This window comes from Schistocerca piceifrons, chromosome X, assembly GCF_021461385.2.
Source record: "Schistocerca piceifrons isolate TAMUIC-IGC-003096 chromosome X, iqSchPice1.1, whole genome shotgun sequence".
Classification (NCBI taxonomy): Eukaryota; Metazoa; Arthropoda; class Insecta; order Orthoptera; family Acrididae; genus Schistocerca; species Schistocerca piceifrons.
Genome location: NC_060149.1, coordinates 791560328 through 791632416, shown reverse-complemented (window position 1 = coordinate 791632416; position 72089 = coordinate 791560328). Strand labels below are relative to the sequence as shown.

Sequence of the window (72089 nt, the reverse complement as noted above, 5' to 3'; positions counted from 1 at the left end):
CTGAGAAAACCTGGTTTTTGCTATGACCAGTTATATGCATTTTGATTTGCATATTTTAAAATATTGCTACATCATATACTATCCAATTATTTGCCCCTTTGCAACAAAGTTTTTGATAATGAATTAGCTGTTCATTGCTACTGTATGCAGGCAGCATTGATTCACCCAGTATTGTGCCATCTGCTTCATTTCTTTTATATGGTATGCATTATACTGGTTTCAGCATTAAAAATAACCTGTGAATCTTGCATCTGTTGCTTATCCACAGACATGATATTAATTGTGCAATAAAGAACAGATTTTTTGAAGCCACAAATGTTAAACCATGGTATTCCTTCTGCATTTTACTTGTTGACTGCTTTCTCAGATTACTCTTGTTATGTACAGAGTTACAGATTTTACCCTCCTTGATGTGGCTGTATGATTGAAAATGATGTGACAATCTTTTGTGGGTTCCTAACCTGTTTGATGTCTCCTACAAGTAAGAATTCTCTGTTTTAAAATGCTGGCAAGCAGCCCTTAGCTTCTTGTGTTTTGCTTAACTTCAGCCATTGTATGTAGACTAGTGAGTACAAAGGATTTATCTGTTATGACATAAGTATAAGATTTCATTGACAGGTTTATTATGAGTGTATCTCAAGACTATATTGTCCCAAATTATGTAGCCAGAGATTGTGAGCCCAGAGGCAAATACATGAATTGCCTTTCATGATACCTTCACCACAGAGGATATGGAACTTAATGGATATCCTACATGTCCATCATAATTGTGAAATGTCAATATTGCCCAGGGATAAATGCCAAGTTCTTTTTCACTCGTCATCATCATCACTGGAACTTTTTTTATAAACCTCTTAGGGCTGTAATTATATGCAAACAGATAAATGAGGAAGATATGGGGACCAGTTTTAGATAACGGAGAATGGAGGAGGAGGAAAAATGAGGAAATCTACCTTCTGATGTGACAACCAACTATCCTACAGAAGATAAAGAGCAAAAGAATACTATGAGTGGGCCATACAGCCCATATGCCACTTGGAAGACAGGTGAAGATGGCTCTAGTGGGGAAACCAAACACCCCATTGAACAACCAAAGCAGCACTGGATGGACAACCTGGCAAAGGACCTAGCAGCCCTGGGAATTGAACACACCTGGAGGAACCAGGCACAAAACAGGAAGAAATGGAGGCAGTTTGTGGAAGCCGCACGTAGTCTGCAGGGCCTGTGATCGCTGAATATCTATCTATCTATAAAAATTGTAGTGCAACCATTTCTTTGGTATTTGTGTAATTAATCTCACTTCTTATTATTTTTAATGTTTTTTTTATTTTTCATTTTTTAAGTCAATGCATTCAAATGCAGCTTTGTTACCTACTGTAACAATGAAGAACTGAACTAGTATCTTTGGGAAAATTTAGATAGATACTGATTTTTACCAAAAACATTGCAAACAGCAGAATAAATTTCAGGTTAAACTATTTGCTTGTCTGTCTTAATTGTTGGTAATTCTTGTGTGTACAAATTACAGGATCTCCAAGAAAAACTAGATTTAGCCAAAGAGGAAGTGCAGCAATGTAAGATCCATTTAAAATTAAAAACAAAGGCAATGAAGGATGCATGTTGTAAGTAAATTTTCGAGAACAGTTCTCTCTCTCTCTCTCTCTCTCTCTCTCTCTCTCTCTCTCTCTCTCTCTCTCTCTCTCTCTCACACACACACACACACACACACACACACACACACACACACACACACACACACACACCTCCTCCTCCCCCCCTCTCTCTGCCTCTCTCACCCCCTCTCACCCCTCTCTCACCCCCTCACCCCTCACTCATCCTCTCTCTTCTACTGCCTCTCTCCCCCCTCTCTCTCTTTCCCACCCTCTCCTCCCTTCCCCTCTCCCTCTGTGCGTGCGTGCGCGCGCACGTGTGTGTGTGTGTGTGTGTGTGTGTGTGTGTGTGTGTGTGTGTGTGTGTGTGTGTGTGATTAGTGTGGTGGTGATGACTGTGTAACAGTTCCTTCAGAAAGAACATTACTTTTTTCCCTAGTGTTGGTGAGTAAATTAAATAACAAAGCAGAAACTGTTGAAACTGCAACACAGAAAGCTCTAATGAAGAGCCAAGATCAAAAGAATAATGTAAATGTGGCAATAAAGAAAAGAGTGACAAGAAAGAAGAGAGTGCCAAAAAAGAAGCAGAGCATTTATCAAGGCATGTTTGAATTTCACAATAAGGATGTTCAACAAATTGTTTGGCATCTGATATTTGGTCAGTACACATACCTGTACATTTTTAAAATGATGTTCATTCATACTTTTTCTGTGTTGAGTTACTTGCATTGTTTTTTAATCTTTGATTGTTATAATTGCAGAGTTGAAGCCATGTATTGCTGTAACACTATTGCCAGAACTGCCTGCCTACATTCTGTTCATGTGCATTAGGCACACAGACCATACAAATGATGATGAGAAACTATGGTCACTACTTACAGCAACTATCAACACCATCAAGAAAGTTATGAAGGAAAGACATGATGATATAGATACAATGGTTTTGTGGCTGACAAATACTGTGAGACTTCTGAATAATTTGAAACAGTATAGTAGAGACAGAAAATTCCAGACTGTAAATACTCGCAGACAGAATGAACAGTGTCTAAGGAATTTTTATCTCTCTGAATACAAACAAGTTCTTTCCAATACTGTTGTAGAAATCTACCAGGTATGCCTCATATTTACTGTAACTCTGTAATTGTCGTACAAACAACAGACACCAGATAGTAATTTGTCTCAGTAATGTATCACTAGAACATGTAACTAACCTCTGTAAGGCATGCTGCAGTGACATCAACCCAGAAGTCAAGATCCTTCTCAAAAATATTCTGTGGAATCTGTTTCCTACCCCACTTTTACTACCCCCGGGAAAACCACTTCCTATTTGCTTCCTAAGATCCATAAGTCCAGCCTTCAGTGACATACCATTATGTTTTGTTATTGTGTTTCTACTGAGGAAATCTTGATTCTTGCTTATTAACACCGTCACTCAATTACATCCAGCCTACCACATTATACTAAAGTCACTAACTACTTTACTCATCAACTCTCCACAGTAACATTTGGTGGTCAGATAGTCACTGCCAATGCCACTTCCATCTGCACTGTTAGCCTTGTGTAGCTTCCCATTCGTGAAATCCCCAAATAATTCCTGGTAATGCCGCCCCCCCCCCCCCCCCTCTACCAACAATGCCTTTACTCACATTACCCCACACTTTCCAGATCTTTGGGGAGAATTATGTTCAGAGAAGCAGTTATCAGCTAAGTTTTGTGGTTCTCAGAAAGTAGTTTTGGAATACAACAAGCACAGAACTTGTGGTGCCCCAACTGTGTGGGCATAATCTTGTATAAAGCCCTCTGAGAAATCTGCAGAAAGTTATCTGAAATGGAACTATTGTCACCAAGCAGGTTCACACAAATTCTTTTGATGAATTTTCCGTGCCAGTTTGTTGCAGATTACAGGTGGACTTCCACTTCTATCATCATCATAAACATTCCTCCTTACACTTTAAAAGAAACACTACTGCTGAAGCACATCACCTTCACTCATCGCTTTCAATTCTTATACAGCAAAAATTTTGGAATGAATGTAAACTACATTGAACAACAGAAAGTCTGGCAAAGAATAACAACAGTATCATGGAAAGGATAGGTTGCAACTCACCACATCAAGGAGGCACTAAGTCGCAGATAGGCACAAATAAAAATCTGCTAAATATTAAACTTTCTCCCAAAAGGCCTTCTTTGGAAGTAGAGAACACATCCCACTCACAAAAGCACAACTTGCACACACATGGACACAGTCTCCATCTGAGAAAGTTGGAGACAGTGGACATGTATGTGTTCTCTGTATCCAAAGAAAGCTTTTGGTTGAAAACTTAACTCTTTAGCAACCATTATGTTGTGCCTGTCTGTTACTCAACTAATTTGAGATATATTTTCTAGTATAAATTAGTTTTCACATTTGGCAGAATTTTTAGTTTCAATTCCCAATTTGAACAGCAACTGTAGGCAAATGAGAAGTTATGTGGCTTTCTCACTATCACAATCTTAAGCACACTGACATGATTTGTTAGTCAGTGTATTGAGTTCTACAGTCTTTGTACTGTCTCTCATGCTACACACTACATGAAGATTACTTTCAAGATAGTCCTCATACTAACATATTTGTGTAGGGTAACACAATTTTTACTCAAAATTTTAGAGGGTTGCTTGTAAATCTGGGAAAGGTTTCACTTTTGAGAAAGACTTGTACTAATGATATCTCATCTAATGTACTACTGCAAATTTCAATAGTGAGTAACTATAACAAGGAGTGGACATGCTTTTGCTGTGTCACTGTACATGGTAGTGACAGCCTCTCAGCCATGGAGCTCAATTGGGAATGTTGTTCAAAGTGGGTTTGAGGACATGTCAGTGCCTTGAGAGATTGTATTTACCATTTGAGGCATATTTAATTTCCATGTCCCTAATCTTTCATTGGTCCAATAAATTCAGCCCTTACAGATAGTTGCTAATTATGCACAGTGGTCTGGACATTTTGGAAACAGGCCTTTCTAAAGAACCTATTTCATATATGGGGAATATTTGAAGAGGATACCTACAATTATGTGTGCACAAGAGTTTCTATTGGTAGCTACCTGTAAGGCTGTGCTTAAGTGTTTGTATGTAAGGACTGAAAGGAGTTGTTTCAGTAAAGTTTACAGTTGGTGAATATCACACTGGATAATTAAAGTGTACAGAAGGCTAAGTAATCTGTAAACAGTTGTATGATAACTTTAATTTTGGTGGCTTAGAATAGAATTTAGATGTTTCAAATGGTTACAAAAAGTGGTTGTAGTGATTTACTGAGAGGCAAACCGACAGTAAAATATCTGGACCTTCATCAGCTAATATGAAAAAAGCAAAGTGTACATGCAAAAAATCATGTGCACTTTATTCCATGCATTTGGGTGGCTAGTACAAGCACAGTTAGTCAGGCAATAACTGAAGTTTGATATGCTAGCGTGTACTTTACTAAGCTACTTGGAGGTGGGGAATACAGTTTACTGTGCTACTCAGAAGTATTTTGGAGAAGCAGAAAACAAAAGGTTTTCATGTATAATGTATCATGGTGGTTAGGCCAAATTCAATTAATGAAGTATTCAGTACCAGGTTTTATATTGTCTTTCTGATACATGTTTGTATTCATATTATATGATACTGCTGGTCACATAGAAGAATTTATTTGAATTTTTTTTTGGTTTGGAATTAATAGAAGAATTTGTTTTGAGAATGTTATTATGCAGGTATGTAAGTAGGCCTATAATACTTTCCAAAAAGGGATTATCGTTCTATTGATGATTTTGTATTCATATTGCATTCATTTTGTATTCATAATATGTGATACTACTGGTCACATAGAAGAATTTATTTGAATTTTTTTGGTTTGGAGTTAATAGAAGAATTTGTTTCGGGAATGTTATTATGCAGGTATGTAAGTAGGCCTATAATACTTTCCAAAAAAGAAATTATTATCCTATTGATGAGTCTGAAATAAAGGAAGACAAACAGAAACTGAAAATAGCTATTTGTATAGTACTGCACATTTGTATTACACTATATACCACATCTGTAATGAGTATTAAGCATATATGCAAAATGTCAAGAATGTTTTTGTGGTAGTTTAGACTCAGTTTTTTTTACTCAGAGTGTAGATTTCTGGTACAAGAATAAGGAAATTTAATAGGTTTCATGAAAAGCATGTCATTAAATGAAAATCATGGAAAATTCATAATGTAAACAAAGCAACAAAATCAGGAAAATCCCATCTCAAATCTGAAATTAATTTAAATAATAATAACTTGTTACTGAAATATTATAATTGTAGAATCCAATAGCGTCATATTTGTTTATAAATGAGGGCTTAACTGAAAAGTATGGTAATAAGAAAAGTTCAGGCTTTGAGAAGTTTCTGTTGCACATAGAAAAACTATATAAAGAGTTCCAATGAGTAATCAGACTTTTACTTCCATTTAAGGGGATATGTAAAGTTAGACACTTGTTTTTAAATGTAAACATGACTTCAGTCTTTCAAATGGTATGAGTTCTTGTAAAAAATTGTTAATTAAAATGTTTATTCTCAAGACATCATTTTGTAAGAAGAAATACAGCAAAGGAATGTACAAAGGAGAATTTCAGTCTAAAATATGAAAACCAGCCCATCAAAGATAGATGTCAATGACCATCTAAAACTATTGTACTAGACCATGAACAAAGCTCTGATTGAGTTTGTAAGTATTGCTTTCCAGTGACAATTTGACAACTATATTGTGCAACAGTGTTTGTTTAGCAAACCAGATGTGCTCTGATAATGAATCATGATGCTTGTTCTATTCAAAAATATTCCCCTACATGTTGAGATCTTGAAGAATGAAATATAAATATTGATGTAGTGAATTTGGTAACTTTACTTACATATGGGATCATGTTTCATCATGATAGTGCACCTGCTTTCACAGCAGCTAAACTGTAAGTATTGTATAATGTGTTCTAAGGTTAAAAAATCTGCATAGTTGGCTTAAAGCCCATATTGGGACTAATATATATAAATTTTTTTCTCTGAAAGTGAAGAAATGCATAGGCTGGAATTTTTTTCAAGGAGGCATATAAAACAGCCATCATTATGTGGTTTGAGAGGATGTACAGATGGAATTAATAGAAAAAGGCACTACACTCTGAAAATGGTCTATGAGTAAAATACTGTTAATCACAAATAATATCTTCATACTCCCATAATCATGTTTGTGACTAAATATAATCCAAACAGCATACTTCTAAACTTTTTAAAAATGGTTTTAAATAGTGAGAGTTCTAATCATACTAGGCAGTATACACATTACTGGTTGTGGCTTATAGCTGCATTCTGATGAAGCAGGTCATACTTGTACTTACTAACATTGTGATTTATCAGTTAAGCAGTAACAAATCAACCCTAACTTTACAATAATTTATTATACTTTTGTGACACTGAATATATTGTATTACACCAAAAGAACTGTTATCATTACTTGTTTGTCGAAATTATATACGGAGGGAGTAACAAAGATGCATGGCACAAATTGCAGGACACATTCCTCTCATGTAGAAGAAGAAGTTATGTTGTATGAACATGAGTCTAGAAACAGTTTGTTTCCTTGTTACAACTCATTTTCTCCAACTCAGTAATCATGGGAAACAAACAAGGACAGAATGTTAGAATCATGGAACACTTGGTGATGTCTTTTTATGTTGTGCATTCCCAGTGTTTTGTTTTATGTGTCCTTGTTGCCATGCAACATATGTCATTGCTTCTTTACAGGTAACATTAACTGTTACAGTGACCAGTATGACCATTGCAGGTACATGAGTTACTATGTACAGTTAATCAGAGACTTGGCTCATATAGTGGCAGTGTACAAAAATGCAGAGATGGCGGATGCCCATTTGATGTATGGATCAGCTGGTGGCAATGGCACTCACACTCGATGTTTGTAGCGGGGGAGATTTCCAGAATGAAGGTGCTCTGACAGGGAAACATTTGAAGTCACTGATCATTGACTTAGGGAACATGGGGCATTTAAGCCCAATACTCATGATCGAGGAAGGCCTAGAAGGATGAGGACTCTGCAGTGGGAGGCAGCAATTCTTCCTGCAGTTGATGACAACCCTAGTGTCAATACAAGACCTGTGGCTGCAACACTAAATGTTGACCACATGACTGTCTGATGAGTGTTACATGAGGACCAGCTGTATCTGTACCATTTACACTGTGCACAGGCACTATCAGCAATTGATTTTCCTGCACAGGGCAGTAGGGATGTAATTCATCTTCATGCCACACATGCCAAATTGTGAAATGGCTTCTACCCATTTTCCATGCAACGTGCCATGACCTTGTTGAGAGTGTATTTTCCAGTAGTGTTAATGTCTCCTCTTCAAGGTCTTGTGTATGCACTGTGAGTTGATGACTGCATCTGTCAGATCTTTGCACCTGTAACACAAAATGAATACACCAGGTTTCGAAGTAGGCCTTAAATGCACATGTGCTGTTTCAAGAATGTACCAGTGGAAAACACTTCAAATGAACCTGTTACTTTTACAGATCTGTGTATGGCAATAAATGTGCATGGATATGGCACTCATTGATTTGGAAAACACTGAGCGTACAAATGTTGGGCAGCGTAAGCATTTTCATTTTGCCACTGTATATGTACTGTACATGTCTGCCTTTTTCTGCCAAGAATAGTGCTCTATTTCCTGTCTGCTCCGCACAGTAACAAACACAAGAATGTTCCTGTTTGATAACAAACTGATGCTGGGTGAACCAGGCTCTGCAGTGTGCACAAATGCTGCCCTCTATACAGCACCTAAAAAACAGGCATTTGCACAGTCAAAATCAATACATTCATGCCCCAGTATGAGGCAGAAAACCTGTAGTGTTGTCCCACCTGGGATATCAACTATGTCAACTACAACGTTTTGCAAATAAAGTTCATAAAACTTCAACCCAATGTCTCTTTTACTTTGATGTCACAAATACATTGAAATTGTTGCCCTGCAGACCTGCTACCATTACAGCTCAGATGGCATGTTGTGTGCCTATCCTCCTGATGGCATGTGATGCTGTTCGTGTATGGGGTGTGTAAGGAAGGAGAAGACAGACGAGAAGGGGATTGGGGGAACCTGTATGCCATACTGCAGCAGGGTACTCTGTTAAATGTTATAATTCATATACAATTGTAGCTTAATTGGTAATTTTTAGACTACCAATCCATGGTGATATACACCTTTGGGAGAGGTGGGAAGTCAGCTGTGCTGGAGGATATAATTAAGTTGTTCCAGTCTCCATCCTTGAAGGACTTGGATTCTACACTCAGCTATAAACTGACCCATTGTCACTCACAGCTATCATTGTCACATGATTATTCCCATTTTAAAGTTTTTCTAATGAAGACAATTTTCACATTTTTAAGCTGTAAGTTCTGCACAAAACTACATTTTGCAAGTAAATTGCTTATGTATTATTAACAGCACATTATAAATATGTATAAACATAAAATGAAAGATATGTATTGCTTAACCTCAAAATATTTCAATATTCAGTAGTTACACATAGTTTATCATTACATTCACAATTTCTCTCATAACAGTAAGTGAACAACTAAAGTAAATTCCACCCCTTCTTCAAATTCTTCATTCCCTTGTCATATAAAACATTAATTAAAGTAGATGATTCTTCAGCACTTGCCTTCAGGCAGTCTCAAGCACTCTTTTAATAACCTGCTGCCATTCTGTCTATTTATTGGTGCTGTATCATCTGAACAAGACACAGCCAGGGCAAAAGCACCATAGGTGCAAAGATGCAAACTGCTTCCAGTGCCTTAGAGACTCGCCACTTGTGTAAGCTCCACCAGGACCACAGATAGCACTGAGGATGAAGATATCAACTTCACCTTGGCCAATTGCTAGCCGAGCATAATCTGCCAATGACCAGAGGCCTACTTGGAAGATAGAAGAACAGCTCTTGCCCGCTTGCCTATAGTTTATCCTCCAGGGCTGACTTAGACAAGGAATGTCATTTAGCGAACTCTTAGAAGTGAACAGACAGTTGCTGTAGTTGCATTTGCTATGTATTGTGAAGTTTACCTATGATTATTTGCACTTAGCCATTGAGGTCCTTTTTGTGTTATATTACAAGCAGTGTTGCAGACTTCAATATTAAACTAGACACAAAGATAAGTAAACTTTTAAACTCATTTGTGGGACTTTGTTACTAATTTATTCGAGTGTTGTAGAACCTTTGTGCTCCTATCCTGTTACCTGATCCTGGGGCATAGCTCTGCAATAGTGGCAGCGAGATATTCTTAGTGGTGTATTGCACCAGAAGCTGCTTCACAAACTCATAAACCTGGCCTCCACAGCAGTAGGGATGAGGCTTTTACGAAACTGGCGACAAGGCTTTCAAAAATTGGTTTGTAGTTTTCACAATGCCATCACTTACAGTGTTTTATAAAGATACTTTCCCATGATACAGAGCCATTGTTGAATTTTTTACCTATCCTTTACACCTGAAGCAATGTCACAATATTCTCATGAGCAGTTTCTGCTAGAGGGACTCTATGCTTGACCCATTTCATTTTTCCATCCAAGCAAAGAAGGGAAAGCAGAAAGGTGGAAGGAGTATATAGAGGGTTTATACAAGGGCGATGTACTTGAGGACAATATTATGGAAATGGGAGAGGATGTAGATGAAGAGGAAACGGGAGATATGATACTGCGTGAAGAGTTTGACAGAGCACTGAAAGACCTGAGTCGAAACAAGGCCCCCGGAGTAGACAACATTCCATTGGAACTACTGACGGCCTTGGGAGAGCCAGTCCTGACAAAACTCTACCATCTGGTGAGCAAGATGTATGAAACAGGCGAAATACCCTCAGACTTCAAGAAGAATATAATAATTCCAATCCCAAAGAAAGCAGGTGTTGACAGATGTGAAAATTACCGAACTATCAGTTTAATAAGTCACAGCTGCAAACTACTAACACGAATTCTTTACAGACGAATGGAAAAACTAGTAGAAGCCGACCTTTGGGAAGATCAGTTTGGATTCCGTAGAAATATTGGAACACGTGAGGCAATACTGACCTTACGACTTATCTTAGAAGGAAGATTAAGGAAAGGCAAACCTACGTTTCTAGCATTTGTAGACTTAGAGAAAGCTTGTGACAGTGTTGACTGGAATACTCTCTTTCAAATTCTAAAGGTGGCAGGGGTAAAATACAGGGAGCGAAAGGCTATTTACAATTTGTACAGAAACCAGATGGAAGTTATAAGAGTCGAGGGACATGAAAGGGAAGCAGTGGTTGGGAAGGGAGTGAGACAGGGTTGTAGCCTCTCCCCGATGTTGTTCAATCTGTATATTGAGCAAGCAGTAAAGGAAACAAAAGAAAAATTCAGAGTAGGTATTAAAATTCATGGAGAAGAAATAAAAACTTTGAGGTTTGCCGATGACATTGTAATTCTGTCAGAGACAGCAAAGGACGTGGAAGAGCAGTTAAATGGAATGGACAGTGTCTTGAAAGGAGGATATAAGATAAACATCAACAAAAGCAAAACAAGGGTAATGGAATGTAGTCTAATTAAGTCGGGTGATGCTGAGGGAATTAGATTAGGAAATGAGACACTTAAAGTAGTAAAGGAGTTTTGCTATTTGGGGAGCAAAATAACTGATGATGGTCGAAGTAGAGAGGATATAAAATGTAGACTGGCAATGGCAAGGAAAGCGTTTCTGAAGAAGAGAAATTTGTTAACATAGAGTATAGATTTAAGTGTCAGGAAGTCATTTCTGAAAGTATTTGTATGGAGTGTAGCCATGTATGGAAGTGAAACATGGACGATAAATAGTTTGGACAAGAAGAGAATAGAAGCTTTCGAAGTGTGGTGCTACAGAAGAATGCTGAAGATTAGATGGGTAGATCACATAACTAATGAGGAAGTATTGAATAGGATTGAGGAGAAGAGAAGTTTGTGGCACAACTTGACCAGAAGAAGGGACCGGTTGGTAGGACATGTTCTGAGGCATCAAGGTATCACCAATTTAGTATTGGAGGGCAGCGTGGAGGGTAAAAATTGTAGAGGGAGACCAAGAGATGAATACACTAAGCAGATTCAGAAGGATGTAGGTTGCAGTAGGTACTGGGAGATGAAAAAGCTTGCACAGGATAGAGTAGCATGGAGAGCCGCATCAAACCAGTCTCAGGACTGAAGACCACACCACCACCACATATCACGGATTTGCAGAAGTTGGGACTACTATACACAAAATTTCAGAAATGCTGTCAGACTGATATGTTGCTGCTTCATTCAGTTTGTAAAACCCAATAAGAATATTTACTTTGATTATAAAGGTTGCAATATATGCAGAAAATTCACAGGAGAAAAAATTACCCCAGTTGTGCACTGCTAGCACAGTGAGAAAGACTAAAGTATAGAAAGGTAATATTTCAGAAAGGCACAAGAAATTAAGTAATAACTTCCACGTGACCCAAAAATCTAACAATGCACACTGCTCCAAATAAAGCCTCAATATCAGGTTTTATTTATGATTTGACCAATGAAAGATGCTTCAGCTGCAAGTAAAGATAACAAAGAAAGCATTGCTAGATCAGCACTTCAATATCTTTAAAATACATTGAAATACTTCAATGACATCATGAATGTTAGTTTTTTTCCAAGCTTGAGCAATTGGGGATTGAAGAAACTTTGTTAATGCTTGCCAAATATGAGAGTTGACACTACAGTTTACTATAAACAACTGCTGCCTAACATTTACTAATCAAGCAGTTATTTGTTTTCATTTTACATATGTACTGCAAAAATAAGAAGTACTTATGGTAGTCTGTATGCCCTCTACCACTTGTGCACAAAACATTACAGTCCCAAGTCTATACAATACCAAATACTTCTGCATACCAAATACGGTGTCCACATGTAGATGAAATGTTGATTCATGTAGAACAAGAAACAGGAACTTATTGAACATTCATTGGAATTGATTAATAAAAATTAAAAAAATTAATTTCACAGCCTAATGTCCCACTGTGGGTAGTGATGCAATGATCACTCACCAGCTGACCTGAGTGTGAGATCTAACAGTTTCCATCTAGCCTATTATTTAATGAAGCCACATTTACAATGTGCTTTAATTATGTATGGGGTGATTATAATTAAAATTAAACTTTCAAACCTCTGTAGAAATAACAACACTGGTCAGAATGACATCAAATTGCAACAGAATATTATCGGAGAAGGGGAAAAACGTATGGCAGATCAAGAAATAAATAGTTACAAAATGTAGCAATAGATGGCACTGTAGTCATCATAATTTAATAGTGGTCAACTACAAAAGACAAATGAATCATTCAAAAATGCCTCAGGGGTATGTTTGACATTAAATAAACTGTACTACTCAGTGTGCATGGGTGTACTTGTTTGATACTGTTAATTATGTAAGCCCATCCACCACAGCAAGGTCATATCACATCAGGTGGGAAAAATCAGTTTTTAATTGTCCTGAGGCCAAAAACCACATAAAAAGCATAAATCACATCAATTTTTAATTGTCCTAATGCCAAAAACTGAATAAAAAGCATCAGTCAAAATCAAATCAGATTATTAATTTCCATGTGACTGGCGCAAAAGCTGTTCAATGTGCTGTCCACCATTTTCCACTAAAAGTTGAAATCGAGAAACAGTGTGTTCCACAACTGATCAAAGTGTTTCTGGAGTCATGTTCAGAACGAGTTGCACAATGCGTGCCTTCAATGCTGCTAAGTTTGCAATGGGAACACTGAACACATCTTTCAGATAGCCCCACAGCCAGAACTCACACAGATTGAGATCAGGTGATTGGGATGGCCAGGCTGTAGGGAAATGGTGGCTGATAATTCTAACATTTCCAAAATGGCGCTTCAGCAGTTCTTAACTGGATTTGCAATGTAAGGAGGTGTGCCATCTTGCATAAAAATGATCCCATTCACACATTCACGCGGTTGGAGAGCTGGAATGACACGGTTGCACAAAAGGCACTCATAGCGCTTACCAGTGACGGTGCAGGTAACAGGACCGGAAGCACCTGTCTCTTCGAAAAAATATGTTCCTATGATAAATGATGCTGTAAACCCGCACCACACAGTGACCTTTCCAGGATGAAGTGGTACTGGTTGATTTGCGTGTGTATTTTCTGTTGTCCATATTCAACAGTTCTGTGTATTAACATATGCTGTCAGATGGAAGTGGGCTTTGTCCACAAAACCTTACACGGCCAATAATGTCCATTTCCATCCTAGCAAGAAGTTCTAAAGGAAAGGTCTGTCTTGCTGGCAGATCAACAGGAAGCAACTCATGCAGATGGGTAATTTTGAACGGATAGCACAGAAGGATGTTTCATAGGATTTTATGCACCATGCTCACTGGTATGTCCAATGTTCAGGCAATTCTCCGTGCACTACACGTTTGCCCACCACCACTCATCTCCTTCTGAATTGCTGTGGCCACTGCTTCCACTGATGTCAAATCAATTCATTTCCTCCCTCTACCAGGTTGCACACCGAAAGAACCTGTTTTTCAAATTTCTGAATCATTTTCTCCAGACACACGGCAGTCATTGGACCAATGCCTTTCTTCTTTATTGGATTTCAATTCCCCCTCCCCAGAGGGAGGTGTGGGCTGGCAGCATCATAAAATGCTGCTCTACAGCCTCCAGAAAAGTTAAAAAACATAATAAGAACAGAAACAAACAAGAAAATCAGGTGATAAAACGGTGACATTGTAAAAAAAAAACTGTAAAATGGCGGTAAGTTGCGGAATTTAAAATATGAAAACACTGCTGTGACAATGAGGATGAAGACACACAAGTAGACAGGCACAACTAAAAAACACAGCAACAGTCTGGTTTCTGTCTGTACGAGATAGAAAAAACACAAATAGCGACAGGATGGCGGCCGATCGCAACACTGAAAGGGGACGCACAACACTGAACACTCACTTACAACAGCACTATACAGGTGACACGGCAGCAGATGGAGGGGGGGGGGGGGGGGGAGGACCCTTACCTATGAGGGGGAAAAGGGGGCAGGAGAGGAAAAGAAAAAACGGTGAGCCGATAGAGGGAGGGGACATAGAAAAGGGGGGGGGAGGGGCTGGGTGGAAGCGAGATGGAATGGGAAAGGTAGTGGAGGCGAGAGCAGAAAGGACTCAGGGGAGAAAATGGAGGCAGAGAGGGTAGGCGGGGAAAAAACAGGATGGAAGGGGGGGAAAAAGGAGCCCGGGGAAAGGACAAAGGAAAGGAGAGGGAGGTGAGGATCAGAGTTGATAGGAGGGATAAATGGAAGGAGAGAGGGAATTATCCAGGAGGGAGAGTTGATGGAAGCCACCTTGGGAAAAGAGATGTAGGGTGTAGAGATGGAGGGTAGGGGGGACACAACAGTGAAGGAGCGGCAGAGGGCGGGGGTTGGAGAGGAGAGGAGCAACCAGGGGATGAGGGGGATCAAGGCACCGGGAGGTGTAGAGTATGCGGATATGTTCGAGGAATAGGAACAGATGGCGGAAAGGAATCAGGTCATAGAGGATCCGCGTGGGGACAGGAGGCGTATATGGAAGGCAAGGCAGAGTGCGTGGTGCTCGAGGATCTGGAGTGACTTATAGAATCTGAGGGGAAGGGGGGTCAGATATCCAGCCGGGACTGGCATAACAGAGGATGGGACGAATTGAGGATTTGTAGGAGTGGAGGATGGTAGAGGGGTTCAACCCCCATGTCCGGCCTGAGAGGAGTTTGAGGAGTCTGAGGGTGGTTGTGGGCTTTGGATTAGAGTGGAGATGAGGTATCCAGGTGAGATGATGATCAATGGTGAGGCCAAGGTAGGTGAGGGTGGGGGAGAGATGGACAGGACAGGTGCAGATGGTAAGGGAGAAATCAAGGAACCGGAAGGAGTGAGTGGTACGACCTACAGTAATTGCCTGGGTCTTGTAAGGACTGATTTTCAGGAGCCACTGGTTACATAATGCGGCAAAAAGGTCAAGGTGATTCTGGAGAAGGTGTTGCGACTGTTGGAGGATAGGAGGGAGGGCAAGGAATGCGGTGGCATACTGCAGGAGGTGTACTGGAGGGGAGGGTTGGGGGATATCTGCCGTTTACAGGAGGTAGATGAGAGGGGAGAGGACAGAGCCCTGGGGCACACCTGCAGAGGGGTAGAAGATGGGGGAATTGGCGTTATGGATGGTAATGTAGTAGGGGCAGCAGGAGAGGAAGGAGGCAATCAGATGGACGTAGTTGAGAGGAAGAGCAGAAGTCTGGAGTTTAAACAGGAGACCGGGATGCCAGATACAGTCGTAGGTCTTTTCGAGGTCAAAGGAGACACAAATGGGAGAGTAACAGGAGTTAGGCTGGAGGGAGAGGAGACAAGTGAGGCGTAGGAGTTGGTCATCAGCAGAGAAGGAAGGTCGAAAGCCACATTGGGTGTTGGGAAGGAGGTGGTTTCGGTGGAGGTGGTGATGGATGCGCTGGGTAAGGATGGATTCCAAGAGCTTGCCGAACACTGAGGTGAGACATATAGGGCGATAGGAAGAGGCATCAGATGGCGGCTTGTTGGGTTTGGAGAACGTCAGGATACGGGAGGTTTTCCACAGGTCAGGGTAGAAGCTGGTGGCAAGGATTATGTTTGTAGAGGGTGGCAAGGACTGCAAGGAAGGAAGGAGGGCAGTGTTTGAGGTGGCAGTAGGTAACACGGTCATGGCCGGGAGCAGTGTTGTGTTTAGTGCGGAGTGTGAGGCTGATGTCCCGTGTAGTGATGGGAGTGTTAAGTTCAGGTGGTGGTATGTGGTCCAAGCACTAGAAGCTAGGAGCAAGGGGACTAACAGAGGTATTTGTACAGTCGATGACGTCGCGGAAGAGGGAATTATCAAATTGGGGATCATCTGGGATGGAAAAAACATTGGATAGGTGAGAGGCAAAGTGGTTTGCCTTACTGAGGTTGTCAGGACAGGGACGGCCATCAAGGAGGAGAGGGTACTGGGGGGTTGGGCGGTTCCCAGTAAATCAATAGAAAGCAGACCAATACTTGGAAGATTTTATCGGGAGCGCGGTGTTGAGTTGTGTACATGTCTGTCGCCATGCACGGCGTTTCCTCACAGTATGCAGGTTGTGGATGTGTTGGTGTAATTGCTGGTGGCAAGTGAGTGTGTCCCGGTCATGAGTGCAGAGAAAAGAGCAGTGTAGGTGGCGGGATTCATGAAGGAGAAGGACGACCTGTGGGGGCAGGGCTGGGCAGTGAGGGTGGGTGGATGGCTTTGGTAGGGATATGGGTGGCAGCAGCGTAGGACAAGGTCTGGTGCTGGAAGGCAGCAGTGCAGGAGGTATCATCAGGAGATTAGAGGGTAAGGTCATGGCCTTTGACCTGGGTGTGAATGGAGTCCCAGTAGGCATCCCAGTTGGCACGGGAGTAATCACGGACAAGTTTAGGAGGGATGTCAGGGCGATGAGAGGGAAAGGAATGGCAACCATTAGGGATAGTGAGGAGAACGGGAGCATGGTCACTGCCAATGAGGTCAAGGACATCAGCGGTGATGTGCCCAAGGAGGTTGGGAGAGGCAGGGATCACATTGGGAGTGGTGTTGGATTCGGGTCGGGTGTGCTGGGGGAGGGGAACCAGGTCTCTCTGGAGCGTGGTGATAAACCGATGCCACCCCTGGAGGTCGGCAGGAGCACGACTGTGGGTATTGAGGTCGGCAGCAATCACGTAGGTGGAGGAGGTGCAGTCAGTGTGGGCCAGGAAATCATACAGGATGGGGGTTCGAGGGTGGACATAAATGGTGGCACAGGTGATGGTAAGGGTGGGGAAGAAGAGGTTGAGGGTGAGATGCTCAGCAGGATTTTGAAAGTTTAATTATAATCACCCTGTATTTAGAGAAACCTGCATTTACTTCCTGTAAGACTATCAAGACTTAGTCCTAAATGAAATTCTATCTCCTTGGTGGATATAGCTTTTGGATTGGAACATAACCACTTGGTGTAGATTTCTAGTAGAGTGATGGATACAGGCATTCAACAGTACTGTTAGAAGTGAAGCATCAATTTTTGCCTGGTTATTGTGGCATTTAATAATCATTAAAAATTGTGGAGATACAAAATAATTTTATGCATTTTTATCATGGAAATGTGGCTCCAACAAGAACCATGTGCTGCCTACCTAAAATTCACTGTGAAATTCTACAGTAGTTGTGACATATATAAAATATTATCTGGCTGAAATTGAATCACATGCTAGTGAGTATTTCAATGGGTTTTGCAAATCACTTGCTATTTTTAAGTGCTCAAAAGAACAGTGAAGACATACTTTATAGTGCATGTATTTTCTCTTTTTTCACATGTAAATGCTAAGAAACATCACAGACTCATTTTTATGAGTAATTCATATCTCTGTACATTGCTTCTTCATTTCTTTCCTTCTTTGTTTCTTTATTTTTAAATAATTGCACAAACGACACTATAACTGAGAAACTGTTCATTTGGCCACAGAGTGGACTGAATATCTGCCTTGAAAGATTGGAGAAAGACAAATTTTAAGTGTGTCTTATTTTCGGTTTGCTTCAACACATTAATGTTTTGGTCTTGTATCATGTAAGAAAGTAGTAGTTGCTTTATGAATTCATCTATGTGATATATTTAACCCCCTCTAAAATAGTATTTGAGATTCAAATGTTATTACAGAGTCTTACTGGGCACATACAAGAAAAGATACGTCCATTGGTGGTGCCAGCTATTCTTGAACATGAACCCAAATGGAGCTTGTCAAGTATACAGCCATTGGAGACACTCTTGCAGGAATTAAATTCTATTCATAAAATTATGCAGTGCCATAGTGTTGACTCAGAGATTATTCTCCAGATATTTAGGCAGGTGAGGTGCCAAATTTTTTTTAGCAGTTAACTATATAGCCCTTGGCTAGAATGAATCTGATATTTACACTTGGTTTTTAAAGTATTGTGCATAATACAGATTGCGGTCTCAAGTGAACTGCAAAATAAAAACAAAAGAAACTGTCTCTAAAAATGTTACCATATTATATGAACTTGTGTATTTTTCTTTTACAGATTTTTTACTTCATCTGTGCCATTTCACTGAATAACCTACTGCTTCGAGAGGATTTGTGTCATTTGACTAAAGGATGGCAGATAAGGCATAATCTGTCACATCTTGAACAGTGGTGGTGTGACACAACAAGAAAGTCATTGCCCGTCTTCTCAATAGATTTTTTGAAGGTTAGAGTTGTTTGTTTATGTCACTTTTTACAAATGTATCTAACTTTTGCAGTAATTACTAACCAAACAAAAACTTTATGCAACCAGAACTCTGTTTTTATACAGTAAGGTACACTGGAATGTTTTCCTGACCTCCATATGAATTTTTCTGTAGTTATTGTATTTTTAATGGTAGTTTTTTATGCAGTTTTATTATCAGAATCTTCTGCTGTCATATTAATACAGCTTTGTTACACACACACACACACACACACACACACACACACACACTGTATATGCTGTTCTCCAATGACTCAGTGCCTGTACTGTTCCATGAGTGGTCTCCACTCCTAGATTATTAACATTCTGGCAGAACTTTCCTTACTATATTTTTGTCAGATCATTAGTTTTTTTATCAATGCTGTACTAATTTCTAAGATAGATTCTATTGTTTTATGCAAGGATGAATCTAAAAATTAACATAACATTGTGTGTAAAAAGGCTTTCACTTATGGAATCTATTCTGTTTTGCCAAATGAATCAGATTATCAATTTAGGGAAACTCATACTGTTGCTTTCAATCCTATATTTTGTCAGAAAGGTAAAACTGTTTTAGACTGTTCCATAACTGAAGATGAGCTTTCATCTGATTAGGTTGCAAAATTCTATTTACCTGGTTCTTTGTTGCAATTGGTTTTGAACAGTGTTGAAGTCTCATTTCTTGCTGAACTGAGAGACCATACTGAGAACTGATCTCAGGAAGAAGAGATTTAAATAATGCAAACAAGACAACCCAATATTTTGGCACTACATTGTAGGTGGTGGCCAGTTAAAGTTTCATAGTTCACAGTATATGCAGATAAAAGAAAGAACATCTCCTGTTTTGTAATTCCATAAAGAAGTAAAATCACCTAACTAATACACGGCTTCAAAGATTTGAACACAGTTCACAGTGGCAGAATATATGGTGACAGAATTATGATTGTATCAGTGCACATGACAGGATTTACAGTATTGTTACCTGCATACTTAACACAAAACATCAAACAGTTTGCATATCTTTAGTACTTTTGACGTTAATGTTTACTAGTTCACCAGTGATTTCAAAATTCAAAGATATTTCACAGTTTCATATTTTTTACAGACACTGTTGTTGAGCATAGTATACGAAGGCACAAAATTTCACCATAACCGTCACAGAAAGGTGAGCCCTAGGCAAGCAATATGCAGGCTTTAACAAGAAGTGACACATATATGTTATTCATGTGTCATTCTAACTTGATCTGAAATAGAGATGTTAGCAGTGTGTTTCTCAGATGTGAACTTTCCTGCGATCTGACACAGAGATGTTAACTGTACACTGGCCAACTGTGAACACGCAATTTTCAGAGGGAGTTGACTACATAAAGACAGACTTAAGGTAAAAAACTAAACTCTGTCTGACCAGGCCTTTGAAGTTCCAATGGTACTGACTGACCACCACATGATCCTCAGCTGATAGGCATCACTGGATGCAGATATGGAGTAGTATGTGGTAAGCATACTGCTCTCCCAGCCATTGTCAGTTTTCATGACCAGAGCCACTACTGCCCAGTCAAGTAGCTCCTCACTTGGTCTCACAAGGGCTGAGTGTACCTTGCTTGCCTATAGCGCTTGACAGGTGTGGATGGTCACCCACCTAAGTGCTAGCCAAGCCCAACAGCTCATAACTTTGATGATCTGACAGAAACCAGTGTTACGTCTGTGACAAGGCCATTGGCTGAGAGATGTAAGAACATGATGTGAATTCTGAAATTACATAATGCTTTGAAATTCAGCTAGGCTAGATTTTACCATTTAGCATGCATTCTAAGACTTCACTATCATTTGTTTATGGAAAATGTTCAGCTTAGTAATTCACAAAAGTACAACAAACATAACTATTACACTGTTTCTGAAATCCCCCATTAACAAGTATAACATCCATCTTGAAATAAATAATTTATTATTCTAAATTATTCCAAATCATAATTACTAACTGGATTAATTAACGGGATATGATGTCTGATTCAGAAAAAAATTATAGCTCTAAACTTATATTATCATAATTTGGAATCTTACAGTCATTAAAGCAAAATAGGTGATTGACATTTGGAGAATTTGAACTTCTGATGATGATTATCTTGTAAGTAAATTACTTTTAGCTGATTCCAAACACTGTCTTGAAGAGATGGGAATGCCTGATTTCTAATGAGTGATAACAATACCTCTTTTGCTGTATAGTACATCACTAAGTTCTTCCATTACATGATGTTCTCATAACTTTAATTACTGTAAAATGGGGTGTCTTGAGACACAGGAGTGATTTGAGACAGAACAACATATATTCATAATACTATATTTTATCACTATTTAGTTCATATAACAAATATTTTTATTCTTTGATTGGTTTGCATGTAACATCAACTTCCACACTGAGGTTACTTTATTTTTATAAGAATAATTTTGGCAACCTCATGTGATTTGTTAACAGGAAGGAGAATATTATCTTTTTTCTATGTCCATCCTTGTAATAGATTGTTGCAAGAACTCTGGCTATCCATTATGAAATGAAAACTAAAACACCTGCAGCCATCTCTTTTGCATTCAATTTTTTTATGCAACCAGTTTCAGAGTTCCATTACACCATATTAACCCTGGAATAGTCATGTGGATGATATATGTCACCCTGAAATTTCCTTTTTTCTTACATTATCAGCTGTATGGGTTGTCCAAGGATACAGGGTACTTTTCTGGCTCAATATTATGTAAAAATCAATGCCTATTTCTTTCAGGCACTGTTTATAATGTGTATGTTTTACAGATTTTTTTGTTGATATCAGGTAATGCAGCACACTTTCTAAACAAATTAGAATTATTTTGAATATTTTTGAACCTGCTTAGGGTTGTTAAAAAAATTACAAAGAAATTGATACAATTTGTTTCCGAAATGCTTACTCAAATTGAGGTACCATTTAATCCAATGTTAAACATTTGAAGAAGATCAAATTTTTACCAGATATGCATGACATGATGGCTGAGGTACTAGACCTTTTTAATTCCACCTACTATGCATATTACAAGGATAAAAAATATCACATCTGACATTTTAATTTTTATAATTTTTTTCCTAATAAAAATGTTATTTTTCCTATAATTTAGTTGATTCTGCAATGAAGCTTAGGTCTACTACATAAGTATGGACTATTGCAAGATACAGAAAAAAATAAGAGCAATGCTTTATAAACTTTAGGAAATATTTGTACCTGAATTCTGAAAAACATAACTTGTGGGAAATTGCGAATGAAGATATGAGTCTAATTAAAATGTGCCTCAGAACATTCCTCAAGCATAGTGTTCATCTGCAGCATTTCTTCATCTTCAAGCTTCCTCTTGGCTTTCCTTTTAGCACTTTTTGCTTCTTTGGTAACTTGAAGAGTGACTCTTTCACCTTCATGCACCTGTTGCCTGTGGCACGCAAGCAATTGATCTTCCATATTAGAGCCACATTTTATGCCTAAATTTCTCAGGACTTCCAACCTTCCTATCACTCCATCATTGAAACATATCGCTGCATCTAGTATACCAACTTTTAACATATATAGTCCTACAAAAACATTCTTGGGTAATCTTTTACATATGCAATGATTGAAACTTTCATTTACTATGCAAAAAATGGTCACTCAGGTCTCTAAATATTGGTTTTATTTAATTCATGACAGGCTCAGGAAGAGAATGCTTGTGATGGTATATTTAACCACTTACTTTTGCTTTTTGGTAACCACACCAAGAATCTGCTCCTTTAGGGCAAAGTCCATGAACAGGGTGGTTATCTGTCGACAACTTATGAAATTAGGTGGCCCATACAGCTTTTCTCATTGCTGTGCCATCATTCAGAGGTGCAGTTCATCTAATAGCCTGTCCATAATAAATCTGAAGAAGATCTATTTCAGTTTCTGTCAATCTGCATTGGCCAGATAGAGATTTTTCATTAGATAGCAACTTTCCCTTCATTTCTCTTCATAGCTTCTTCAGTCAAGCACCTATCCTCTTTTGCATGTCCACAACACTCCAGTTTTGTTACCAAGGTATCACCATAAACATTGAACTCATTAATTTTATTGAAAGCTTTAGAGTCCCCATCGCTATTCATGACCGTAACTTTAAAATTTGAAATATATAGCTCATTTTTCATTTGAAACCTTATAATGTATATATCAATGTAATCAGGGAAGATTATAGAATTTAATAAAGTTATTAAAATTTTTTGATTTTTCTACCATTTATAAGTACTCTGTATACTTAAAGATCAGCACTCCACTATTGTTGTTTGAACATGGCTCTTCTTAGGGGGTACAAAGCTCAATTTATCCACATTGTGTGCTCTGGTTGACAACTGCCACCCATCTGACTATTGATGTTACCATTTCTGTTTCTATTTCAATAAGTAACTTATTTATTTTTCAGTGTTTAATGCCTATACTATTGGGCTTATACTAAATATTGCAGTAGTATGCTTCACATTGCATTTATATTTCTATTCATTTTTTTTACATTTTATTTGAATCTTTACAGTCATGGTTACTAGTAATATTCAAATGTCTGTACCAAATAAAAGGGGAATGTCTAGGAAACATCAAATCCAGTAACAGTGTTGTATTCGTTTGATGAACTCAGTGATGCAGAGGAGGATCTCATCTTCTAGGGTGATTCTGAAGATGAGCAACACAATTTACTCCTCAGAGTCCACCATACAACTACTGAGCAAGAGATTTCAAAGGATAAAGAAGAGGAGTTTTAACTGGTGATGCAAATGAAACATATTACTTGTGTAAACATAAGACCCCAAAATGGCTGAAACAGAAGCCCCCAAACAACACACATACTCAAGCATACAGTATAATTACACATCGGCATAGACCATAGAAAGGAGGTCGAGAAATAAATTCTGAAGATGGCTTGTTTTGGTTTACTGTTACCATTTTGGGGTAATTGTTCTTTTTGGCAATTCATACCTAGCAAACATGCTAAGTACAGGCTGCATACATTTGCTTTAGTTGATGCTAAATATATACAGTAACAGAAGGAACCTATGTTGATTCACAGCCTGATGCACCTTATAAACAAAGCAGTAGCCCACATAATGTAGTAATAGGAATGGTGGAGCCAACTGCAGATGCTAACAGAAATGTGACCACCAAAAACTGATTTTTGATGCATTCTCTTACTGAAGTCTCAAAGATAATGGTCTTACATGGCCAAAATAAACATGAGTAACCTTGGAGTTTCTTCCTGATAAACAGAAAAATCTTCAATTTTGAGCTTTCAAAAGGACAAGACACTTGTCATACTAATCCATGAGGAATAAAGCTGTCCTTGTTATTTGTACAATGCACCACGCCTGTGTTATCTACAGTTATACAGGGGATGGTCAAATATCTGAGATGATAACATTTTACAACATGACAAAAGCTGGCATGGATTTGGATTTACCAGCTGTCTCAGAAAATGATGTGGCATGAAATACAAGTCACTGGCATATGGTAGTATTCTAAAATCTACTAAATTTAGCTGCAATAAATAATTTTTCATTTATAAATTGGATAAAAATTAAGATGAAGCAGTGGAGAGAACTACTTTCCTAACCACTGTTGTGAGGAAACTTATGAAGCACCAAATAGAAAGGAGATGTCAAGCACCACATGTTCCTAAGGAGATCAGGAGACATGGAATTTCATTTCTTTGAATGAAAGAGACTGCAAACAGCTCACAAGAGGAAAGATAGGGAAAAGGAGTAAGATGTTATGAGTATGGTAGATCATGGGATAAATCAACCAGGAAGTGGTGTGTTAAGTGCTACAAGCGGACCTGCCTCGATAATTTGTACCAGTTGTTTGGACAGTGCAGTGCAGTGTGTCAGAAGGCAATTTTGGAAATATTGGTTTAATTGTATTAGTGAGACTCATATACAGGTGTATAGTTCACAAACTACACTTTTTCATTTTACTGCAGTATAAGTTCAATTTTGTTTGTTTTCATTAAAATAGGTAATGTGTGGATATTTTAATAAATACAGCACAATCATTATGCAAGTATTTATCATATTTTGTTTCACTGTTGTTCAAATAACATTATAAACAACCATCGGTGACAGCTGTCACACACTCAACGAATTACATAACAAAAATTCACATGACTACTGCAGGGTTAAGGCCTCTTGACTAACATAAGTTGGGAGCAATCTGATCTTGTGTGCAGTCATAACAGGAGCCAATATTAAATAACAGGTGTCCTTAGATCTCTGGTTCACGCAACATCATCCCTTCACTCATCAATTGATGGTATAGTTTCGTATAAACCAGAAATCTACAGATATTGGTTATTTAATATTGGCTCCTGTTATGACAGCACAGGAGATTGGATTCCTGCCAATTTTGTTGGTCAGGGGTCCTGAAGATGGTGTTGTGATGGAACATCGGAACTGGTTGAGTAAATAAGCTAAATGGGAAAGAGGTGGCTGCATGTGTTTTAATCATTTAATATCATCTTTGGCAGTAATTCCAAAACTTTCTGTATTTTAATAGGTGAAAAATAATTTCCGTGGATTAAAACTTTCTGGTAAGTGGCTTTAAGGTTATCAGACAAATACACAGTAATTACAATAATGGCATTTTTATGAAAGTATAAAATATGGAAATTATTTATATTGAACAGGAACTTACCTGAGATGGCTTAAGACAGTTGTTGTGTAGACATAACCTCATTACTACTCAAGATCTGTAATTTGGGTGCTGCAGCAAACACTACACATCTATGTTAAAAGAGCTGGCACATGCTAATATGTGAATAGCAGCATATAAAATTTGAACAAGGCCCTTGAAGGTGTAAAAAAATGCCATGTGAGCATTTGCAGAGCTGCTGAGAAATATTCCATACAGAAGTCTAAGCTTTCTTGTGCACTTAATGAATTCATATTATGAAAACTGATGGACAAACTTCATTGGCTTCAACAGAAGATACTTTTATGCAAAGAGAGACAACCTCACGAAATCAAAACAACACCCACTTGTAAACGGGAAGTAAGCACACGCAAAGTAAACATGATGCCTGTAAGCAAAATGTCAACTGAATCAATGCGAGTACCAGACTGCCTCACTAAGTGAGATGCATGTGTCTAAATACATGACAGGGTATGTTTCTATTGGCCACTGGGACCATGTGCTCCACAGTGGCACCCTAATGTTAGATTCGGGGCATGGAGCGCACGCAGCCATGCCTTACGGTGTGACTGCTGCAGTGACCTCTAGTGGTCATAGAGTTCTGAGCTGTCTGGCGCAGATTCGAAACCTGTGGTGCTAGATACCAGATCCCTCCCCCCCTGAAACTTGTGCCTAGGATTGAAAACATCCCAGATGGTGCCGTGATGGCTGGCAGAAGGGAGAAGACCCAGGCTCATCAACTGCCGGTGCTGAGGAGGAAGGGACGTCCGAGGTGTCCATGATGGCTGACCGAGAGGCCAGGGCATTGGAGGGAGCCTCCGATCCACCTGGGGACAGGGAGGGCCAGTGGCAGACTCACGAGGAGGTGGCAACCGGTGGCAGTGGTGGTGACTCGAGGACCACGTCTGTACCCAAAGAAGGTACAGGAGGAGGTGGCGGTGGGAGACCCACAGGGGTACACGAGCAGAGCTGGTTATAATGGCAGCAACTGAACTTTTTGATGTCTGCACTGATGTCACACACTGCCCATGGGCTATGATGACAGTGGCGGGTGTCCAACCCGCCTTTATCCCGTACACGTGGGCCCACGTGGCTGTGCCAGAGGCGTAAAGCTGAGAGGGCCGGGAGTGGGGGTGGGAGAGTGACGGCAACAGAAAATGGAGCAGAGTCAGCAGCTGTCGCCCACGGAGGAGCTCCGCCAGACTATGTTTGTCAGTTGGCATGGTGCGATATGTGCTCAAGAACAGGGTGAGGGCCGACGTGATTGGAGATGTTTTGATCACCTTTGTCAACTATTGTTTAAATGTGCGGACAAGCCTCTCTGCTGCACTGTTGGAGGAAGGGTGGAAGGGCGGGCTACAAATATGTTTGATACCGTTGGCCTGACAGAAGTCATGGAAGGAGATGCCATGAATCTGGGGACATTATCGGAGACCATTGTGTGAGGCAGGCCCTCAATGGCGAGAACCTGGGCTAGGGCCATGAGTGTGGCCTCTGTGGTGGTGGACGCCATGCAGATGATGTACGGGTATTTGGAGTGGGCATCAACGATAAGTAACCACATGGACCCCAAAAATGGGTCCACAAAATCGAGATCGATGCTATTCCAGGACCAGCGAGGCACAGGCCAGGGTGTGAATGACTGAGAGGGAAGGGGGGGGGGGACCTTGCCTGGTGATGTGCATACACAGTGCACCCGTGGACCAGGTGGTCTATATCGCCATCGGTGTCGGGCCAATACACACGCTGGCGAGCCAAAACTTTCATGCGGGACATACCCCAGTGCCCGCGTTGTAACAAACTGAGCACGTGACGTCAAAAAGCTGGATGGATGACTACCCTATGGGAATCCGATTCTGTGGCCAACAGAAGGACATCATTGATCATGGAGACCCCGTGGGACTGGTGGCACCAGGGGCTGAAGTCGGTTCACATCCAATGAGTAATATAGGAGGGCCAACTATGGACCATGCAGTGGAGAACCTGCCACAAGATAGGGTCTCGGTGTGTAGCCATGGCAATGTGAGCAGCCACAAGAGGTAGACCATCCAGTGCATCCTGGCAGGCAGAATCAATGTGAAAGCAGAGGAACTCCTGTTGGTCAAACGCAGGATCGGGGCCTTCTGGGAGACGTGACAAAGTGTCTGCATTAACATGGTGGGTGGTGGGCTTATACTGGATGGTATAAGTGTAATTCCACAAAAATAATGCCCACCACTGCAGATGCTGAGCCGTCCACTCTGGAAGGTGAGAGTGGGGTCCAAAAAGCTTAACTAAGGGTTTATGGTCTATCAGGAGGGCGAACTTGGCCCCAAAGAGATAGATGTGAAATTTTTGGACGGCGAACACTATCGCCAGGGCTTCCTTTTCAATCTGGGAGTAGTTCTGTTGTGCTGGGGTTAACGTCTTAGATGCATAGGCGATGGGCTGTTCTGAGCCATTGGTATTCCGATGTGCGAGGACTGCCCCAATGCTGTATGCCGACACATTAGCTGCCACGACAAAGTGGCGGTCTGGAGAGAAAGGAGTAAGGCGAGTAGCGGACTTCAGCATCGTCTGTAAATAGAGTAAAGCTGGGTCACAGGCAGGAGTCCAGTCAAAATTCACCCCTTTGCGATGCGAGGGGTTGAGCAATGGAGGCAACGTGGGGTAAAAACCTTAAGTAATAAGTAACCTTGCCAAAAAACACCTGGAGTTGAGATAAGTCCTTAGGATGAGGAAGGGCCTCAATGGCTGTGACATTGTGATCCGAAGGGTGAATGCCATCTTTGTTAAGCCAGTGGCCTAAGTATTCCACATCTGGTTGAAAAAAACAACACTTGTCAAGCCGACAGCGTAAACCTGCAGATTGCAGAGCATGAAATAGGCTGTGTAAGCTGCTCCAGGAACGGCTGGAAAATTGCTGGCATCAAAGAGACACTAAATGGAAGGTGCTTGTACTTTTATAAACTGAAAGGTGTGTTGATAACCATGATGTTCTGGGAATCAGCATGCAAGGGTAACTGGTGGTATGCCTCAGTCAGGTCGATCTTAGAAAAGTACTCGCCGCCCACAAGCTTGGTGAGAAGGTCTTTCTGTCTGTCAATGGGGTAAGTGTCTACTAAGGACTGAGCATTGACAATAGCGCCGAAGTCCCCACACAGTCGAAGAGACCCACTGGGTTTCCGTATGACCACCAATGGTGTCGCCCAAGCACTGTAATTGGTGGTATGCCTCAGCCTGGAGCCAATCAAGTTCCTGATTGACTGCTGGCCTGGGAAAAGTGAGGCTGCACAACTGGCCAAAGTGTGATGTGGGCCTGAAAACATGAAGCACACCCAAGATCCATTGCAAACAATGATGCAAGAGCTGAGCACAGATCTTCCAAATCCTGAAAGGGAACAGCCATGGAAACAACCTTAATTTCATTGTAAATGGAAAAGCTAAACAGTGGAAACACAACCAGACCAAAAATATTTGATGCCGACAGATGGTCAACGACAAATAGGGTAAGGAGCCGTGGAACATGTTTGTATGTCGCCTGGACGACGAAGTGCCCACGGAGAGGAATGGAACCATCGCCATAGGCGACCAAACACAGAGAGGGAGGTTACAATGCAGGGGAGCCCAGGTGGGTACATGTCACAATATTAATCAGGGAGATGGTGGCCCCAGTTTTGACCTGAAAACTGACATCCTCAGTAAAAAGGTGGAGTGTGAGGAATAGCTTCTGTGCTGGTGGGTTCTCCAGTGGGACAACCGAATGCAGAGCATTTACTGTAACCTGAGACCCAGCAGGGGCAGGACAGGAGGGAGTAGAGTGACTACAACAAATAGATCAGATGTGGCCCCCCTTCTCACACAGCATGCACGTTTTCCAGCAGTGGGGGCAATCAGTGAAAGGGTGTGGGTAAAGCACTGTGGGCAAGATGGAAGCGAGCCGCATGACTGGCGATGAGGGGTGACTGGAGGCTCTGATGCCTTAGAGACATCAGACAAAGAGGAGTCCCGACGGAGCTGGCCTCTGTTGGCCAGGCCACATCTACGTTGTGAAGGCGGAACCTGCAGAGATGCATCTATTGCTGCCACTTGCGGCCGCGCCATGAGATGCTCGGTAGCCACCTGAGCAATTTCAAATGAGTGGGCAATGCAGAGAATCTCTTCCAATGAGGGATTATTGAGTTTCAACGCTGCAGTGGGGACCTCAGGATCAATATCCAGCTGAACCACCACATCCCGGATCAGGGAGACTGCATACGAAGCCTTACACTGCTGATTGATGTATGTAAAATCAAATCGACGGCTGAGACCCTGCAACTCCGTGACCTAGGAACAATATGACTGACCAGGCTGTTAATGGCAATGGTGGAACTCCAGCCAAGAGGCGACCACATGGTAGCACTGTGAATAATAGTTTGTCAGCAAACGGCATATTTCCTGGAAAGAGAGAGCCACAGGATCGGACAAGGGTGCCAACTTGCAGACAAGAAAGAATGTGACTGGGGAAGGCCAAGACAAAAACAACGACCACTGCAAGTGGTCACCCGTGACTTGGAAAGCCGTGAAATGTTGTTTCAGTTGATGTAAGTATGTTTCCCATTCTTCTTTAGTGTCATTAAATGGTGGGAACGACGGTGGATGTGGGAAAGCATCAGTCACCCAAGGTCTCAGAAGCTGTTGCGGTATTGCATCCCGGGCAACGACTTTGTCTGTAAGGAATTGCATTGACTGTTGTAAGATGTCTAACTGGAGCTGCTGCTGCTGCATGAGCTTCTGCTGTTGTTCCAGAAGACAGACCAACTTAGCCTCCATGCTAACAACTACTACCGATGGGACCCGTCACTGAACCAACAAGACGGATGAATGGGAATGGAAGGAGAAGCACGATGACAGACAACCGAGCAAGGCACCAAGATCAACAATAGAGTATTAAGCAATGGGGTCACAAGAGACAACCACACAAAATCAAAACAATGCCCACTCATAAATGGAAAGTAAGCACACACAAAGTAAACACGATGTCTGTAAGCGAGATGTCAACTGAATCAACGCGAGTACCAGACTGCCTCGCTGAGTGAGATGCAGCCACCTAAATACATGACAGGGTACATCACTATTGGCTGCTGTGACCATGCACTCCACAGTGACGCCCTCACATTAGACTCAGGGCCAGGAGCGTGCGCAGCCACAGCCTATGGCGCTGCTGCTGCAGCAAACTGTAGTGGTCATAGAGTTCCGTGCTGTCTAGCACAGATTTGAAACCCACAGCACTTGGTACCAGATTTACCTCTTCATCTTTGGTACATTTGGTCATCAGGTGGCCCCAGAGAAGCAGGTTCTGTGAACACAAAATCTGGGTGGATAGAACAGAAGATCTTTGAAGAATGGTTTTTGCCACCAGCTTACCTGTATTTTGAGAGTCAGGATTCACCACAGTCACTCATAGGGGATAATCTATTTCCTCACATGTCTCAGACTTAACAGCAAAATGCAGAGAGGAAAATATAAAATTTATTTGCCTGCCAAAGAATTCAACTCATCTTTCTCAGCCTGTTGATGTATCTTCCTTCATACCATTCAAGCAACACTGGCATGAGGTTTTGATGCAATAGAAGATTAAATGAAATAGAGGAGCTGTGTCTAATTATAGGCTGCCAGCAATGTTAAAAAAGCTGTTTTCAAGAACTGAAGGATCAGGAGATAGCAGAAGATCAGGTTTCGAAAATTGTGGACTCATTCCTGCGAATTGCCAGAAGATACTGGCCCAAATTTGAACTATGGGTACAGGTAACAGTAGCACCAATGAAGACAGGAATTCAATTGCAGAAAAACTGAAGGGAAGTATGTTTGACCTTTTGAAGAGGTTGCACTCTGGGGGTAAAGAAAATGGTGCACTAAAAGAGAAGAATAGAAACTGAATTAAATAACAGTGTGTCAGATATTGAGCCTACTGAAGCCCATCTGGATTTCAGTAATGATACTGCTAAATGTGATGAACCTGAGGGTCCATCAGTGAAAGATATTAACAACAGTGACAATAACCTTTGGAACCCAGAATGTCAAGCTCCAGACCTTGTTAGACAGAATGATAATTTTTCCTGTGACAGTATAGCAAAAGGCAACTCATCTTTCTCAGCCTGTTGATGTATCTTCCTTCATACCATTCAAGCAACACTGGCATGAGGTTTTGATGCAATAGAAGATTAAATGAAATAGAGGAGCTGTGCCTAATTATAGGCTGCCAGCAATGTTAAAAAAGCTGTTTTCAAGAACTGAAGGATCAGGAGATAGCAGAAGATCAGGTTTCGAAAATTGTGGACTCATTCCTGCGAATTGCCAGAAGATACTGGCCCAAATTTGAACTATGGGTACAGGTAACAGTAGCACCAATGAAGACAGGAATTCAATTGCAGAAAAACTGAAGGGAAGTATGTTTGACCTTTTGAAGAGGTTGCACTCTGGGGGTAAAGAAAATGGTGCACTAAAAGAGAAGAATAGAAACTGAATTAAATAACAGTGTGTCAGATATTGAGCCTACTGAAGCCCATCTGGATTTCAGTAATGATACTGCTAAATGTGATGAACCTGAGGGTCCATCAGTGAAAGATATTAACAACAGTGACAATAACCTTTGGAACCCGGAATGTCAAGCTCCAGATCTTGTTAGACAGAATGATAATTTTTCCTGTGACAGTATAGCAAAAGGCAATTACCTCCTCATTGAAATGGGTGTGAATAGTGCATCAAAAAACTCAAATGACACTAAGAAATGTTTTGTGGGGAAAGTAGTCACAATTTCTGAAAATTACTGTAGGAAAGTCAAACAGAAATTTATGAGACAATATAAAAATAGTTTAGACTCTTTTGTATGGCTCCAAGTGGATGATCTGAGTTTTGTGAATCCTCATGAAATAAAAACCTGTCTATTTCAACTGCAAGAACTTAGATGTGGACGATGAAATATATATCTAATATTTGTTACAGGTAGCTGGACTATATGGGGGACAAGTGGAGAGATTGATTTAGTCTGGATTACATTTGGATTTTTTAAAACATTTACCAAAGAGAAAATCTGCATAAAACTGGTGATGACTGCACAAATGTTTCTCTTTTGATTGGTACACAGTTACTATAACAGTAATAGCATTGAAACAAGAATTACTTTCAGAAGCAAATATTTAAAAACAATACTGAAATAAACTTGAAAAAGGAACCAGCAACCTCTCAATTAAATAAATAAACTCCACAGTTTAATAATGCAAACAAAACTATATCCTATGATGAATTTTGATGAAGTGAAATGTTTATATTAATCTCTCTGCTGTGTACTATCTGTGTCTATGCCTTTGGTTGGTGACACAAAATAAAATACATGTGTCTTGTTATAGCAACTACATCGTGTGTATGCTTTATGTTGTGCCCTTTAGTTCTTTCTTGAAGTTTCTGCAATAGGTTATGGGCTCAGTATATGATTCAAGAAAGGAATTGGGAATTGCAATTTTACATTTCATGATGCCAGAAATGCATTCTCATTTGCTGTGTGCTATGCAAGGTTCATATTGTATATACATGAACAATTGCTGCATGTTTCTCTTGTGTAATTTTTGCGGTTGTAAATCTGAATTGTTTTATGAGACTGCAATGGATTTTCATGGCATAGAGAAGCTGTGTGGAGCTGAAAATTGGATTATTTGGAAGTTTGCAGTACAAAATTTATTACGTGCATCAGACGGCGCATACAAAGTGTGTATTGTCAATGTAGGAAAACCGGTGGCTTTGCCAGCGGATGCAACATTGGCACAAATAGATGTGTTTAATGCTATGCTAAAAACATGGGACAAAGCTGATCATGCAGTGAGTCAGATTATTGTTAGAACTGTAGAAGCAAAAGTCATGGCATTGTTGGTCACATGTGAGAGTGCACGAGATATGTGGGACAAGCTACATCCCATGTTTGAGCAGAAAACAAAGCAAGCTGCACATTCTGTTCAGGCAGAATTCTTCAATTTTTACATGAGTTCAGGTGATGACATGGTGACACATCTCGCTCGTTTTGAAAACTTGGTTCTTTGAATGCAGCAACTCAATGTGAAACGTGATGAATCCTTGTTAATGGTGTGACTGCCTGATACACTGCCTGACAGTTATAAAAGTCTACAACACTTGTAGTGGGCAAGATCTGAAGATCAACAAACACTAAAACATTTCATGGGTGTGTTAACTTCAGATGACAGTCATCATGCTTGTCGGAGGGAGAAAGAAGACGAGGTAGTTGCACTTTTTGCTACCAAAGCAAACATTAAAAATGCAGAGGGCACCACTATGAGGAATGTTACTTCATCAAACAAGTACAAAAAGCCTACAAATGAAAAGAAGGCCAAATATTTGGGTTGTGGTCGATTTGGCCATATTAAAAAAATATGTCCAAATGTAAAACACAAACAAAAAACTGTCCACAACCAAAATAAAAGTGATTTGCCTGACCAGGCTTTCATTGGTGAAGTAACAAGTGCAGAATTGAACAAGGACTCGTGGATCACTGATTGTGGAGTGACGAATCACATGGCTAAGAAAATTGAGTGGTATACATCATTTACTAAGTTTGCAACACCACTGCAGATATGCATGGACAATGATTTGACTATGAACGCACTAGGAAAATGGACTATTTATTTTGAAGCTTTTGTTGATGGAAAATGGAAGTTATGCCATATAGATAATGTTTTGTATACCCCAGAAAGGCGAAGAAATCTGTTTTCTGTATCATCTACTATAGACAAGGGATTAGACTTTTATTCATTGAAAGACAAGTGTGAGTTCCGAAACAATGGCATTCTAAAAGTGTGTAGCATATGTAGTGGCAACTTGTTGAAGATGTTGATTTGAGTGACAAAACAAATTCAGCCTTGTGATCCTGAGGTAAATCTTGCACCAAAGGACTCTCTGCAACTTTGGAATGAATGCTTGGATCACCAGAACAAACGTAATGTCCAACAATTCTTGAAGCAGCATGGTGTTGAAGTTTTGTGATGCATGTGTTAAGGGGAAGCAGCATTGCAACAGTTTTCAGTTATGACAGCAGTGTGCCACACAACCTGGAGAAGTGATTCATGCTGATCTGTGTGGACCTATGGAGTGTAAATCACTGGGAGGAGCAGAATATTTTGTTTGCTTCACTTGTGACTTTTCAAGATTACACATGATGTATTTTCTCAAGCAGAAGTCTGAGACTGCAGAGAAGATTGCAGAAATGGTGAGCATTGTGAAGAATTTTTGTGGTCAACTGCCAAAAGCATTTCAGTGTGATGGTGGACGAGAATTTGATAATACTGAAGTTAAAAGATTTGATGAAATTAAATGGCATACAGCTCATCATCACAAATCCTTATACTCCAGAACAGAATGGATGTGCTGAGTGCACCAACAGAACAGTTGTGGAACTAGCTTGAACCATGTTGCTAGCTCAGGGCCTGCCTAAATTTTTTTCGGGCAGAAGCAGCAAACACAGCTGTTTATGTGTTAAACAGAACTGGTACAAGTTGTGTGGATGGCTAAACACCTTAAGAGGTATTCACTGGAAAGATAATACAGCTAAATGAACTTCATATTTTTGGGGTGAAGTGTTTTGTTCATATTCCGAAGGAAATGTGAAAGAAACGGGATCCAAAACGAAAACCAGGAATCTTTGTTGGTTATTCCGATGGCATTGATGGCTTTTGAGTGTAAATTGAATCAGAAAAAATTGATTATTCAGAGTATCTACATCTACAGCTACATCTACATCCATACTCCACAAGCCACCTGACGGTGTGTGGTGGAGGGTACCTTGAGTACCTCTATCGGTTCTCCCTTCTATTCCAGTCTCGTATTGTTCGTGGAAAGAAAGATTGTCGGTATGCCTCTGTGTGGGCTCTAATCTCCTGCAGAGTCTTCCACTGGAGTTTATCTATCATCTCCATAACGCTTTTACGATTACTAAATGATCCTGTAACAAAGCGCACTGCTCTCCGTTGGATCCTGTCTATCTCTTCTATCAACCCTATCTGGTACGGATCCCACACTGCTGAGCAGTATTCAAGCAGTGGGCAAACAATCATACTGTAACCTACTTCCTTTGTTTTCAGATTGCATTTCCTTAGGATTCTTCCAATGAATCTCAGTCTGGCACCTGCTTTACTGACGATCAACTTTATATGATCATTCCATTTTAAATCACTCCTAATGCGTACTCCCAGATAATTTATGGAATTAACTGCTTCCAGTTGCTGACCTGCTATATTGTAGCTAAATGATAAGGGATCTTTCTTTCTATGTATTCACAGCACATTACACTTGTCTACATTGAGATTCAATTGCCATTCCCTGCACCATGCGTCAATTCGCTGCAGATCCTCCTGCATTTCAGTACAATTTTCCATTGTTACAACCTCTCGATATACCACAGCATCAGCTGCAAAAAGCCTCAGTGAACTTCCAATGTCACCCACAAGGTCATTTATGTATATTGTGAATAGCAACGGTCCTACGACACTCCCATGTAGCACACCTGAAATCACTCTTACTTCGGAAGACTTCACACCATTGAAAATGACATGCTGTGTTCTGTTATCTAGGAACTCTTCAATACAATCACACAATTGGTCTGATAGTCCATATGCTGTTACTTTGTTCATTAAACGACTGTGGTGAACTGTATCGAATGCCTTGCGGAAGTCAAGAAACACAGCATCTACCTGGGAACCCGTGTCTATGGTCCTCTGAGTCTCGTGGACGAATAGCACAAGCTGGGTTTCACACAATCATCTTTTTCGAAACCCATGCTGATTCCTACAGAGTAGATTTCTAGTCTCCAGAAAAGTCATTATACTCGAACATAATACGTGTTCCAAAATTCTACAACTGATAGACGTTAGAGATATAGGTCTATAGTTGTGCACGTCCCTTCTTGAAAATGGGGATGACCTGTGCCCTTTTCCAATCCTTTGGAATGCTATGCTCTTCTAGAGACCTACGGTACACCGCTGCAAGAAGGGGGGCAAGTTCCTTCGCATACTCTGTGTAAAATTGAACTGGTATCCCATCAGGTCCATCGGCCTTTCCTCTTTTGAGCGATTTTAATTGTTTCTCTATCCCTCTATCGTCTATCTCGATATCTACCATTTTGTCATCTGGATGTTGTTTTTGAACCTAAGAAAACTGGTGGGACAATGGTGTTACTCCCAAGTGAAATAGGCAATGAAGAATTGAAGAATCATGAAGATGCAAGTGTGTTTAAGGAACCTACAAAAGAAAGTTCTAGTGAAAGAGAATTGAGAAATAGGCAACAACTGAAGAAACTGCCTGTGTGCAGTGTAGATGCTCTTTTGTATGCCACTCTTCAGCTAGAGCAAATGGCTTTCACCATCCACCTCTGGTGCTGTTCTCAAGGACAGGCTACCAGCCACACAAACATGACCTACCTTCTCCTCGTCCAAACCTCTTAGAAGGGTTCATACTGGGGAAGAAATGGGCAATGCTTGTAGACAGTGTTATACTGTAATAACTCTAGATACCAAGCCCAGGTGCTTGGCAAGGATATGGGAGTGGCAAGGACCCAGCATGTGATTTGCATGTGATGTGTATGCAGACTGATTATCTGACTTACCTGTGTGTTGGCACACAGCTTCAAGATAATTCTGCTGCCACTGGCTGGGCAGCTGCAACAGTCCAATGGGCCCTGAGTTGTACTGTCTCAATGCCGACCTACAGCCACAGCCCATTTGCTGCCCATTCATTAGAGAAGCCCATCTGTGGGTGCCCAGCCCAAGATCCCAAGGTAGACTTCAAGGGACCACACCATGCCCCACAGCTGTTGAAGCCAGTAGCCACTGAGGAGTCCTCGCTATTCACATGTGTCATTGCTGGCTTGTGTAGCACCACTCTGCAGTGCAAATAAGTACAAGAGAACATACAGATTAGTGAAAATAAAAGTGGTGAAAATTGAAAATTTGTGGTAAGGCCTTATGGGACCAAACTGCTGAGGTCATCGGTCCCTAAGCTTACACAGTACTTAATCTAACTTAAACTAATTTATTCTAAGGACGACACACACACACACACACACACACACACACACACACACACACACACACACACACCCATGCTTGAGGGAGGACTCAAAACTCTGATGGAGGGGGGGACTAAAAGTGATGAGGTAATTGTTGACAACATAGGGCATTGTATGAGGGTTGCCCAGAAAGTAATATACCACATTTTTTTTTTCTTCAACAATTCTTTATTGAACATAATGAGAACTACACAGACAAAAGAATGGTGCTTTATCTACACACCCTATTTTTTCACATAATCTCCATGCTGTTCTATGGCCTTCCTCCAGTGCAAAACAGGGGCATGAATGCCCTGTCAGTGACAATCCTTGTGCTGGTGGGGAAGCCAGTGCTTCACTGTGTGCACTTCCTTTACCACTTGACAGATGCAGCACCAATTGCCAAGTCGTAATGCACCTGTCCTCATGAATGACAACATCAGCTCATTGCAATGTGTGAGGTGTGATAGCCGTGGATGGTCTCCTCAACCACTGCAAATTGTGGAGCTCCGCCAAACCTGCAGTTAATTTTATTTCTGTTCTCATGGGTAAACTGTGGGCATATTTTTCCAATATGTTTATGACATTGCTTGAATTTGTTCATGAGTAGATGACTTTCAGTTAAATGAGGCATGCCTGAAGTTATCAGGATAAATGCATGCCTATGTAGAATCTGTGGATACAATGAAAAGTGCAGAAAGGTTTGATGTTCTGGTAAGGGTGTTGCCATAGAGTTATTTAGACAAAAGGTACATAAGATAGTACAACAAATTGTCTACAGAGGCAAGGGGAAGACCTTGAAATGTTTATGAATAGTATCTGTACAACGTTGTTTTAAGAGAGGGAATGGAGGTGAGACCAAGATATGTGATTATCAGAGGCATCAGTCCACAAATCAGAGGTGAGGTGGAATTGGCATTACTTTCAACCATGCATGAGGCAGTTTGGTTAGAGCTATTATGCAAGGAAGGCAGGCAATTTGTTTTGACTACATTATGCAGTAATGATCAGTGCCATATGTTTACATACGTGTTAAACTGTTAGAGGTGCAAGTGGCTGGGACATATAGGGTGATTGTAATTAAAGTTAAACTTTCAAAACACTGTAGAGATAACACCACTGGTCAGAATGACATCAAATTGAAACAGAATATTATCAGAGATGGGGGGAAATGTATGGCAGAAGAAAAAAATAGTGTGAAAATTAATCAATTGACGACACTGTATGTGTCAGAATGCATAAATGAAAACACCTGTCATGCGCACCACACATTGGAATTTGGTATAAGCACACCAGGTACACAGCTTTTCCTCCTCTCACATCTGCAGTGTTTGCCACAACTGTCTAAATGCAAGATTGCACTCTGCTTGTAAAGCTGTATCACAAGAATAAGGACTGTGTACATGTCACTCTGTAGAAGTTCTAGACACTGAAGGGTTCTAAAAAAGGCGTTGGTCTGATGACTGTGATGTGTCTGGAGAAAATGATTCAGAAATTCAAAAAGACAGGTTTTTTGGTGTGCCACCTGGTAAAGGGGGGAAACAAATTGATTCGATGTCAGTGAAAGCAGTGGCCACAGCAATGCAGGAGGTGATGAGTGGTGGTGTGCAAATGTGTAATGCACAGAGAATTGCCCAAACATTCGACATACCCATGAGCACAGTACATAAAAACCTACATAGCATCCTTCTTTCCTATCCACTCAAAGTTACACATGTGCAAGAGTTGGTTCACGTTGACCTGCCAGAAAGAGAGACCTTTGCTTTATAATTTCTTGCTCACATGGAAGTGAACAATGATTGCCTGTGGACAGAAGAAGCCCACTTCCATCTGACAGGATATGTCAATACACAGAATTGTCAAATATGGGCAATAGAAAATCCACACGCAAATCAATCAGTACCACTTCATCCTGAAAAGGTCACTGTGTGGTGCAGGTTTACGGCATCATTTATCACAGGGCAATATTTTTTCGAAGAGACAGGTGCTTCCAGTCCTGTTGCCTGTACCATCACTGGTAAGCGCTAGGAGTGTCTTTTGCACAACCATGTCATTCCAGCTCTCCAACAGATTGAATGTGTGGATGGGATCATTTTTATGCAAGATGGCACACCACCTCATATTGCAAATCCAGTTCAGCAGCTGCTGAAGCGCCATTTTGGAAATGCTAGAATTATCATCTGCCATTTCCGTACAGCCTGGCTGTCCAAATCTCCTGATCTTCCTACAGGTGATCTTAATCTGTGTGGCTTCTGGCTGTGGGGCTATCTGAAAGATGTTGTGTTCAGTGATCCAATTGCAGACTTAGCTGCGCTGAAGGCAGGCATTGCGCAATACATTCTGGAAATTAATAATCTGATTTGATTTTGATTGATACTTGTTATACAGTTTTTGGCCACAGGACAATTTAAAACTGATGTGATTGATGTTTTTTATGCAGTTTTTGTACTCAGTACAATTAAGAACCGATGTGATCAACACTTTTTATGCAGTTTTTGGCCTCAGGACAATTAAAAACCTATTTTTGCCACCCCATGTGATATGACCTTGCCATGGTGCATGTGCTTAAGTAATTAACAGTATCAAAGCTGTACACCCATGCACACTGAGTAGTACAGTTCGTTTACTGTCAAACGTACACCTTAGGCATTGTTGTATGATTCATTTGTCATTTGCAGTTGGGCACTATTAAATTATGATGCTTACTGTGACATCTATTGCTACATTTTGTAACTATTTATTTTTCTTCTGTCATATGTTTCTGCCCCTTCTCCAATAATATTCTGTTGCAATTTGTCATCATTCTGACCAGTGGTGTTATTTCTACAGTGGTTTGAAAGTTTAACTTTAATTATAATCAACCTGTATATCTGACACATTTCATGCACCTTGGTGCATCCACTGTGGTGTCCCCAGCCGTTGAGCACTATTTCATGCGTGACACCACTGTGGTGTCACCAGATGGCAGAGTGTTAACAGTAATTATGAATATTGTGATTCTCACAGCCTATGCATTGGTTTCTATAATAAAGTTAAGGAATCAGCTTGTACACTAGACTGTACCACTGATCCATTCCATCTCAATGTGTACACATAAATAAGTCAATGCAGTAGTTTAAAGAAGCTTAAGGTACCAAAGTTTGTTTTATTAATTGTTTGTTACTTTTGCTATGTGCTTCATGTGATTTCTTATGACAGTTACTTATATAACATGAATTTACAACCATCTTCCATCTTCCCCATTAACCCTGAACACTAATGTTTGCTAACCCTTTATGAGAGCATGATGTCTGGTATGCATCTGCCCCCACTTATAACAGAGTGTCAATGCAACTGAAGTGCCACTCAGTGATGAGGTCAGTGACTGTTTTTGTTCAACTGTTGGCACTGCAATTTAAAAGGTTCCATCCATATTAAGTTAAATTATTTTAAGCTCCTTATTGCTGCAGTTTGGTTGCAACCTACTAGTTCCTTCATTCAATTATCTTGCACAGAACTAACTTCTGAAGACATCATTGTGTAACAAAATCTGTATAAACATGGTTTCAAGAAAAGAATTTAAAAGAATTTATATTAAGCTTTGAGAAAAGAATTTTAGTAGCCACAAAACTTAGTATTTGTATCTCATATAATTTTTGTTTACAAATTTTGCTTACTAAAACATTTGATGACTCTCTTTGGCATTAACATGAAGATTTATTAGTGACAGCTGGGTGGTAGCATGCTTGCCTCCCACACACTGGGCCTGGGATCGATTCCTGGCTGGGTTGGAGATTTTCTCCACTCGGGGACTGAGTGTTGTGTTGTCCTCATCATCCTTTCATCCTCATCACCGGCTGCAAGTCACCCAATGTGGCGCCAATTGAAGTAGGACTTGCACTTGGCAGCTGAACCTGACTGGGACATCCCGGCCAACGATGCCATATGATCATTTCAGTTTTTCCATCAGTGGCAGTGAATATGAAGTGAAAAGTAAAAGTTGTATTGTTAATTCTCTGGTGATGAATTAAATAAAAACAAGTTAAACTGATAAATACTGCACTCTTTGAATGTGAATACAGTAGCTTTACCAATTTAAAAAATCAACACTTGTCACATGGGAATTAGGCAGGTCTCAATGATAAACAATACTTCATGCACTACAAATTTGGAAGCAGTGTCTGGTGGCTAATTTCGCTGTTGTGAGGGTTATGTACTAAGTACTTTATGCTTTTAGACTCACATTGCCAGTGTGAAAATCTCATTTGCTCAGTAATAAATATTTGGATGCTCCACAACATACTCTACAGGAAAGTTAACTAGGAGGGGAAGGGGGGGGGGGGGGGCAGAAGCATAAACCTTCAAAATTTCACATGCATTTAACTAGACACAATGACAAAGATTATAAGTAGACCAACAATTCCAACACAAGAAGCCACAAACACGTAGATAAGTCAGACTTGAGCAACATAAGCTTGTGAGTCAGCATATTGGTACAATTGTATTTAACTTCAGGATAACCAGTCAAAGAGCTGAAGTTTGGCTTTCAGAAAGGGAGATTAATGGAAGATGCAGTCATATCAGTGGTTGAAAGTTGTCACTCTACATCCCGTAAATATGTGATTCAAATCATAGAGGACACTCATTGTGCCTTTGATGACTTGTGGTGCCCCTCACTTGTACTTCATCTTCAAGTGTATGCTTGGAGACACTACATAATCAGCATAACAATAACCCAAAGATGTTTCACATGGCTCCTTTTTCAGGCCCATTTGCTGAGAGAAGAAAGAATGATTTTCCTGAATCCTTCTATTCTTTATCTAATCACAAACCATGTTCTGGCTTCCTAGGTCATTGTCAAGTGATAACCGAATTTCGCAACCTTAAATATAATGATGTGCCACTTACATCATTCACACATACATGCACTTACATTACACACATACAAGAGATACACAAAATGATATAGAGAGTTAACAAAAGCAAATATTACATTTTTTATCATATGCAAATTGTTACATCTGAAAATAGTAATCTATGTAATTAAATGGCTAAAATGGTCACCTGGCCACCCCATCACCTGGTCAACCAGTCTCTCTTACTGGTTGTCTGTCTTACGACATCCACGGGCAACACAAAATTTTTTTCTGTTTCAAATAGTTACTGACTGAATTCAAAAATTGTAGATGCTATCATAATATACTCATTAAGAGTATCAAATACTAACAAAGAGATAGAGGGGCTGGCCAGTACTTACCTCAGCTCAGTACAGCTGACAGATACACAAAACAACAGAAAATTTACGTATCCTAGCTTTCGGAACTTTGTTCCTTCATCAGGGAGGAGTATCTTGTATTAAAAGTTTAACACAATGACATAAGTATTACAGTTGGAAACTATAAATATGTCTTGAGGCAGTGTAACTCATGGTGCACAAATTACCTAAATTATATTCATCCAGTATTCGAGAATAAGAGCACTTAGCAATGTCCAACAGACTTTATTTACACTTGAAACTTTTTTCTTGTTTGCAATCCCCACCCTCCAAACAACACACATACTAAATAGTCAAAGGAAAAGATGTTTATTGATTACTACATTTTTAATTGTTGTGTAGTAAAACTTCAGTGTCATGCAAAATGTTTCAATTTATTAATTTTATTTAGGCAGTCAGTGCTTCTTTCAATAAGACAGCTTGTTCAATTTGTTTATGAAAAATTTCAGATTGTGTAAGACTAAGAAAGGAAATTCATAGCTAGGCCATAAGTTGGTCCATAATAACTGTTATCAATTTGGAAATAATTCTATTCTACACATGCTTGAGTAGCAATGATTATATTGTGTAATACTACGTATTTAGCATAGATTTCTGCAATAGATTTTTTTAATGTCTTTACACTGATCAGTGGAAATATTTGTATTATGTCTAACAAAATTAGTTAAAATTATATATAAAAACAAAGATGAGGTGACTTACTGAACAAAAGCGCTGGCAGGTCGATAGACACACAAACAAACACAAACACACACACAAAATTCAAGCTTTCGCAACAAATGTGAAATATGTCTGCTTGTGTCTGTATGTGTGGATGGATATGTGCATGTGTGCGAGTGTATACCTGTCCTTTTTTCCCCCTAAGGTAAGTCTTTCCGCTCCCGGGATTGGAATGACTCCTTACCCTCTCCTTTAAAACCCACTTCCTTTCGTCTTCCCCTCTCCTTACCTCTTTCCTGATGAGGCAACAGTTTGTTGCGAAAGCTTGAATTTTGTGTGTGTGTTTGTGTTTGTTTGTGTGTCTATCGACCTGCCAGCGCTTTTGTTCGGTAAGTCACCTCATCTTTGTTTTTATATATAATTTTTCCCACGTGGAATGTTTCCTTCCATTATATTGATAAAATTAGTTAAAACCAATATATATTCAGTTTTATTCACAAGAGTTATGAAAATCTTGTATGAAATGTAAGAATGAGTTTTATTTTCTTTTTTATGTAACTTTGTTCTTCCCTAGTAAATATCAAGGTCTAGAGAAGTTGTACTGGAAGACATATGTCTGTTATGTAGATATGCCAAGAAATCAAGGAGCCATAGGATTCACAATTATATACATCTGGTTGTTGGTTTCAGAGACAAAATTTTTTGCATGGTGTTATAGTGGTTTTATTTAATTGTCGAATGCTGCATCTGGATTTTCATGCAATTGCTAAAATTCAGAAGGATTATGGAAGTGTTTGATTTGGTGGGTTTGTTAGCCATAACATTGTTCAACATCAGTTCTTTCTTAAACATGAAGAATCCATTAATTTCACCACATGAGACACCATAAGTACCAGCAGCAACACTTTTCAAACCTTGAGCTAACAATAGACTTGTAGAAAAGTTTTCCTTTAACATGAGTTTAATGTCTACTCAGCGTTTACAGAAAAATGGGTACTTCTGCTTGGTCCATGCAAGATGGCAGCATCCACAGTCACATACCAGCAGTTTTCAATTCTCTTGTATGTAGACTCCTATTTGTTCCATTATCCAAATATGCTTTTCAAACCAAATGCAGCTTATTAAATTCAGTAACTGCTATAGTTCTGACCTGACTGACAACATTATGCAAAAAGTGAAAATGCTTATAATTAAACCACTGTTGAACAGTGGCCACCAGGAACTAGTCAGTAGTTACAATAGCTAGAGCACTATCTCATACACTGACAGAATTTCCAATAGCCTTGCAAAAAAGTTGATCTCATAACCACAGACCTGTTTTCTACAATAACAATGTAGCTAAATTATTATTTAATATTAAATATACTATGAAATCTTTAGTCCAGAGTGATTTCTACAAAATCACCTCCAAGTACAGTGGAAAAGTATAAGTTGGTCAGTCAAGCACATCTGTGGCAATTTGGCTGTTGAAACAAGAGAGAATGTCGAGACTAGCAAAGACAGATTCGAACTTTGCAGAACAATTTTTAAGAGAAAACCATGCATATGGCATATAGTGTTGCTAGCAACAAGATAATACTACTAAAAATGGTTTAAATCAATAAACATATGTCACAGAATGCCAGCTTACTTGTAAATGAACAAACATAATTTCCTTTCCCACTTTTTTAAATTAAGGTTATTTTTTGGTTATGTTACAACAGTGACCAGATTCAGAAGGATGTAGGTTGCGGTAGTTACTGGGAGATGAAAAGGCTTGCACAGGATAGAGTAGCATGTAGAGCTGCATCAAACCAGTCTCAGGACTGAATACCACAACAACAACAACAACAATAGTGACACCCTTGGTCATCATTTTATCTGCAGTTCTGACAGTTAGTAACCTAAGTTATGATGACCTAAGAAGCTAAAACCTGATGTGTGATCAAATAAATAATAATGCTTGAGAAAACATGAAAATAATATCAGAAAGCAATTAATTTCCTGAATGACTGCCACTGTCAGAGTATTCAGTTAAACTTACAAAATAGCTTCAATAAATTAGAATCATGCTGGAAATGTACTGTAAGTTTACAAATAAAGGGAGGTTCAACAGCAAATGTTAGACATTTGGCAGAATGAGTAGAATACTTTGACAACATATTAAAGAGCAACATATTGAAGAAAGATTGAAATGAAAATATTTTCAGTCAACCAGAGGTATCATACATTTATTTATAGGGCATACCACATATCTTGTGACCCAGGAAAGGGTTAACGACACCATTGTATGACTGTGGATGTGAGAAGGTTGCTCCTTAACATGTCACATATATGCTGATTAACCAAAACATTATGACCCTACCTACCATGACATTAAATGATCTCTTGTGACATAGCAGGCATATGACATGGAAAGAAAGTACATAAGTGGAGCAGAGATGAATAGGAAATCATTATAGCACGGATACTGGTTGCAAATGGGGGAAATCTACTCACATAATAAACATTGAAACAGGACAGGTTGTTATGGCCTGTGCCAAGCAATGAATATCTCAGAAACTGGGAAGCTGTTCAGCTGTTCGTGTGTACCTATGGAAAGCTGAGAATATCAATGGAAAGTGGTTGAAGGGTGATAAAACCATGAGTATGCAACTATGTGCTGAAGCACACCATTCATGGCACTGTACATTGTTTGCTCTTTTCAAAGGATTGCTGGTATTTACTGGATGTTTTATGAATTTCACAATATATCTAATCTTCTTTGTTAAGTGTCATAGCAATCTGGTATTAGCAGTACCAGTGAATCATCATTTATTGAGTTCATTTACCAAAGACGTCTGAAAACAATGATTAGTTACATGCAGTTCCAATAGAAATACATAGCAAATATAATTATTAAAGCCCAGGATATTGACAAAATACATCAACAATTAAAATCTATGTATGAATATCAGTATTATTTTGACACTATACTGATATTTATAATATATCAATGTATCAGTGTCATCTGTAGCTATTCATTTCAGTGAGCACAAATGATTGTACTATGACCAACCTTATCAAAATACTCATATATGAACAGCATTTTCCCATCATTTATTAATTTCAGCGGTTTAATAGCACAATGACTTGGGCCGAAGTATTCGTGCAGGGAATAGTAAGAATTCTGTAGGAGAAAAACCTTCATTTGTGGGAACCCAATTGTTTATTTTATTTATTTACTTATTCAGCAACTGTAAATTTGTGTTGTTGATCCCCATAGACTTTTCTGAACAGTAGTCAAGCACATCCCTGTGACATAAAAACTGTTCATCTGTTTTTGTTCACTCAATCTTATAAAGGACTCATCATAAATTTTCTACTTTTTGCAACTTATTTCTTTTTGACTCTTACTTTATCACAAGTGTTCCATTCTTTTATGACTACCCTGATTACAGAGTATTAAATTTGAAAAGGAAATGGGAATGTAAATAGCTATTTTTTAACAATTTTCCATAAGCTGTTGTGTAAAATGGTACTTCAGGTGTTTCAGAAACCATATAGTGCCAACTGACACCAGAGTCATAAGAAATAATGAAATACATGAACGAAACACATGGAAAAATGCAAATCTGCATGTTTTACGTACAAACACTCAACTGTGTAAAAAGGGACCTTTCCACATGGGCCTCCAACTGTTCAACAATCTTCCCACTAGTGTTAAGTCTATCGAAGACAACATAAAATTTAGCAAAGGCGTGAAGTCATATTTGTTGTTTCGCTGTTTTTACTCTGTAAATGAGTACTTAGAACAGTAATCTTGCTATGTGTGTTAAATTGTAAACATTGAGCAATATAATACTATAGGCCTATGTTAATATATGTTAACAATGTTAACTGATATTTTCCAACATCTGCAACACACTGTGTACCATCAGATCACATGAAATAAATAAGTAAATAAATAATGCTCATCCTCCAGAGATTAAATGTGAAATAGCCAACAAATCTACATTTAAAGAGCTTCTGAGGCAATTTCTTTTAGCCATGTAATTTTACAGTTTGGAAGAGTTTATGAAACACAGTGAGAAACTTCCTTAAAAAGAAATAAGATGTATTATCATATAAACTGAACATTAAGCTGTACATTCTCTTTTAGTGTTAACTGCTTATATTTAACTCTCTGGGTTATATGACATTTTCATATTTACTTTACTATGTTTTATACTTTGTAATCTGTAGGTGTAAGGTTTCTCATTTCATCATATTGTTTTATGGATCATTGTCATAATTATGTAACTTTCTAATCTTTACTTGTAAACATAGTGTATAAGTACTTGCCATTGACAGTGTAAAAATTGACACACACTACATCCATGTGAAATTCTCAAAGTTGGATCCATAGTGTAGGAAATAAATAAATAAATACCACCAGAGATCTACTTAGTGTGACATAACTCAATTACAATATGAGTACCAACTTTCTATAAACTGTAAATTCCATAATTGTTGTGTAAGCATCTATTCAGTTCTGACGTTCAGTACAGATGAAAACATAGTACTTTGTGAACTTATATAATATTTTAAATAAGGTAAACTTCAGCATTCAAGAATGACACTTTGCTTTTGTTTTTATAGTTACTCAAGGCATACTGGAAATTAATTTGTATTTTTAATTTTACAAATATTTGGAAAAAAACACAGTTTCATATTTTTATTGTGATTTATATAGTAGTATGGTTAGTTTACTATTTGTTCCAGGATTCCATGAAGCCAGAAACTTTACAGCCCATAATTCAGGCATCCCACTTGCTAGACGCTCATAACCTGGATGAGAATGTTCAGAATGTATGTGATATGTGCGATAAGCTTTCAGTGGTTCAGGTATGTATTCAAAAATTAATTGTATCACTGTTTTAAATTGGTTTCAGTTGTCATTGATTTATTAAATTCTACATATTACTTCCAGATTTCCCATTATGATGTTTATTATTTAATTAATACTTTCATTCATGTTCAAAATTGGTTTAAATGTGATATCGGTCAGAAAGGAACATGTTTGTAAAGGCCCATGAGCTACAGTTGTGTTTAAATTGAAGTAATTACTATTTTATACATCAGAGCATGGCACAATTCTCTGTAGATAGAACAGCCTGTTTCAATTTGTGCACTCCTAATGATCTGTAGAGTGCTCCCTGCAATGTTGCCCTTAGTGAGGAATGAATTGAGCCTGCACTGCAATGCCTTGTAATCTAATGACTATAGGTGGTGCACATTACGTAATTCCAAATAGCATATATAGAATGTGATGATTTGTGTCAGACACAAAGAAAAGGAAAAATATAAAATTAATGACTCTGTTAATAGTATTTAATATGTTTATTGGTTTCTGAAATTTTATGTTTTTTTCAGACCAAGAGTGACAATATCAGGAATCAAAATGTTTGCAGTATTAATCTGGAGGATTCTCTTCATTCTAACCTCCTAAAGAAAACTCCTTTCTTTGCTTTTTATTCTTGTTATGGATTAGAAAAGTTGACTATATCAGTATGTAGACCCAAGTACACACATTGTCATTGCAACAACATTGTGCAGATTGTGGAACTTTTTGCTGTAAAGAAAGATGTCACCATCATGAAGTTAGTGTGCTGTAGTATCTTACTGTCAGCAAAGTTAAATTCTATGAATCTAGCATTCCTGACTTGGCTAATGGTGACAAATCATAGAATGAAACTTGGAAAGGATTCCTTAATAATTTCACTTCCATTTCCAAAACACTGAACTTTTCGAGCCCTTTTTCAAAAGACATGATGGGCTCATTTATCTTGGCTAGGTAACCACCAAAACTGGTACCTGTAGGTAATTTTAAAGATGTTAGATGGCCAGGAAATGTTAAATTTCTGTTCCTCAGTTGCATATCAAATGTAATTTTTCCATGAATGCTGAGACTTTGTTGTTCCTGTCAATTATTTAATGCTCCCTGCCCTGCAGTGAAATTTAAACTGTTCATACATGTTTTTATGTGTGCTAGGAATGTTAGCTCTGATATGTATTTTAAATCTTTCTGACATTACATTACTACTCCTTTCACTTCAACAAAAAGAGAAATTTCCTCACAAATGGCAAAGGAAGTATTTTTTCTTTTAAGCTGGACTGTTAGATCTTTGGGTGCTTCACTTTCTTTCTGCTTATAGTCCACTGCATGAAGGCATGTACAATAATTTTTATTTGGTACTTATTAGCAGAGTTAAATACTTTGTGACACACAGAATGCTGCAGGCTTGCACCCACATTAATTAATCAATTTGTGTTCACTTGTAATAGAGACATGGGACTTCCATGGCTAACCAAATCTGTTCTTCTCATTGTCAGAAGATGAAAATTTAGGCACTTATAGGGTGATGAGCATCAGACTAGTATAAATTAATCTTGTAGTAACTCTTACTTCTTTAGCCAGATTCAGTGTCATGGTATTTGCAAACAGAATGTCTAATCAGCATGTTATCCCCTTAAACATCTCTCATCAATGAGTAGCAGCTATTATCATTGAATTAAATTCTACTTGTACGTGTATTCATTTCTTACTTCTGAAGTTCTTCTGTGGAAAACAAATGCAGAAAATATGATTACAGTTTTCAAACTGCAGAAAAGAACTTTAAGAGAAACAACAAAAAATAGTAGTTGAGCTCATTTTAAAGATCTGTTCAAAAAACTGGGGATTTTAACTACAACATGTGAGTATATTTACCAATCAGTTGGGCACATCAAAGTAACATTGACAGTTACTGTACAGACAGCTCTGTCCATGACTGTGGTACAAGATCAAGAGTGAACTTAAATTTACCAAGAAGGAATAAACATAAAACTCAAAACAGCATTTTGTACCAAGTATTAAAATTTCACTACAAATTGCCCAAGAAGATTAAAGACATTAGTAAAACAAATTTTCTTATATAGACAGTTAAAAAAGTACATGTTAAGCAATACATTGTGCACATGAAGGATTACTTACATAGCACATAGTAGGGCTATGATGAAAAATATAATGTGAGTAATCTTTACCAAATCAAATAATAAAACTGTAAAACTGCTGTCTCTATACATTCAAAACATATGCCAAAAACTGATTTCAGATTAGGGAGTGTGACAGAAAACAATAAGAGTATTTTTAAAGGCTGTGTCTGTCTGTCTGTCTGTCTGTCTGTTTGAGCATGCTAATCTCCAAAAGTACAAGACAAAATTTCATGGGGTTTTCGTAGGTAACTTAAGCATAGCTTGGAGAAAGACAAAGGATTTAATTGATCATAATCAGCTTATGGAAATAAGAGACATCTTAATTTAAAATCTTAGGAGTCTGCTGAGATGTATACTTCAGCAACACAATCACCATGGTGCATTGCACAAAAAAAGCAATAGAATCATGTTTCCAAATATGGGATGAGTTGGTTGGCATTTGTAAGCAACTGGAAATGCCCTGACGACTGTCAAATGATTGGCAGCTGCTGTGAATCAGTGTACTGAAAAGAGCACCTGAGATGTCATGTACATGTGGTACCAGTACCAAAGGTACCCCAAGTACTATCCTTTCCTGTGGATCCTGTCTCCTGAGCAGAAAGTAAGGGCTCTGTCATTACTCATCCACTTGACTGAGACTGGCATTTCAGTGGTAGATCTAGGTGTCCTACATGGGGTGCATGGGGACCAGGGAGGCCTCAAGGTGTTATACTGATCCCACTAACCAACAAATTCATGGTGCTGTCTCTCATTGAAACTGAAACTGAGCTAGTAGGGCTCACTTCACCTATTTTGGGGAAACCTGTTTTGTGCAGTGTCAAGAGGTGGCAAATTCAAAAGCATTGGATTCTATTAATTGTCAGCAGTTGAAACATATGGTGAATGATTGTACCCCTTAAGGAAATGGCAGCAGGAGACAGGAAAGGACACCATGGACACTCAGTTTGTATGTCAGAGGGCTTCATTTGACATGTTCAAGAGGCTATTCCAGCAACCATTGAGGGAACTGGGTGCAACCAAATACAGATTGTGGCGCATGTTGAAACAAATGATGACTCATGTCTGGGCTCTGAGGTCATACTTGGATCATTTTAGCAACTGGCAGAGAAGGTTGAGAAGAGCAGCCTTGTGCACAGAGTTTCAATGGAAGCATTGTCCCCAGAACTGATCATGACCCTTGGTCATGAGTTGACAGAAAGGACTGAACCAAATACTTTGAAGGCTCTGTGACAAGCTAGGCTGCAACTTCCTGGACTTGCACCATAGGGTTGAAAACTGTAGGGTCCCCCTAAATTGATCAGGTGCACACTACACATCACAAGCTGCTACCCAGTTAGCTAACTGTGTGTGGGGTGCACACAAGGTTTTTTTTTTAGAGTTGGTGACTTTCCATCCAGTCCAGATAACAATGGCTCTTGGAAACCCAGAAGTATCACTTAAAGACCAAAAGAAATGCCTTCCACACATGAGAGTATTAACTGCCAAAACATTTGCAACAAAGTACTGTAGCTCGAAATGCTCCTGAAGAGCAGTGAAGCTCACGTAATACTAAATACACAAAGTTGGTTGAAACCTGGAATTTATAGCAGTGAGATTTTTGGGGAAAATTTAATTCTATATTGAAAAGATAGGCTATTGAGAAATTGAAGTGGTGTATTTGTTGAAGTAAACAAGGAACTCAAATCCACCGAGGTAGGAACTGAAGCTATGTGTGAGAGTGTGTGGGCAAGACTCAGTATCAGAAGTGGGCATAGAATGGTAATTGTGTCCTTCTGTCATCCACCAGACTCATCTCATGATGTAACCAAAAACTTTAGAGAGAACCTCGGTTGGCTTGTATCTAAGTTCTCCAATCATACTATAATCATTGGTGGAGACTTTAGTCATCCAACAATCAAGTACAAAAATTAAAGTTTTGTTAGTCATGGTAATAACAAGACATCCTGTGAAACATTACTAAAAGCCTTCTCTGAAAACTCTCTCAAACTGATAGTTATGAACCCAACTCATGATCAAAATATATTGGATGTAATGGCAAAAAATAGACCTGACCTCTTGGAGGATGTCCACATCGAAACTGGTATCGGTGACCATGATTCTGTTGTGGCAGCATTGATTCTAAAGTACAAAGGACAACTAAAACAAATAAAAAGATGTATATGTTCAGTGAACTAGACAAAAAATCAGCAGTGTCATATCTCAATGAGGAACTTGAAACTTTCACCACAGGGCAGGAGCATGTAGAAGAACTATGGCTCAAGTTTAAAAGAATAGTTGAACATGCACTGGATAGATATGTACCCAGTAGAACAGTCCATAATGGGAGGGACCCTCCATGGTATACAGCCATTGTAAAGAAATTTCTAAAGAAACAGAGAGTACTGCATAATAGGTGTAAAACAAAGCATAAGACTATGCTTAATGAAATGCATTTGGCTAGCAGGAGAGCAATGTGTGCAGCCTCCAATGACTACTATAGCAGAATATTGTCAATCCATGGAATTCTGGTCATATCAAAAGGCTGTTAGTGGCTCCAGGCCCTAGCAAATGAGATAGGAACTGAAACTGAAGGAGCAAAGCAAAAACTGAAATGATAAACTCTGTTTTCAAATGTTCATTTACAAAAGAAAACCCAGGAGAATTGCCTCAGTTTCATCCTCATACCACTTAAAAGATGAGTGAAACCAGTATTAATGTCAGTGGTGCTGGGAAACAGCTGAAATCGTTGAAATTGGACAAGAGTCTAGGGCTCAATGGAATCTCTATCAGATTCTGTACTGAGTTTGCAACTGAGTTAGCCCCTCTTCTAACCATAATCTATCATAGATCTCTTGAACAGAAAACTGTATCCAGTAGTTGGAAGAAAGCACAGGTCACAACCATATACAAGAAGAGTAGTAGAAGTGATTCACAAAACTAACATCCAGTATCCTGGACATTGATTTGTTGTAGACTTTTAGAACATATTCTGAGCTCAAACATAATGGGGTATCTCGAACAGAATGACCTTCTCCATGACAAGCACACTGATTCCAAAAATCTAGATCATGTGAAACTGAACTCACACTTTTCTCACGTGACATACTTAAAGCTTTAGATCAAGGCAAGGTTTATCCACAGAATTCTGGGGAAATGCAATCAGTTTACAAAGGAGATTGCTTAAAAATCACTCATGCAACCCATTTTAGAATATTGCTCAAGTGTGTGGAACCCTTAGACCCTTACCAAATAGGACTAATAGGGAATACTGAACATACACAAAGAAGGGCAGGCCAAATGGTCTTCGGTTTCTTTCACCAATTGAAAAGTGTTACAGAGACACTGAAGTACCCCATGAATATACTAGAACACCCTACATATCATTCACATAAGGATAATGGGGACAAGATTAGAATAATGCTCAGAAGCACATTCTTCCTATGCTCCATGTGTGAATAGAATAGGAAGAGACCCTAATTTTAACAGGTACAATGTGACATATCCTCTGCCATGCACTTCACACTGGTTTGCAGAGTACGGATGTAGATGTAGATGTGCACTGTGCTGTTAGTTTTGTAGCACACCAAAGAACCAACAGATGGTGCTGTTTTTTTACCTCAGTGACAGAAGTATGTTCTGAAGTGTATGTCAATGACAGAATTAAGTGCCACAGTCTTATCTTTATGAATACATGCTAATACTGAATTTACTTGTCCTGAATACATGGATTTACTTATTTTGCTCTGTGTATTAAAAACCAAACAAAATCGCCTTGCTTCTTTCAATAGGCTTTATTTCTATTTGACTTCTTGTATAGGAAAAATGGATTTGTTGAGTTTGCTTTATGATTTGGGTGCTTGCTTATTACATTTTAATTTCTTTTTTTTATGAATAAAATGGCTAGAAAACAGTCAAGTCTTTCTTCTCAATACACTAGAATGGCTAAAAGGCTGAGGACAACGTAGCCTCAAGAATCCTATTAATATCTTGAAGTGAGGCTTACTGCAGCTTGACAGCAACAGGCTTTAGCTTGATCTTTGGAAACTCCTTCCAAAAATGAGGTGCACCATATCTCTGATAAAAAGCATCATGCTTTATCAGCCCAAGGAAGTTCAGCATGTGCCACAACTATTTCTTGAGCTTGCTCTGAATCTTCAGATGAAACTGACATTCTATTTAGTGAGTGCCAAATCTGATCAGCACCTAGACAAGATGGGCACTGTTCTTCTCTCTCAGCCTGCTGCATTCCATCTATTCTCTCGCTTTCACCCACTGTAAAATTCTCATGATTTTGATGCATGTGTTCATAATTCTCCATGCCGAATTCTAAATGCTGCTGGTGTAAGTCATCACTTTCTAAGGCTCTAGCAATATTAATCCTAGCAATATGCAAGATTGTGACAATCTCAGTCATTACTTATGTGCTCCTCAAACAGTGCTTTTACGTAAAATTGTATGACTGATTATGCCATATTTTCTTGAGTTGATGGAATGATCACAAACTGCATGTTTTGTAAGGCCCTGAAATGACAAAAAGGAATGGCCAGAATGAGTTGGCCAAGTGGAAAAGTGCATATTGAAGTTTTTCAGAACCCCCTGAAACCTTAAATTTCTGCGGAATGGTGAACATCCACAGGCAAAACACTTTTTCAATAACATCTGTGTATACAATATCGCATTTCAAATGACATCTTTCATCATGTAACAAATAATGAAAGAACCATTCATTGGTGTTGTACTGGTACTGCCTGAAAATGAGCCCAAGTTTTTTTGTTTATAGTATGAAGAACAGGCAAATACTTTCCACATCTTAACAATGATCTGGTTGCTGTGCTTCAAAACATGCCGCGTCAAGTGAATCCATTTATTCAGTATTAAAGCTACATTAGAGTCTATTCTGCAAGGGCAAAATAATGATTACAGATTTGTCATTAGTGCATATTGTTTACAAATAAAAATGCCTAGAAAATGGTAGAGTCTTTCTCAATATAACAGAATGGCTATAAGACTGAGGACTATGTGGTATCAAGATCACACTATCAGTTGTTTTCCACATGGCCAGATGTATGCGGCTCTTTCCCATGTTAGTGAAGCAAACAAGCACTTTCTTCATATCCCCAATCATATTACTTCATATATTGTATACAAAGGAGATTTATAAGTCAAAAACAAATCCCACACATATGAAACCTTGGGAACAGCTATAAATAAATACTCAGGCAACACCTAGTTTCTCATATAGTTAATAATAAAACACATCTATCACTTAATAACATGGTTTTGCTCTATAATGTGCAATTAGTTTCCTGTAAAATGTTATAACAAAACTTTCCGTTGGATGATACTAACATCTCTTTGATAGCTCAGAATTTCACTCATTATAGAGGAATGTCAACTCAGTTTTTCAGGCAAGCTAATGGGTGGTTGGTGTACACAGAATGGAAACCAGACATAGTTGTCATGGTCTTGATGTTAGCGACAGCATATATAGTGTGTCCAAGGACTAGTATTGAGAAATTAATGAACTTCATAGCCTTAGATTTTTACATTGTACATGCTTCCAAAGAAGTTATTTCATAAACAAAACAGTACTGTAAACAAGGGATAAGCCAAGCAGTGTTGCACTGCTTTCAACAGACTGTGCTTGTATGTTGGATGATGCAGACTCTAATCCCCATCTAGTTGTCCTCACTTAGGTGTGGTTTCCCTACATTTCTTTATTCAAATACTGGAACAGTTCCAACTAAAAGTTCTGGCCAACTACTAGTCCCATCCTTGTCCAACTATATCTAGAATTATGTAAATTCATGTCTAATATTAATAATGTTTTTTGTTCTTAAACTGTAATACTATGACTTGTCTCATATTCTGGTAAAAGTGATACATGAATGAATACCACAATAACAACAAATATTTTTACTACTGCTACTACTACCACCACTACTACTATTACTGCTAATAACAGTAGTAGTAGTAGTAGTAGTAGTACACAGGCTCTGTATTTTGGACTGAGCATTCTTGTCCCTTGAGGCTTTATCAGTACAGCCTGAGCTAGAAGTAGTTACTAAATGATAATTTTAAACACTGCAGCATCATGTGGCAAATAATCATCCTATATTAATTTCTCCACACAAGCAACTTATTATTGCCCCCCCCCCCCCTTTCATCATCTCCCCCCCCTTCATCATCTCCCCCCCCCACCACACACACACACACACACACACACTCACACACACCACCACCACCACCACCACCACCACCACCACCACCATTCTACCCTTTTTCCCTCACATAGTTTCACCTGCATCAGTTTTCTCTACTAACTTCGATATGGACTTTATACAAATCTTGCATTTGGGTGCCTCTGGCACGCCTCTCAGCTACTATTTGTGATGTGTTCTGTATATGAATCTTACAATTGCTTCATAAATAAAACGCTGTTGTAAACTAGGGGTAAACTGAAAAGGGTTGCACTGTTTTTAACAGACAGACCTAGTATGTGGGGGAATGGAGTCTCTAATCCCCAGCTTGTCATCTGGTTTAGGTTGTGGCCCTCAGCTTGGCGCCCCAAGTGGCAGCTTTTTTTGCTTAGGCCCAAATTGGCCCTGCATGATGATTTCCTCTCCTCTTCAGCTTAACCCAAACATCTTAAATTACATCTTGGATGTATTCCAACCTCTCTTCCCTACAGTACCCTAGAAGTTACTCTAGTACCACAGAAGCTACTCCATGACATCTAAATGCACAACCTATATTCCTGTCCCTTCTTTGAATCAGTGTTTCCCACAAATTCCTTTCCTTACTGTTTCTGCAGAAGACTTCTAATTTCTTACCTTATTGCTTATCACTTTTATCAGTGTGCTAATTTTCAGTGTCTTTATGTAACAGCCCATCTCAATCACTTTGATTCTCTCCTGTCCTGGCTTTCCAAAAGTCACTGATTCATTGATACATGGTGCAGTACTCCAGACAAACATTCTCAGAAAGTCCTTCTTCAAATTAAGAACTATGTTTGACAATAGTGGGCTTCTTTAAGTTGAGTAATGCTCTCTTTGGGGTAGTCTGCTTCTTATAGCTTTCTTGCTTTCTTCACCATGCATTATTTTGCTCCCAAGAGTGCATAATTCTTTCACTTTATCTACTACATGGTCCCCAAATTTGATATTAAGTTTACCACTCATCTCATTTCTGCTACTTCACATTACTCTTTTTTTTGCTACCTTTAGGAGACATTATGTGATGGCATGTGTTCCAGTTTTGTCAGTCTCTACTTTATCAAATACTGAAGAGAGGAGAAAGTTGACATCCTTACAGAACTTGATATTTTAGTAGATAAGTCTTATGTAATCATTGCAAATATACTGTAGCAGCACACTTATTAGCTGATTGAATAGTTCTTCCATAGTTATTAGCTTATTATATTTTCTAGGATTCTATTACACATTTTTCAGATAATCAAAATACTCAATCTACTTGCAACCATAGATGAATTTGAAGAACATGTTCCTGTCAGTTTTATTCACAAGGTACAGGCCAAGCTTCAGGAAAGAAATGAACCTCAGGAACAGGTATGGAAAACTGTGATTCTCATAATATTTCATAACTATTGAACATTTTAAAGGCATTGTTAAAAGTCCATAAACTGTGTTGCATTTTGTACACTGCCAGTGGTGTATCGCAATGAAAATTCTTAATTTTAGTTCTTTTCATCAATATAATGGTTTTGTAGTTTAACAAAAACTTAACAGTCCTGAACAGTTCATTGACAGTATGTACCATTATCTGACAAACTTTCTCAAATCTATAAGTGTAACACCTTCTACAGATTTATCTCTGGTTTATCAGTATCTAGGCTTACACAGTATCTAGGATTTTGTGTGTGAGATGACTGATCGGCAAGATGGTTCAGTGATAACATGTTAAATTAATTCTCCAAGAATTAGTTACATGGGTGCAAATTATTTTTGTTACATGATTGAAGACTTCATAAAAAAACAACACTTCACATTTTTTTAATTTTTGGGATTTCAGTACAGTCTTGTAATCATCCCCAATATTCATGATTTGTTCTAATCAGCTATGACAGAAACAATCCTTGTCCTAACTTACTGCAGCAAAAATATGTGATGGTTTTAGAAAAACAACCTTTGTCAAAATATAATTTCTGACAAAAACATTGTTTGTCATTTGACAAGAGCTATTTTTGTGTGAAAGCATGCGACAATGCAACCTCAATGTATACTATCACCTTCATAGCACTTGTTGGATTATTTCAATCTACTCTTTTGGCAAGTGATGGTTCAGTGTCTGTGGTTCTGTTATGAATTTCTGTGACAGTGTTCAGTGGCCTAAAAAGCAGAAATGTCAAGAAATAAAGGAGAATGTAGTAAAGAAGAAGCTGATGGGTGAAGAACACATGATTTATGTCAGCAAAAGTGTTCCCACAAAATGGCTTAATAAAGTGACCTCTTTATTATTTCATTATTTAAAAAACAGGTGACACCTGGAGAGAGATTTAGTTTTCATTTCAGAGTGAAGGGCTGGTCAGAATAAAAATTTTGTCATGAAATATTTTCTGTACATGCTAGTGCCCAACCTGGAAATGTTCCACTGGATAACTTACATCTTTTCCATGAGAGGTGATTCTTTTTTGCCCAAAGATCAAGATTTCTCTTTAATTTTACTTAAGAAACTGAATCTGCACTAGCTACATTTTTGTGCAGGGACAGTTATACAGGACCTTGGCATACAATTATATGGTTGCTCTTCAGAACAACGTAAGCTTCTACATGAGTTAACTTTCAGTCAAATTTACAACAATGAACTGAAGATTAAGATGTTCAAATATCAAAATCTCAAGGCCCGATCTGGTACCGCGCGCCGCAGAATTTGAATCCCCGCCAGACATCATGGACGTCGAAGACCCCTAGAGGTCTCTGCATCATGGCGGCGCACACATACTGGCCTGCATGTAGTGTGAGGGCACCACAGTGGAACACGTGGTTCCAGCAGCCAATAGCAATGCCCCAGATTGAGTATTTAAGAGCCAGCCTCTCACTCTGCCAGTGAGTCTAATCATTGTGTGAGTCTCGACAAATCGCCTCGACAAGACAGCGTGTTTATCGTACTTTGATCTCTTTAATCGTGGACATCTTGGATTTGTTTGGTTGTCTCTGTCACTCCATTGCATCTTGCATGTTGTCATCGTAAGGTCTTTCTCCATCGTCCATCATTGTTTCACGTCCGTCCTTTCCGTTCGTTTGTTTGTGCAAGGGCCACTCTCCGTTTGGTCCCGCCGCACTTTCTTGGTCACCCTGCGACCGTTCTGGTCACGGTCACAACAGGTTACAACACCCATCTTCCTCATTTGATGAGTAACAGCCAAAACTTTTTCCAAACACTGATTGCCTGTGGAGAGGGAAACAATTGGCTGAACTTGCATGTGACAACAGAAGTGAAAAGGACCAGTGAACTTTTATTTGACCAATTTTTTGTATCTTTAATGTAACTTAATTTTTTGTTCTGTAAAATATCAGTATATTATAAGGTTTATAAAGTAAATTAATGCACCTGCTGAGTCATTCCATCATACTCCCAGTTACATTTTCTGACAAAAACAAACTATGACATTGAGAACTTAATTTGAAAAAAAAATCTTATTAGCTATACTGGAAGCTAAATTAGTACAGTGTCATAAAAATGATTTAGACATTCCCAATAAGCCACATGAAGAATATAATTACTAGCAAGATGTTATACAACTATTCAGAATGTTGTTTCACTCTCCTCAAAAATGAAAATTTTTGACAAGGGTCACTTTTGTTATGGAGTCTTTTTAAAGTAAACACAATTATGTAATGTGCATATTTTGTCCCTTTTAATTTTATACCTAATGAAGTTTGACAGTTAATAACACATTAAATATCTAGAAGAAATAAGACTGTCTCTAACATATTTCAGTATTTATTTCTTTATTTACACTTCTAGTTCCATAGGACCAAATTGAGGAGCAAATCTCCAAGATCGTGGAACAAGTCAGTACATGAAGCTAATAACAGAAAAAATAAAATGTTTATGAATCCAAAAAAAGTTAAGCCATAAGTTTAAGTAAACACAGTCAAAAATACAACATAAGAATCAGCTTAAGTTTTCAAGGAACCCCTCAACAGAATAGGAGTAGTGACCCATGAGGAAACTCTTCAGCTTTGATTTGAAAGTGCGTGGATTACTGCTAAGATTTTTGTGTTCTTGTGGTAACTTATTGGAAATGGATACAGCAGTATACTGCACGCCATTCTGCACAAGAGTTAAGTAGGTGCGGTCCAAATGCAGATTGGATTTTTGCTGATTATTAACTGAGTGAAAGCTGCTGATTCCTGGGAATAAGCTGATATTGTTAACAAGAAATGACAGTAAAGAATATATGTATTGAGAGGACAATGTCAAAGTACCCAGACTAGTGAGCAGGGGTCGACAAGAGATTCATGAAGCTACACCACTTATTGCCCGAACTGCCGATTTCTGAGTCAAAAATGGCCTTTTAGAATGGGAAGAGCTACCCCAAAATATAATACCATATGCCATAAGCAAAGTCAATCAATTTTCATGTCGAATGATCACTTACTTCAAATACTGTTCAAATAGTAAAAATGGCAGCATTAAGTCTTTGAACAAGATCCTGAATGTGGGCTTTCCATGACACTTTATTATGTATCTAAACACCTAAAAATTTGAACTGTTCAGTTTCACTAATCATATGCCCATTCTGTGAAGTTGAAATGTATAGTTTTGCTAAATTGTGTGTCAGAAACTGTAAAAACTGAGTCTTACTGTGATTTAGCTTTAGTTTATTTTCTACAAGGCATGAACTTATGTCATAAACTGCACTATTTGAAACAGAGCCAATGTTTCAAACAACATCGTTTACTACCAAGCTACTGTCATTAGAAAACAGAAATATTTTAGAATTACCCAGAATATTAGAGGGCATATCATTTACATAGATAAGGAACAGGAGTGACTCCAACACTGATCCCTGGGGCACAGCCCATTGGAGTGTACCCCACTCAGGCGCCACATCACAGCCAATCTCAAGCTTGTAAATAGCAGTGCTATTTTGACAATACAAACAGACAAAAGAAAGTCTTGCACCATGTGTAAGAGTAAGGATTCAAGAGGAGTGGGGAATGGAAGAACAAATCTTCAGGAAGGAAAAAATCTTTATCATGAAATAATAACAAAATAATTTACAAAATAAATCTTTCCCTTTGAAAGTAAACATCTGTGAAATCAAAAACTGCTGCCAGTAATACTGAACACTGTGTTGTTTAAGGTTGTCCTACTCTTTGAGCTGAACTGGCTTTGCATCAGCAAATTCTATGGTGGTTCTAATTGTGTTGATTCATATCTCCTAGAGGAAGATTTTCATGAGGTGCTTATGCATTACTGTCTTGAAAGATGAACCCATTGCAAAAATGATGACAATAGGCTGGACAATAGACGTAGAGGATACTGTCCTGATTCTGTACTGTTCCACATTGGTACATGATTGATTTATGTATTTGTTCTTGTGACAGTCAAATCAGGAAATAGATTAATTAGGTGGGGAAAACACAACGATAAATTAGGTAGGGCAAACATAACATTTATGGTGTAGTATCTTCATATTACACATGCCCAGAACTTCACAACCTTCATGGCACTCAGAATGGCATTAATATCACCATTCATGCAGGATGGTGGCTACAGAAGGCACTAAAGAATGTAGCTTGTAGTTGACTCTTGCACACATTTTCAGTACATGTCATCAATGTTAAAGTCCCATTTCTTCATATTATCCTTGCACCTTCACACTCCAGATCATAATATGTTTCGCAGTTTTCATGCCAACTAACTTTAACTGTGTCCATGGGGTAGTGGCTCAATTGCTGTCATCTGTCAGCAGAGCTGAGGTAATCTCTGCTTCCATAGTTTGAACCTCACCTTCTCATGAATCTCAGTAAGCTCTTTACATAGCCATATGAACAGCTTCATAGGCATAAGCTGTTGAGGAAGAGAGATATGTCCATACACTGTCTCGCCAGCCACTGCTTTGTGTACAAGGGGTGGCACTGTTCCACCTGGGTAATCACCCTAAATATTTCACTGGGCACTGTCTGTCTCTCTGGGATGCAGTGATCTGTACCAGACTGGAGAGGAATTTTCCACAGCAGAAAAATACAGTGTCCTTGCAGATGATATGGGTGGCAAGTGGGAAAGTCTAGTGGCATGAGCAACTTTGATAATGGGCAAATTGATTTGGACCAATGCATCTGAACAAGCATCTCAGAAATGGTTGAGATGGTTGACTGTGGCAACTGGTTGCAACTTTCAGTGAAAAATGGTGAAGTATGGTGAAAGGGTGAGTAGGTGCAAGATGTAGGATGTCTCACCTCATTACAGAATGTTGAGATTGGAGGCTTGCATCCTCTATAAATCAGGATGGACAGTGATCTGTGCCGCATCTAAGGCATTGTACAATGCTGTGCAGGCACAAGTGTTTCAGAGCACACTGTTCAGTGCAAATTGTTGAAAATATGTCTCCACAGCAGACCACCCCCGTGAGTTCCTGTATACACCCAATGAGATTGTCAGTTATGATTGCAGTGATCACAGGATCATCAAGATTAGACTGTTAATCAATGGAAATGAGTCACCTGGTTGAATGAATCACATGTCTTGTTACACTAGCTGCAGGGTCATGTTTGAATACACTGTCATCCAGGTGTACAGCTGTTTGACACTTGCACTGCACCACCCATGCAGGTCATTGGGAGAATGTTTATACCATGGGGGACATTCAAAATGGCTCTGAGCACTATTGGACTTAACTTCTGAGGTCATCAGTCCCCTAGAACTTAGAACTACTTAAACCTAACTAACCTAAGGACATCACACACATCCATGCCTGAGGCAGGATTCGAACCTGCGACTGTAGCGGTCACGCAGTTCCAGACTGTAGTGCCTAGAACCGCTCGGCCCTCCGGCCACTGGGGGATATTCACCTGGGCTTCCATGGGATTTATGGTAGTATCTGAAGGCACTATGACAGCTGTGGACTACATGAGAATTAGTGCAGACAACCTACATCACTTCGTGCTTGATTTATTCCTGTCAGTGATGTCATCTTCCAGAAGGTTATCTGTGCATATCACACAGACAGAATCATGCTACAGATTTTTGAGTATTATTATAGTGAACTCATGTTGATGTCTTGGCCACCAAATTCTCCTGATGTGAACCTAATGGAACGTACCTGGGACTCTATTGGGCACCAATTCCACACCCACAAATGGCTGGCACATGATTTACAGGAACTGCATAATCTGTGCAAAGATATCTGAAACCACAAACCTCTACAAATCTATCAAGGACTTGTTCAATCTATGCCATGCAGAATTAGTACTGTGTTGCATTCCAAAAGTGGGCCAACACACTATTAAACTGGTGGTCAGATGCATTGTTTCCTCAGTGTGTAAGAGTTCTGTCAAGCATTCTTACTGGATATTCTGGGGCACAAAAATGCTGTAATCAGGCTCCTGACCAACTTATATGTACCTCATGATGAGTTTCTGTGTTCCATACACGAAATGCACAGACTTGTCTCTTAGAAGAGTTTAATTTTTTCTGGCTCTGTTTATAGCACCCTGATAGATTTCTAAGAGCAGTTGTTAGATTTCTCTTCATACTGTCAAAGATTTTGCTCTGTACAGAAAATGTTATGTCAGCTACATACAGGGAACTTCTTGTACATGGAACCAGACCAAAACCTGAGTGACTCTTCCCTCCTGCTAACTTCATGGGATTGCATGCCTGAGAATTCTTTGGAACCTGGCCACCTCAACATGCTTCTACGATTATCATCAGCCATTAAAGCCTACATTTATCAATGGACAGAGCCCAATGTCACTGACCCAGGTATTCCATTGTCTACCTTCTTCATGCATCACAATACTTGGGGATTTGTAATTTTGTTCTTCATGGATGCTTAGATGGCTCCCTGTACTAATAATTTTTTGTAGTCAAAAGAGTATCGAGAGTTAGGTTTTATTTCCAAAGAAACACAAATTGTGCAAGTAATGAAGGTGGTGTAAAACTATTTTCAGCAGTAAATACCACAATAATTTATCGCATTTAACACAAACACTTAGAGACAATAACTTTTAATGAAATTTTAGGAAGGACCAAGGACTTTTCTCTTTTAAAAGTTTTTTGTCATACCTCTGAAACATATTTTATCATTGGGTAACTTATCAGTGATATTTGTAAAGCTTAATCAACCACTGTTCCCAAGACAAAGACAACTCTTAGGGCAGTAGTGGACCAATGTAGATATTATTTTGTTGACTTTCCCTATACCCAATGTATTTAGGCAGGCAGGAGAGCTTGTTAGGGTGTAAAAATGTGTAGTAAAACATTCCAGTGATGAATTAAGGTAATGATGAAGCCATGTCTGTGGGTGCAATGCAGTGTGGTACAACTCTACACATGCAAAAAAAGTGTACACTGCCCTGAATGAAACCTGCAGGCTGATCACAGGCTGCCTGAAGCCAACACCAATACAGAAGCTGTATACACTTGCAGGTATAGCCCCACCCAATAATAGATGCGAGATAGCTGCTAGCAATAAGAGGCAAAAGGTCTGCAATAACCCAGCCCACCCCTTGCACAAACATCAACCACCACCATCTTGACTGAAGTCCAGGAAGAACTTTCTACAGTTTTCTGTTCCAACTGACAGAGATCAAAGTATAGCCAGGGTTGAACTGTGAAAAAAAAGACATCCTGTCAATCCAGAGCAAGACTTAATTGAAGAAACTCTGCCACCTGGTCACCAAGAAGGATGGTGCACATGGAAGTCCTTGAACAGACTGCGCTCTGGTGTTGCAAGAACGAAGGACAACTTGAAGAAATGGGCCATCGCATAAGGCGGAGACACATTGTCTGAGTGTGGAGATGAACAAACTACACGCCATCTCCTGAAGTGTCGTCTCTGCCCATACTCTTGTACAGGACTGGAACTGGCCTTGGCTTATAGCAATGCAGTCAATGTTGCCAAATACTGGACACAACCAGTGTAAATGTGTTTATTATGTAAAAACTGATTTCTTACTTCTGTGCATATTATGTAAATACTGATTTCTTACTATTGTGTGTATTATGTAAATATTGATTTCTTACTCTTTTTTCCTATGTGTTCATTTTATTATGTTTATATGTCTCTGAATTACTCATGTATACAAATATGTATATTTCTAAATCAGCACAGTTTGTGTCCTGGTACTTCTGACATGAATAAAATTTAAAAAAATAAAATGCAGATGTATGTATTTAGACTCTTACTCAAAAGGGAATCAGACATGATTCAGTTAAAACACATGGTTTTACCAATTTACATACTCTTCGTAAGAATATTCCTTTAAGCTATAATCCAACTAATCTCTTCCAGCAGGAGTTTTTCTTTAATGGGCACATGTTTAAATGAATGAGGGGATGACACTGACTTACATTTGGGGGTGATGGTGGTTCAAATTCCCATCCAGATATCCAGATTAAGGTTTCCCATAATTTCCCTAAATCACTTGAGGTGAATGCAGGAACGGTTCCTTTGAAGGGCTTGGCTGGTTTCCTTCCCCAGCCTCCTCCAATATGAGTTAGTGCTCTGTGTCTAATGATTTTAAATCCTAATTTTCCTTTTCATGGATATGTGTAAATGAGTCATATAAATGTTAATCAGGATCGACTCCACTGCTACTGCGTAAGAAATTAAAACTTAATTGATAAGTTAAAGAAGTGATCTGTGAAGTGGTACACTCCTAAATTATTGTATCTATGCATGTTTGCAAGACTTTTGAGCCACTGAGTATTTTATCAAACATGTAAAATATACAGGGCAAACAAATTTGATTACTGTATGTTAAGAAGGGGCTACAAAAGTTGACATGTAGTTATTAGACTATTAAAACTGGAGCATATAGACTTCATCTGGGTATGTTGTGAGGAGATTTAACAGATCTACAGAAAAGTGCAAAGGCTATTCAACAAAGTGAGTAATTCATGGAGTGTTTTTGGAAGATTACATAAATGTTTCCTGTGAAATGCTATGTGGTGTTCATGACAGTTTTGTATTATAAACATGCAGACATTTTGTGTGTTTATTCAGGACCTCAGGGGAGAGCCCATTGAAATATTTGTCATCCTTTTTATTTGTAGGCCTCCTTTTCTCCACAGTCACAGTTGCACACATAATTTAGGTTATATTCTGTCTTTCGTGACTGTAATAAAAGTCTTATTCTATTTAGACATTAAATACCATCAAATGAGGACACTCATGAACAAATGAACATGGTAGTTGACATGCATGTTTTCACCTTATTTTGTTCATAGGATTTTAACAAATAAATTACCCATTGCATGAAATATAAATTTCAATGACCAACAATGGAGGAATCCAAGATGAGTAGCAAGCATATATAAATAGTTTTTCAATATTATTTCCAAAATTTTCTGCAATGTGTGTATGTGTGTGTTTGTGTGTGTGTGTGGGGGGGGGGGGATTATTGTGGAAGTGCATTGTTTCATGTTGTGTATTGTATTTATCAGTATTTGCATAACCTTGTTGCTTTTACAGGCTACATTGCTGATGGACACAAAATTCACATTCCCAGTAGTATTTCCTTTTAAACCATCAAAAATCAAGCTTGAATATATAGAAGTACCAGAGGAACTGGATTTACCTATGCTGAAGAAAGTTTAAAATTGAGAGAGTAGTGTTCATTGCGAAGACACAAATGTACCTTACTAAGAGGTTTGCATTGATAACCTTCTGAGTGCTTGGTTTCTGCTGTAAAGAACATTGAAATTGTAATGGCTTACTAAATTTCACATTAAACATTGATTAAAAACCCACAAATTTCACCTTGTTTATTGTTTTATTCTAACATGCACTTCATTCTTAGTATTTTGTTCTAATGTGAACTTGGGTGAAAATGACAGGTTGCTTAAACTATTACTTGTAAAAATTTCTTTGCTATAATAAAAGTTTTAATGCTGTATGGTGCAGAGATTCCTGCAAGTTACGAGTGTAGAATGTAAAAGTCATCCATCATGTGTTTGTTCTGAATAACAAATGCTACTGCTTTGTTTATGGTCCTAATTCACTATCAACAACAGATATTTGAAGATGTAAAAAAACATGTCATTGTGCTACATTCATCTATTTACTTGTAAAACAACTGTCATTTGCCTCCACTATCTGTGAAAACAAAACTTTTTTCCCACAAGTCTAATGATAGGTCTATATTATGTGGAGTAGTGTCTTAATCCCCTCTACTGTTCCATAATGATGTAACATTTAAATGTCCTTTAACTACTAGATTATTTTTCCTTCTCATTACAATTTCTTTCAGGAAAGCAGGGCTCAGCAGTCACAGCAATAAGAAGCTATTTTCTGACAGATGAGTAACCTTAAAAAATTGGAACAGTTAAAATATAAAAATTTTTCTTGTAAGCATATTGAATATTTCTTCATCTTCTAACTTTCCACCACATCATTGGCATTCTGTTTATCTCACATTATTCATCTTCTCCATCATCTTCTTCATCTTCATCTGTTGCTCATTAACTCTTAAATAAATATTGCTTCATTCTACTAATTTTAGGATGATTTTTTTAAATAGCCGGCAGGAGTTCCTCAGTGTTGGTCAATCAGGCATTCAATGTAATCTACTCCAGGGCTCTTAAATGTAAATTTGTATCTATAGTATCCAGAGAGGGCTACTTTTTAATTTCCTTTTTGTTTTAGTGAAAAGATGTTTTCAGTCACTTTTCAGCACCAGATTTCTTCTTTGTAATTGTAAATGTGGTTCATCCATAAAGGAACAATAGATATACAAATAAGTAGGTATCTGGAGGGTACTATAAGGAGAACATTGTGTATCCTGGCCAATATTGCCACTTAAATGAATATTATGTCTGCTATGTGCCGCATCTTCAATGACATGATTTTTCTTAATATCACTTTAAATAATCCAGAATGAGACTTCCACTCTGCAACAGAGTGTGCGCTGATATGAAACTTCCTAGCAGATTAAAACTGTGTGCCAGACTGAGACTCAAACTCGGGACCTTTGCCTTTCACGGGCAAGTGCTCTACCAACTGAGCTACCCAACAAGCACGACTCATGCCCCGTCCTCACAGCTTCACTTCTGCCAGTACCTCGTCTCCTACCTTCCCAACTTTACAGAAGCTCTCCTGCAAACCTTGCAGAACTAACACTCCTGCAAGGTTTGCAGGAGAGCTTCTGTAAAGTTTGGAAGGTAGGAGACGAGGTACTGGCAGAAGTAAGGCTGTGAGGATGGGGCATGAGTCATGCTTGCGTAGCTCAGTTGGTAGAGCACTTGCCCACAAAAGGCAAAGGTCCTGAGTTCGAGTCTCAGTCCGGCACACAGTTTTAATCTGCCAGGAAGTTTCACTTTAAATACTAGTCAGTGACTACATAACAGGCCTGCAGTGGAGCATTGTGGTCATTATTTAGCTGAATGTTTTCATTTAGACTATGTTAGTTCATGTAAGTACACATATATTTCATGATTATAGGTAAATATGGAGTTGCACCCTGAAGGAAATACTTTAAAAGGTACTGCTAAATGAGTTGTTCTGTTTAATATGGGTTCCAATCAACACAGTTTCAATTTTTTTTACATCAGTTCAAACTTTTCATGATATCCATGTTAACCACACAAAAGAAATTATTGTGGAGACACTAGATAACTCCTCTTTATCTTTTCTGTGTTTGTGTAAATGGTCTTCATAAAAAATAATATAGTGTTTTAAACTGTTAGGACTATACCTGAAAATGCATTTTTTTGTCATGTGTTACACAAATACTGGAAGTTATTACTTGGAATATACTGTTTAATAAATGAGAAGTGGTTTCTCAAAAGCTGATAAATGCTCCATTGTTCAAAATTTAGATTTTTGTTGTTACTAATCAAGCTGGTTGTCATACATGATCTGCTGAAATGGTTTTGTTAACAGCAAATATTTGTTGTTTTTATAGGATGTTGAAAACTACAGGTTTTTGCAAAACTCAATATTTGCTCTTAGCCAGTTAAAACAAAAGTTGTAAATGTAAACTTAGCTTGGTTCTGCTGCAACATTTTAAGCATCATCAGGGATGTGCAAAAAGAGATTCTCAAAAGGAACAAGATCTAGAGAAAAAGAATCAGTTAATAACAAACCACAAGTTCACAAACTTTGTGCAAAAATTATCTATACAATAATGAAGGAGGAAAATCCAAATGTGGTTAAAGCATATTTTGATTTATACTAAAGCACCAAAGAAACTGGTATAGGCATGCATATTGAAATACAGAGATATGTAAACAGGCAGAATATGGTGCTGCAGTCAGCAATGCTTATATAAGAAAACAAGTGTCTGGTGCATTTTTTAGATTGGTTACTGCTGCTACAACTGCAGGTTATCAAGATTTAAGTGAGTTTGAATGTGATGTTATAGTGAGCACATGAGCGATAGAACACAGCATCTCTGTGTCACTGTAGCCAGAAAAATATCCTGCAAGAAGGTGACCAACGACGGCTTAAGAGGATCGTTCAATATGACAGAAGTGCAACCCTTCCACAAATTGCTGCAGATTTGAATGCTGGGGCATCATTAACTGTCAGCGCATGAACCATTCAATGAAACAGCATCGACATGAGCTTTCAGAGCTGAAGGCCCACTCATGTACCCTTGATGACTGCACGACATTAAGCTTTGTGCCTTGCATGGACCCATCAACACTGACATTGAACTGTTTATGATTGGAAACATGTTGCTTGGTCAGAAGAGTCTCATTTAGAATTGTATCAAGTGGATGAATGTATATGGGTATGGAGACAACCTCATGAATCCATGGATCCTGCATGTCAGCAGGGGACTGCTCAAGCCGGTGGAGACTCTAATGGTGTGGGGCATGTGCAGTTGGGAGTGGTATGGGACCCATGATATGTCTAGATATGACTCTGACAGGTGACATGTATGTAAGCACCCTGTCCGATCACCTGCATCCATCCATGTCCTTTGTGCATTCAGACGGACTCAGGCAATTCCAGCAGGACAATGCAACACCCCACACATACATAACTGCTACAGAGTGGTTCTGGGAACACTATTCTGAGTTCAAACACTTCCACTGGCCATCAAACTCCACAGAAATTAACATTATTGAGCATATCTGGGATGCCTTGCAACAAGCTGTTCAGAAGAGATCTCCATCCCCTTGTACTGTTATGAATTTATGGACAGCCCTGCAGAATGCATGGTGTCAGTAACCTCCAGTACTACTTCAGACATTAATTGAGTCCATGCTATGTCATGTTGCGGCACTTCTGCATTCTTGCAGGGGCCATACATGATGTTAGGCAGGTGTACCAGATTCTTTGGCTTTTCAACATATAAGAGAATCAGCTAACACCAAAGCTGTATGTACGTGGTGTATTCCATTCAAGCCAGTATTGGCTATGCAATTTGTGCAATGTAAATGCAAGCAAGTAGCCTGTGCTCTATTGGATTTTCTCAGAAACCTTGAGGCATCCCAGCCAGAAAATAGTCCAAACAAAATTCATTTGTTTTCTGACTCCTGTATCTTTCAGTATAAAAATTCAATAATATGTGCACACTAATGTCCTGAATTAAATAAAGCATAAAATTTAATAGCTGGTATATTATTTCCCTATTCGTGGTCCTAGCTATAATCCTGACAAAGTTTTTAGTATAAAAGGTAAAGACTATCTTGTAAAATGAAGAAACCACACAACAGCTGCTGAGTCAGCAATGTTTTATTGCATACATGACCAGTTTTGTAATAGTCAGTATTCCACTATTAAAACATTTTCCTGTTAGCATTCCCGGTCAGACGGGAGAAGGAGAGTGGTATTTTTTGAATTTATGGTCTCCCTTTTATTCTTTTGACAAAGAATTTTTGTTCCATGGCAACTCCTGGGTAAGGATGACCTCAAATAGTTGAGTGATTTTATTTTTTACTCCAGATGATGCAACTTTAACTGTTCTAAAATCTGTCATATATGCAATAAAAGACTGTTGATTCAGTAACTTGGTGTGGTTTCATCATTTTTACAAAAGAGACTTGTACAGTTCATGCTGCCCCACAAGAAGAACTATTTGTAGATAAAGGCTACGAGAAAAAGGAAGATTTCCTTTCAGTGACTGTATGCTTTAAAGTGCTGGAACAACATGGCATCATCAAGATACTAAATGAAGGTTGGGAAGTAAAGGATCTCAGGTCCAGTGCATTAAAAGTCCTATGATCTGAGATGCTTTTCAAAATAATTGCTAAGTAAGTGATTGCTTCTGAAAATGTAAGTGATTGCTTCTAAAAATCTAAGAAGAAGGCATTGTTGTCAATATCGGACACTTATAATGCAAGTCTTGTAGAGGATGAGGTATGAGGTATGGAAATCCAGAAACTGCATCCAAGAAGCGAGGAAA

General features: G+C 38.9%; 1 protein-coding gene across 1 annotated transcript; it reads left to right on the top strand.

The window, feature by feature from the left end:
- The first annotated feature begins 18158 nt into the window (after positions 1 to 18158).
- LOC124721124 (unconventional myosin-Va-like) lies at positions 18159 to 67341 on the top strand. Its single transcript, XM_047245940.1, has 5 exons — positions 18159 to 18528; positions 18723 to 18890; positions 48307 to 48429; positions 57990 to 58106; positions 67208 to 67341. Exons 1-5 carry the CDS (start codon positions 18328 to 18330, stop codon positions 67331 to 67333), a joined length of 735 nt encoding a protein of 244 aa, XP_047101896.1. The 5' UTR covers positions 18159 to 18327; the 3' UTR covers positions 67334 to 67341.
- The last annotated feature ends 4748 nt before the right edge of the window (positions 67342 to 72089 follow it).

Coding starts and splice junctions, on each gene's coding strand:
- LOC124721124 (XM_047245940.1), top strand. CDS start 18,328: ATGTTATTACAGAGTCTTACTGGGCACATACAAGAAAAGATACGTCCA. Junction 18,891..48,306: donor TCTCAATAGATTTTTTGAAG/GTTAGAGTTGTT, acceptor TATTTGTTCCAG/GATTCCATGAAGCCAGAAAC. Junction 58,107..67,207: donor GAAATGAACCTCAGGAACAG/GTATGGAAAACT, acceptor TTGCTTTTACAG/GCTACATTGCTGATGGACAC.